General features: G+C 38.4%; 4 protein-coding genes across 4 annotated transcripts; 3 read left to right on the forward strand and 1 right to left on the reverse strand.

Annotated features, from left to right (window-relative positions):
- The first annotated feature begins 22,843 nt into the window (after positions 1–22,843).
- On the forward strand, positions 22,844–24,711 carry LOC104245099 (deoxyuridine 5'-triphosphate nucleotidohydrolase-like). Its single transcript, XM_009800667.2, has 3 exons — positions 22,844–23,203; positions 24,104–24,195; positions 24,286–24,711. Exons 1-3 carry the CDS (start codon positions 23,043–23,045, stop codon positions 24,474–24,476), a joined length of 444 nt encoding a protein of 147 aa, XP_009798969.1. The 5' UTR covers positions 22,844–23,042; the 3' UTR covers positions 24,477–24,711.
- A 1,762-nt stretch (positions 24,712–26,473) lies between these two features.
- Positions 26,474–28,048, forward strand: LOC138890479 (uncharacterized). The gene is made up of 4 exons (XM_070173868.1): positions 26,474–26,581; positions 26,682–27,262; positions 27,350–27,800; positions 27,851–28,048. Exons 1-4 carry the CDS (start codon positions 26,474–26,476, stop codon positions 28,046–28,048), a joined length of 1,338 nt encoding a protein of 445 aa, XP_070029969.1.
- A 293-nt stretch (positions 28,049–28,341) lies between these two features.
- LOC138890480 (uncharacterized) lies at positions 28,342–31,161 on the forward strand. Its single transcript, XM_070173869.1, has 6 exons — positions 28,342–28,969; positions 29,156–29,335; positions 29,732–29,934; positions 30,016–30,099; positions 30,202–30,341; positions 30,813–31,161. The coding sequence occupies exons 1-6, from the start codon at positions 28,342–28,344 to the stop codon at positions 31,159–31,161; spliced, it is 1,584 nt and encodes a 527-aa protein (XP_070029970.1).
- Positions 31,162–32,533: 1,372 nt separating this feature from the next.
- LOC138890481 (tropomyosin-2-like) lies at positions 32,534–33,259 on the reverse strand. Its single transcript, XM_070173870.1, has one exon. The coding sequence runs from the start codon at positions 33,257–33,259 to the stop codon at positions 32,534–32,536; it is 726 nt and encodes a 241-aa protein (XP_070029971.1).
- Between the last annotated feature and the right edge of the window lie 24,910 nt (positions 33,260–58,169).

Genomic DNA, 58,169 nt, shown 5'->3' on the forward strand with positions numbered 1-58,169 from the left:
TTCTGGTAATCTCCTCTTGTTCAAGGGTTTTTGCGATTTTCTCTTGCCCTACGGTAAACTCGTACCGAGGTTGCTGAGGGTAGGAATTAGTAGTGAACTAGGTTGGTTCCATTGGGAAAGATGGTGCTTGAAAGGTGAAAGATGGTGGATCAAAGTTAGGCCTGGGTAGAGTAGGTTGTGCCGTGGCTGAACAAGGTGGCTCAGCGAATATGTTTGAAGTCGCACCTGAAATTAACACTAGGGGGCGAGCCTTAGAAGGTGTTCCTGTAAAGTGGGCAGAAATGGTAGGATATCCCAGTGGGGTATTTGGATAACTTATGGGGATGTTGGAGGTCCTACTTGCCCTGGGAAAAACCTCGGGGAATCCAGGGATCGCGCTTGGTGGTTCTCTTCCGTTGGCCCAGGCGTCCCATATTTCCATCATGCGGAGACACAGAATCCTATTTTCCTCAGTAATTGCAGACTCAGAATTTGGAATGGCCGAGATCGGACTATCCTCCGGAATAGGAACTGTTGGCAGAGGAATTTCTGAAGACATTTCAACACTTGCTTTTGACCTCATGAAGTATGGATGTGAAGCCAGACTACCACAAAACCAACCACCTTACTATAGAACCTAGACTTAAAAGTAGACAACAAACCGGTCAGTTTGGAGCAGTTAATCACATAGGTAATCGCACGTTGGGGATGTGATGCACCTATATAGTTAAATGTGTTTCTGCGTGTTTCGCCATGGTTGCATGTTTCATCCCGGCTTTGCTTACTTTTCCCCAATTTTCTTTTCTTCCACTTTGGCTTTTTGTGCTTATATTCCTATTTTCCGCTCTTTTCTTCCCTCTCTTTCCTTGCTTTTTTTTCGTTTTTCTTTTGGTTTTTCTTTGGCTCTCTTTTTTTTCTTTTTGGGTTTTCTTTCGGTTCTTTCCTTTCACATCCTTCTCTTATTTGAGTTATTTAAAAAAATCATGACCGGATCCGATGAGGATTGTCTATGTATCACGACACCGCGTGAATCAGATCATTATGTAGTTCAAGAAAATAAATGCGAAAAATAAAGAAACAATTTTTTAGGAATTTTCAATTTTCATTAATAAAAACTCCTAAACCTTTCTATTACAAAAGACTTCAAACTACTCAATTTCTTGGAATTTTAAAACTACAAAGAGACTCAAAAATAAATTCTAAACTAAAAACTGAAATACAGACTCGATAAATGAAAAATCATGAGTACATAAGTGCTTCGACTCTTGGGGATCATGGGACATCATACGGTCTTGCCACGGGCCTACGTGCGAGATCCCCTTGAAGCCGCTCCAAATCGCTCATTATCTGGCGGACAAATGTCATTACTACAGCGAAGAAAGTCGTTTGAGTCATGTCCTCACAAGCATGGCATTTCATGACGATGTAGTCGGTAATGGCTCTAACCCTCTCTCGGATAATACCTTTTTCCTGAAGTAGGCGCGCAATTTGCTAATTCCGAGCTTCTAGCACCTGAGTGTCATGATTACTTTGATTCTGCAACTGTTGCATATCTTCCACCATCTGGGCCATCAAAGCATAACAATGTTCCCTTATCAGCTTTGAAGTTCCTAGCCTGTTTGTCCACCTCATTTTCATGGGTGGTTAGCTTTCTCTTCAGATTAGTGATTGTCCCCTCATATTTTCTTTTCATTTGTCGCACAAACTCTACCCGCCCTTCTGTATTCTTTGCCAATTGTGCTCGGACTTTTGCTAGACTGGCCTCAAATTTTTCTAGGTCGTCTTGACACTCAAGTATTTTCTTGTTCAGACCGCTTATAAGTCTTTCATCTGCTCGGCTTCTTTCCGGATTTCTAGCGGCTATTCTCATTTTCTGGATCTGAGCTTTGAGGGCTTCGTTTTCTTGAGTTAGCTTCTTCTTTTCCCCTTCATCTGCGATAGCTTTGATACTATTGCCAAATTGGAGGTCCCTGATTTGTCCCTCTAATATACTTATCTTAGCCCTATAGCTTTCTTCTTTTGCCAACCAGCCACACTACTCCTGCGAGTTGCTAGTAAATTGTTGGACATGGGGTCTCTTAGCATGTCTGTTGGGAATCTGAAACCTTAAACCGAACCAAATCATGTAATTGGGGTCTACCTCACCTCTAGCTAGATCCCACACCATAGTCTTAGGTTCGAGAAATCTGCACTCATTCGAAACTTGGCGAACTCTTCCTTCAGGAAATACAGCCTTTGGGCCTAATTCGATGACATGTCCACTCAAATCTTCATCATAGGAGACGGTTTGAAACCTGCCCGGTTGGCACAAAACCCTGTGAGGAGCATATGGCTGGATGCTCCGGATGCCCATTAAGAGAAGATAGCACACTTTGGCTGACATGTATACGACTTCGGTGGCAGGGAGCCATCCGAACGTCCACTCAATTTTATCCAAAGTTAAAGAACTTAAGTGTGCAAACCAAGCCTCGGTACCCTCTGGAAATTCAACACCCTCCACTCGCTTTCAAATTCTTCGATGCAATTCAAACCGGTCTTGTCGTAGTTCATATACCTAATACGGTGGTAGAGATGTTCCTGTATCCACAGTTGTAAGAGTAGGTTACAGCCTTGGAAGAATTTTCCCCCTTCTCGATAGATGGTCAAAGCTTGGTAAATCTCATACAAGATCATGGGAACCAGGGTGCCATTAGCTTTCTTGATTGCGACATCAACCATTCCCACGAGGCCCAATTCTATGTTGTTGTCTTTTTGCGGACAGATTATAGCACCCATGAATGCTACTATAAAAACCAAACCCCACCGTGCCTCCCATTTATCTTTATTTCTGGCATGGGTCAGACCAATATTCGGTGCTTCAAAACCTTGGGGGTTGCCATAGCGTTGGTACAAGAACTGGAAAGTACAAAACCCTTCAGATAAATTCTCATCCTGAATATCCTGGTTAATACTCAACATATCCAGAAACTTGTGAGGAGATACTGGTCTCGGTGACACCAAGTACTGACTTCTAATGTTTCCGTTAAGGCCGGCGTAACCCGCAATTTCCTTTAGCGTGGGTGTGAGCTCAAAATCAGAAAAGCGGAACACATTGCGAGTTGGATCCCAAAAAGGTATCAAGGCTTCAATCATGTCCAATCTTGGCTTGATGTTCAAAATTCCGACAAGACCACCCAAAACTTTTTCCGCGGTTCCTCGGCTGACTTTTCCTAAGTCGTTCCACCACATGTGGAGCTATAAGGGGATCTCCTTAAGAGCTGCAAAGGGTTCATTTTCATCTGTTCTCATCCTGCACATTTATTAGGGTGATTTAATAAAAAAAAGAATGACTCATTTTGACTCAAGAAAAAGTTATCACTATTTTTTTCAAAATTTTCATAAAAAATCCGGCTTTGCAAATACGGCCTTTTAGCACTTCGGGGAAGAAGATTTTAAGGTTGTGTTTGCTCCAGTGAGAAGCAAACTGGCATAGTTCGGGCCAATTTGAAAAAACAAAACCAACTATTTAAAAAAAAACAAGTTTTTCTTTTTCTTTTCCCTTTTTTTTTCAAAATTTCGGCAAAGTTTCCGTATATTTTTGGACATTGGTTTTTTCAAAAAAACAAGAAATTATCTCTCTTAGCCCTCACATTGATTTTCTTTTTCTCAACTTTTCTCCTATTATTCATAAGCCGGTCAACATGCAAATCCGAAGCAAATAAATGCACAAGTAGTAAGTAGGATGCATCAGGATGGTCTTTTCATTTCGGGTACATATGCGACAGACCCAACCCCTGTGTTGAGTCTCCAAAGTTAAATGCACGTGATGCAAACAAACATTCCTACTAGAGATCTGGCATGAGGTTTTGTTATACTAGGTGTACAACCTGGGTGTATTGTTCTAGACCGGCTTACCCAAGCGGACAGCTCGAGCCGGGAGGGGGGGAAGCGTACCAGGAATACAGAAGCTTTACCGGCTTTGCAACTTGTTCGAACCTTGTTCTAAAATTGGATAAGACTCTAAACAGAATAGAAGTCACACGAAGTGCCCACTCCCCAGATGATTTAGAAGACTCAGAGAGAAGAAGGGTTCGTAGCAGTTTATATATAGTTCACAAAATATCAAAGCGGTAAAAGAGGCAATTAGCACATTAGGCTCAAACATGTAAAAAAAATCAGATAATAAATAAAGCCAACTATAACAGCTATCCTAAGCTCGAATTCTTTAACCCTGAACCGAAGTTCTGGGTTTGGATCCCCAGCAGAGTCGTTAGGGCTGTCACACCTCCTTTTTTACACCCCGAGGGCATATAGGGAAGTTTTTTCCAATTAAAGTGACATTATTCGAAATGGGATTATTTATTTAATCCAGAGTCGCCACTTGGAATATTTTATTTGGTGTCCCAATTCACCGATTTATTTTAAAATCCTAAATCGAGGAAATTCGACTTTCATTTTTGAAGTCTGTGAACTAGAAATTCTAAGTAAGGAATTTTGTTAACCCGGGAGAAGGTGTTAGGAATTCTCGGATTCCGTGGTTCTAGCACATTCGCTTAAACTATAATAATTGGCCTATTATCCGATTTATTACATGTTTTAGCCTATGGTATATTTTAACTTATTTAACCGCTTTTAATGATTTTAGGAAGCTTCAACGTTATTTAAAACACGCCACATGAAATGCACCTGTGGTCCTCGACATATTTTATTTAACGTTGTTGAGATTTGGACTTGGGTCACATGAAATGCACACCCGAGTTTAAGGAAATTAATTTAAATATTGCGCCTAAAGCAACTACGCACTTTAAACTTTGTGAGGACCATGGAAAATTCAACTAAATGGCACGCCTCAATTTCTAATGATTTAAAATTAATTAAATGAGGGCCATGCATTTAAGATTTTATTGGGCATGGCACGCCTCACATTATTCTAACCAAAAGGGTTTCTAAATTAACTTTTGAGGGCCATAAATTGTATATTTTGGCTAATATGGCGCACCTCAAACTAATTTGGGGGAGCTAATTAATTAAAAGGCCAAGGGAATTCAAAATTATTATTTTTAAAGGGGTAATGTTCAAACTAAAACCATTAATCAAAAAGACTAATGTTACGTTGAAGTTTAAACACTTGATAGGTTGGAATGTCAGGCCCAAAACTTCTATTGAATGTTCGGACGTCCATGCACGAAGAAAAAGGAAAATTGGGCTCACTTAAAGCTCAAAGGCGTAGATGAAAACAAGCTGGACAGCATTTCTGAAACAACTGGGCCACACGCTATAGCCCCATTGCACGATTCGCACACATAAAATTGATTACAAATTACATTGTTTCATGGAAAATTAAAACTATTGATTATCTTTAAAACAGATACAAAGTGCATTTTAGTGTTAAATCACATTTATGATGAAGATATAATGCTACAATAACTCATTCACGATCTTCTTGTTATCTAACATCTAATATTGTCACGACATTTAACCCAACAATACTACATGGTTCCAAAATAGAAGAAAACAATTACTAGTCTAGACTCCAATTGAAGGTTTTATATTCCAAACTATGCTTGTTATTTCTGTAAGCTCAAATTAGAAATTAATACCAAGACAAACACTAATTTTAGCTTGACTAAAATAGGTCTAAACATGTGTGAATCAATTAAACCTTCTAACACCATAATTCCCAAAAGTCTATATACATTCAAAACATGCTTCAGTAACGTCACACCCCAAACCACTGGATTGGAATAAACATCAAAGTTTACATATCAAGTTTAATCTAGTAATATTGTATCTAATAACATAAAAGGAGCAGATCATACATTGAGAAAGAACTAAATTAATGCAGATTTGAATGAATTCAAACTATAAAAAGATGAAACTAATCAAACACATAAGCCAAAGCTTCCAATTCAAACTACAACAGCAAATCTTTCATGAGCCATGCCATATGAGGTTCAGCAAATACCTGGTTACAGCAAATGAACAAAGAAAAATCTGAGGTTAAGAAGGAGCAACAGCAGTAACCTAGTAAAAATGGAACCAAATAGCAATGATTTCAGCCAAAACCAAGCAGCAAAATAGCTTTCAAACCATTCTTCGATTTCCAAATGAGTCAGAGATCTTTTAAAGGTTCCAAATTCAGGAGTTTGAAACCCAAACCAAAACCAAATTGAACAAAGAAATGCAGAAAATTCAGTGTTGTTTTTCAGAGTTTTCCAAAACCAGTCGTTTCCTTTTTAGTTTTTTTTAGTCTCTAAAAATCTCCCTTGTGAATGAAGAAAGAATGTCTTTATAGGCAAGCCTTAGGGCAACAATAATGAAATCAGTTTTTGCACTTTAATCCCTTTGGAATTTTCATTTTTGCTGTTATATCCTTAACTTAAAAAATCAATTTTCAAATTAGCCCCATTCACACCTTCTAGGCAGCTTCCTATTCAGTTACATAAGATTCCCCCACCTAAATTTCCTAATCTAACCCTTAGAATCCTGTTTTTACCCCCATCCTACCTCATGAGTCAATTTGACCCAATAGCTTAAACCAAAATGAACGGGCTGCTCTTTGCAAATGGGTCAGAAACGACCCAAAGCCCAAACAACAAAATCATCCAACTAAATTCTGTAAGCATATAGGAAACAGAAGAACACAAACACTGAAATGATTTCAACAATTAAAAATCTGAACTAAGTGACTGATTAATAACATAAATGGGCATGGAGTTAACTAGGTTATTAAATCGAAACGACCTAACTAAATTAAACATGATACTAAAACAAAGGCAAAATCAGGGATTTAAGCACGGCACTAATAAGAACTAAACAAACCAAGAAACAGAGAAAAGCTTTAAAGATGTGAAAAGAAAAGCAAAGGGAACAAACAAACAGAAATCAATCTAGGCTCAGAAACTTGGTCGAGTTTTCAGCCAAAGTAAAAAAAAATCTAACCAAAGAAAGGGAGAATAAATAAAGAGGAATAAGAGGTGCAATAACACAAAAATGTACAGCAAAATGAAGGGAACTCACCGACTAGGCTCGAAATCGATACGGACATTATGAGCTAACCCAAAATAATGCCAATCGCTTGTTCTTGGTCAAGAACAAGCGAACATCATTATTTTGTGGTAAAACAGCCTTGAACTCTCAGGAAACTCAAAGAAATAGCCTTGCATGCACAGATTTGATTTTGGGCTTTTAGGGCTTCACATTTCGAATCAAGATTCGATGAGTTTTGGAAAGATTCGAGGGAAACCAGTTAAAGATTGGGGGAGAGGGAGCCATGGGGGTTTCATGGTGTAGATTTGGAGTCTATTTGAGGTGGCACCGCCACCAGCGGTGATGGAGAATTCAGGGGCGACGCTAGGGTTCTTTGAGATGAGGGAGACGAAGTGAGCGGGCTGTTTGAGAACTAACTTTGTCTCTGGGGATTTTGGACATTTTTATGTATTTGGGGAAGGGCCTTGATGGTCATTCGATGGAGGGAAATGGAAGGCTCAGATTGAACTAGAGTTGAGAACTCCAAACGACGTCGTCTAATTGATCCGTGTAAAGACCTGAGTTTGGGCCGGATTTGGTCATGTTTGGACGGGTAATGGAGGAAAAACGATTTGGACCTAGGGGAATTTGACTTAAATTAGCCCAAAATCAGACTTCTTCTTTTATTACCTTTTTCTTTCAACTTCTAATTTTCTTTTCCTTTTCCAAATTTAAATAAAACCTAAATTTAATCTTAAAACTAAATTAACCTATCAAAAATATTAATTACTCAAGTATAGTATTTACAAAAATTAATTAACCCCTAATTTAAAAGAAAAAGCTACAAAATTCAAAATTAAAGAGTGAAAATGCAACATGAACTATTTTTGTGATTTTTTCATTTTTGTAAACAAACTAATTTACTAATTACTCTAAAAATGTAACATTAAATCCTAAATGCAAATGCAATGTATTCTACAATAATTCCTAAAATAACAAATAATTAAAAGGGAAAAATCTAACTTTTGGAATTCTGTAGGAGTAATTCATGTGAGGCAAAAATCACGTGCTCACAAGTACTAACAATCATAAGGAATTTAAATGGAGTATTCAACATCATTGGGTGAGTACGAATGCTGAGAAGGCAAAAGTTTGTGTGACAGATGGTGATCGACCTACTGTTACATTGGGTAAAACAACTGATAAATCAACAGTTGTGGAAGCTAAATATGCTACTCAGCTCATTGCTCATTAATCTACTGCTGGTGCAAAAACAACTCTTTTGAATGATGGAAGCGAGCAGGTTGTGCAAAAGGAAGATTCACAAGCAGCTTGTCACGACCCTAAACCCGGACCCGGTCGTGATGGCGCCTCTCGTGAAGACAAAACCATCCGACACTTCCCATATCCAATTATTAACAGTTAAACCATAAGAAATAAATCTAACACATGATGAGATAATCCAAAGTTAACAGATAATAGCATAATTGGCGGAAAATAACCCAGCACAGCCCGATACCGGGGTGTCACTAGTCATGAGCATCTAACAAAACAGAATACTCCAAATATAACTACAGAGTTTAATACAGAAAACTAAGAACATGAAGGAATAAGATAGGGAAGAGCACCGGGCTACGAACGCCAACAACTACCTAGAGACTCCTCGGATCCGCCTGAGCTAGAAATGAACAGCACTCGGGAGCGGGACCAGATATGCTTGAATCTGCACACAGGGTGCAGGGAGTAAAGTGAGTACTCCAACTCAGTGAGTAATAATCATAAATAAAGACTGAAAGCAGAAAATTGCGTAAGGCACAAAGCATGCTATAATAAAGCAGTAAAACTATTTAAAACAGTAATCCAGTGAAAGATAGGTAAAAAAAAAACCTTTAACTCAAATTTAACTTCATGAAAAGCCTTTTCAACAATTAAGCAGGTAATTTGACAGGCAATTAAGAAAAGATAAACAAATAAAGGTTCGCCCCTCGGGCACCGTGTCAACAAATTCACCCCTCGGGCTCAATCTTAGAATAGTACCAGCCCATCGGGCTTAATCTCAGATCACAATGGATACCCGGGCTCACTAGGGGTGTGCAGACTCCTAGAGGGGCCCTTTACGGCCCAAGAGCAATATCAAGTCATCTCGTAGCATCATCACTAGGCCCTCGGCCTCATATCAATCAAGCCACCTCGTGGCGTACATATCTCAGGCCCTCAGCCCCATAATTAATATCAAATGTTTCCTCACAACATAGGTCATCGGCCTTATTCAGTCAAAATCCTCACAAGCCACTCGGGCAATAGTAAAACATGATTCTCATCCCAAAATATCATTTAAAAGATTACTTAAGTGTTAAAACAGAGTAAACATGGCTGAGTACGAAAACAGTGAAATATATCAGGACTGAGTTCAAGTATAAAGTCAAAACAGTGAGAAAATATCAATAAAAGTCCCTGAAGGGTTCAAATAGTTGGTATGAAGCCCAAATATGGCATTCAACCCAAATCATGATGATAGCAAATAGATTTTAGTCAAATACGCGGTAAAATATTCATTCGGGACGGACTAAGTCACAATCCCCAATAGTGCACAACCCCACGCTCGTCATCAAGCATGTGCGTCACCTCAATATAGCACTACGATGTGCAATCCGAGGTTTCAAATCCTCAGAACATCATTTACAATCATTACTCACCTTAATCCGGTTAAATCTCTAGCTCGCGACACCTTTGCCCTCGAATCAGACTCCACTCGCGTCGAATCTATCCAAAATCATAACGAGGACGTCAAAAATATGCTAAGGGAATGAAGCCCAAGCAAAAATAATCAATTTACAACATAAATCCTGAAATTACCAAAACCCGACCCCCGGGCCCACGTCTCGGATTCCGTAAAAATCACATCAATGGATTCTTTATCACTCCCCGAGTTCATTCATACCAAAAGCATCAAAATATAACCACAAATAACCCCTCAAATCCCAAATTCTAGGTCTCCAATTTCAAGCCCTAGTTCTTCAATTTTTAGCTTAATTTTCATGATTATTTAGGTGGAATTCACATTAGAATCGAGTTTTAAGTCCAAGAATCTTACCTCCGAGTGATTCCCCTTGAATACCTCTTCAATCCCCTTCAAAAAGCTCCAAAAACGATCAACAATAAAAGAAATAAAGCCCAAAATCGTGGACAAGACGAGTATTTAAACATTCTGCCCAGGCCTGAAATCCTTCTTCGAGAACGCGGTCAAAGCCTCGCGTTCGCAAAGCACAAATCACCTTTGACCAAATTTCCTCTTTTGCAATTGCATCATGCCACTCGCGAACTTGATGGTTCCACAATCTGACTCTTCGCGAGCGCGCTCCCTCACCCGCGAACGCGATAAACAAAACACCTCAAACCCAGCTGGCCAATCTATGCGAACGCGGAGCTTACCTCTCGAATGCGGTGAATCACTTCTCAGCCCTTCGCGAATGTGGAGCCTTACTCACGAACGCGAAGGCCAAAATCTCATCCTTCTCCAGCTAACCCTTCGCGATCGTAACTCCCCTCTCGCGAACGCGAAGGTCATTTGTCTGCAACACTGAGCAGCAGATTTCTGCAATTCCAAACTTCATGAAATGGTCCGATTGACCACTCGAACCTCACCCGAGGTCCCCGGGACCTTAACTAAAGGCACTAACATATCCCAAAATATTATTCAAACTTGTACCAATCTTCAAAACCCCTAAAACAACATCAAATCAACCAAAACACATCGGATTCAAGCCTAAGTTTCCAAAATCTTCCGAATTTCTCTTTTGATCAAAAACCCAACTAAACCACGTCCGAATGACCTGAAATTTTGCACACACATCCCAAATGATACAACGGAACTACTGCAACTCTTGGAATTCCATTCTGACCCCTATATCAAAATCTCACCTACCAATCGTAAATCGCCAAAAATTCACTTTCGCCAATTCAAGCCTAAATCTACTCCAAACCTCCAAACCCATTCTGATCATGCTCCTAAGTCCCAAATCACCTCCCGAAGTTAACTCCCGAAGCCCATCCACATTAGGCACACAAATCCGGCCATGCATCCTCAACACCCCATCATCACTAATGGTCACATATCTGGCATCATCATGCTGAACTCTGTCCTTAAGGACAAGCAAATGCGGATCATCATACTGGCGCTCTCTGATGCGATCATATAAGGAAGACCGAGAAACCACACAAGTCAATACCTGACTGGGCTCCGAAATATCTAACCTCACGAACCGATTGTCGAAGGCCTGAACATCAACTACAAGAGGTATCTCCCCAACTATAATATATGCCAAACTCCCCATACTCATTGCCTTTCGGCTCAAAGCATCGGCCACCACAATGGCCTTTCCCGGATGGTACAATATTATTATATCATAATCCTTTAGCAACTTTAACCATCTCCGTAGCCTCAAATTAAGATCCTTCTACTTGAACAAGTGTTGGAGGCTACGATGATCAGTGAACACCTCACAAGACACACCATACAAGTAATGTCTCCAAATCTTAAACGCGTGAACTATGGCAGCTAACTCCAAATCATGAACGGGTTAGTTCTTCTCATGGGGCTTCAACTGACGAGAAGCATAGACAATAACTCTACCCTCCTGCATCAATACACAACCAATGTCAACTCTCGAAGCATCACAATACATGGTATATGAACCTAAAGCTGATGGCAAAACTAATACTAGAGCTATGGTCAATGCTGTCTTGAGCTTCTGAAATCTCTCCTCACACTCGTCCGACCATACAAATAAAGCACCCTTTTGAGTCAACTTGGTCAAGGGCGATGCGATAGATGAGAATCCCTGGACAAAACGGCGATAATAACCCGCCAAACCAAGAAAGTTGCGAATCTCTGTGGCTGAGGATGGTCTGGTCCAACTCTAAACCGCCTCTATCTTCTTCAGATCAACCTGAATACCCTCGTTGAACACCACGTGCCCCAAGAAAGCCACTGAACTGAGCCAAAACTCACACTTAGAGAACTTTGCACAAAGTTTCTCCTCTCTCAATCTCTGCAACACAACTCTCAAATGCTCCACTTGCTCCTCCTAATTACGCGAATATACTAGAATATCATCAATGAAGACTATGACAAACGAGTCAAGATAAGGCCGAAACAGATTGTTCATCAAATGTATGAACGCTGCTGGGGCATTATTCAGCCTAAAAGACATCACCAAGAACTCATAATGATTATATCAGGTCCTAAAAGCTGTCTTAAGAATACCCGAGTCCCAGATCTTCAACTGGTGATAACTTGAACGGAGATCAATCTTGGAGAACATTCTCGCTCCCTGAAGCTGGTCGAATAAATCATCAATGCGAGGCAAAGGATACTTGCTCTTAATTGTTACCTTGTTCAATTGCCTATAATCAATGCACATCCTCATAGTGACATCCTTCTTCTTCACAAATAGAACCGGCGCACCCCAAGGTGACACACTAGGCCGAATGAATCCTTTATCAAGGAGTTCCTGAAGTTGCTCCTTTAATTCCTTCAACTCCGCTGGTTCTACATGATACTGTGGAATAGAAATGGGCTGAGTGTCCGGCACCAGGTTAATACCAAAATCAATATCCCTGTCCGGTGGCATGCCCGGCAGGTCTGCACGAAACACATTGGGAAAATCCCTCACAATTGGAATATAATCAATATTGGGAGTCTTAGCATCGACATCCCTCACGAAGGCTAGATACGAAAGACAACCCTTCACAACCATAAGCTGGGCTTTCAAGAATGAGATCACTCTACTGGGAACATAATCAGTCACACCTTGCCACTCAATCCATGGCACACTCGGTATAGCCAATGTGATTGTCTTAGCATGACAGTCCAGAATAGCACGACATGGAGATAGTCAATCCATGCCCAAAATGACATCGAAATCCACCATACACAATAATAAAAGGTCCACACGGGTCTCCAGGCCCCCAATAGTCACCACACACGATCGATATACACAGTCTACAATAACAGTATTGCCCATCGGGGTAGATACATGAACAGGTGAAGCAAGAAACTCACGGGGCATACCCAAATAACGAGCAAAGTATGATGACACATAAGAAAAGGTGGAACCGAAATCAAATAATATAGAGGCATCTCTGTGGCAGACTGAAACAATACCTGTAATGACAGCATCGGAAACAATAACATCGAGTCTAGCTGGAAGTGCATAGAAATGGGCCTGACCGCCACCTGATCGACCTCTCCTCTGGGGCGACCCCTAGCTGACTGACCTTCACCCCTAGCTGGCTGGGCAGGTGGTGGTGAAGTAATTGGTGCTGAAGCCAATGACTGACCCCTATGCTGAGATGAACTCGCAAGACGACGAGGGAAATGCCTCCACATATGAACCATCTTACCATACTCATAACAACTCCCAGGTGCTGGAGAAGGAGACTGAAGGGAACCCCTCGCACCAGAGTGACTAGAAGATGCACCTGGCATAGAAGAGTCCTAAACTGATGGAGCACGGGACGAGCTCTAAGCTGGAAGGGCACTAAGTGATGACTTGACCTAATGAGAACTGTGAGAACCATGACCCGATGACACCCCCATGATAACCTAGGCGAGCTGGATAAGCATGCCTGAATAGACGGCCTCTGTCGTGCTGAAACTAACCTCTCGAAGGAGTACCGTTGTAACTACCAGATCATCGAGGCCCCTTGGCCTCCCTCTCCTCGCGCTCCTGGCAACGAACAAACTCAATCTCCCGAGTAATGTCTACAACCTCCTCAAAGATAGCACCAATCACCCTCTCCCTAGTCATGAGAATACGGAGCTGATAAGTCAGGCCATCAACAAACCTCCTAATCCTCTCTCTATCTGTCGGAACCATCCAAATAGCATGACGAGCTAACTCGGAGAACCTCATCTCATACTATATTACAGTCATCTCTCCCTGACGCAACCACTCAAACCCCTACACAGCTCCTCTTTGTGGAACTGCAGCACATACTTCTCCAGAAAGAGAATTGAGAATTGTTGTCAGGTAAGGAGTGCTGCACCAACAGGCCTACACCTCTCAAAAGCCTCCCACCAAGTGAAGGCAGCTCCAGAAAACTAATAAGTAATGAAAGCAACCCCGCTGGTCTCCAGAATACCTGCTATACGAAGCATCCTCTGACACTTATCTAAGAAACCCTGGGCATCCTCGCCATCTGCACCATTGAAGGTCGGAGGCTGTAGTCTACTAAACCTCTCCAACCTACGCTGTTCATCCTCCGGCATAGCAGGAACTACATAGTCCTGAGCAGCTGCAACCGGCTGGGCTGGATGTGCCCCCGGCATCTAAAGTTCATGCACGACCTGCTCAGGTGTGCGAGCGGCAGGAGTCTGATTGCCTCCCCCGCCTGAGAAGAAGCTGCGGCCGTAGTGGATGAAACCACCTGAGTTAGGCTAGTGCAAACTGATAAGATCTGAGCCAAGGCCTCCTAAATACCCGGAAGCACAATGGGCACAGCTGGTGCTACTGGAGCGTCCATAACTAGGACCTGATCCTGAATTGGGGCAGCTGAGGGATCTGCAGGTGCTGCCCTAGCTACTCTGCCCCTACCACGACCATGACCGCATCCTTGACCTCTGGTGGCCACAGCTGGTGGTACTGGTGGTCATCCATCCTGACCGATAGCGCATGCCCTCACCATCTGTGAGAGAATAAAACAATAGAAGTTTAGTACTCGGATCAACAAATTCGCACGCCAAGAATTTCAAGAATATGAAGTTTTTCCTAAAGGTTATGCAGCCTCTCGAGGATAAATACAGACGTCTCTGTACCGATCTGCGAGACTCTACTTAACCTACTCATGACTCATGAGACCTATGTAACCTAGGCTCTGATACCAACTTGTCACGACCCTAAACCCGGACCCGGTCATGATGGCGTCTCTCGTGAAGACAAGGTCAGCCGACACTTCCCATATCCAATTATTAACAGTTAAACCATAAGAAATAAATCTAAAGCATGATGAGATAATCCAAAGTTAACAGATAATAGCATAATTCGCAGAAAATAACCTAACACAGCCCGATACCGGGGTGTCACTAGTCATGAGTATCTATCTAAATGGAATACTCCAAATATAACTACAGAGTTTAATATAGAAAACTAAGAACATGAAAGACTAAGATAGGGAAGAGCTTCGGGCTACGAACGCCAACAACTACCTAGAGACTCCTCGGATCCGTCTAACCCGGAAATGATCAGCACTCGGGAGCGGAACCAGATACGCCTGAATCTGCACACAGGGTACAGGGAGTAAAGTGAGCACTCCAACTCAGTGAGTAATAATCAAAAATAAAGACTGAAAGCAGGAAATCACATAAGGCACAAAACATGTTATAATGAAGCAGTAAAACCATTTAAAATAGTAAACTAGTGAAAGATAGGTACAAAAAAATCCTTTAACTCAAATTTAACTTCATGAAAAGCCTTTTTCAACAATTAAACAGGTAATTTGATAGGCAGCTAAGAAAAGATAAACACATAAAGGTTCACCTCTCGAGCACCGTGTCAACAAATCTGCCTCTCGGGCAACATCTCAGAATAGTACCAGCCCATTGGGCTCAATCTCAGAACAGTACCAGCCCCTCGGGCTCAATCTCAAATCACAATTGGTACCCGCGCTCACTGGGGGTGTGCAGACTCCTGGAGGGGCCCCTTACGGCCCAAGCGCAATATCAAGTCATCTCGTGGCATCATCACTAGACCTTCGGCCTCATATCAATCAAGCCACCTCGTGGCGTACATATATCAGGCCCTCGGCCTCATAATCAGTATCAAATATTTCCTCACAACATAGGCCCTCGGCCTTAGTCAGTCAAAATCCTCACAAGCCACTCGGGCAATAGTAAAACATGATTCTCAGCCCAAAATATCATTTAAAAAATCATTTAAGTGTTAAAACAGAGTAAACATGGCTGAGTACGAAAACAGTAAAATATATCAGGACTGAGTTCAAGTATAAAGTCAAAACAGTGAGGAAATATCAATAAAAGTCCCTGAAGGGTTCAAATAGTTGGCACGAAGTCCAAATATGACATTCAGCAAATCATGATGATAGCAAATATATTTTAGTCAAATACGCGGTAAAATAGTCATTCGAGATGGACTAAGTCACAATCCCCAACAGTGCACGACCCCACCTCAATATAGCACTACGATGTGCAATCCGAGGTTTCAAACCCTCATAACATCATTTACAATCATTACTCACCTCAATCCGGTCAAATCTCTAGCTCGCGACACCTTTGCCCTCGAATCAGACTCCACTCGCGTCGAATCTATCCAAAATCAGAACGAGGACGTCAAAAATATGCTAAGGGAACGAAGCCCAAGCAAAAATAATTAATTTACAACATAAATCTCGAAATTACCAAAACCCGACCTCCGGGCCCACGTCTCGAATTCCGGTAAAATCACATTAATGTATTCCTTATCACTCCCCGAGTTCATTCATACCAAAAGCGTCAAAATCCAACCACAAACGACCCCTCAAATCCCAAATTCTAGGTCTCCAATTTAGAGCCCTAGTTCTTCAATTTTTAGCTTAATTTCTATGATTATTTAGGTGGAATTCACATTAGAATCGAGTTTTAAGTTCAAGAATCTTACCTCCAAGTGATTCCCCTTGAATCCCTCTTCAATCCCCTTCAAAAAGCTCCAAAAAAGATTAATAATGGAAGAAATAAACCCCAAAATCGCGGAAAGACGAGTATTTAAACATTCTGCCCAGGCCTGAAATCCTTCTTCGCGAACACGGTCAAAGCCTCGCGTTCGCGAAGCACAAATCACCTTTGACCAAATTTCCTCTTTCGCGATCGCATCATGCCACTCGTGAATACGATGGTTCCACAACCTGACTCTTCGCGAACGAGCTCCCTTACCCGCAAACGCGATGAACAAAACACCTTAAACCCAGCTGGCCAATTTCCTCTATACGAATGCGGAGCTTACCTCGCGAATGCGATGAATCACTTCCCAGCCCTTCGCTTACACGGAGCCTTCCTCACGAACACGAAGGCCAAAATCTCTTCCTTCTCCAGCTAACCCTTCGTGATCACGGCTCCCCTCTCGCGAATGCGAAGGTCATTTGTTTGCAACACTGAGCAGCAGATTTCTGCAATTCCAAACTTCATGAAATGGTCTGATTGACCACCCGAAACTCAACCGAGGTCCCCGGGACCTCAACCAAAGGCACTAACATATCTCAAAACCTTATTCAAACTTGTACCAAGCTTCAAAACCCCTCAAACAACATCAAATCAACCAAAACACATCGGATTCAAACCTAAGTTTCCAAAATCTTCTGAATTTCGCTTTTGATCAAAAACCCAACCAAACCACGTCCGAATGACCTGAAATTTTTCACACACATCCCAAATGACACAACGGAACTACTAGAACTCTCAAAATTCCATTCCGACCCCCATATCAAAATCTCACCTACCAACCGAAAATCGCCAAAAATTCACTTTCGCCAATTCAAGCCTAAATCTACTTTGGACCTCCAAAACTCGTTCTGATCACTCTCCTAAGTCCCAAATTACCTCTCGAAATTAACTGAACCATAGGAACTCACATCCGAGCCCTCTAACATATAAGTCAACATCTGGTTGACTTTTCCAACTTAACCTTCCTCAAAAGAGACTAAGTGTCTCAAACTTTACCAAATCCTTTCTGAACCCTAACCAATCAACCCGATCACATGTAGAACCATTATACAAAGCAATAAGAAGCAAAAAATGGGAAAATGGAGCAGTAACTCATGAGACGACTGGTCGGGTCATCACACAGCTGCTGAACCTAAAAGTAACAAGGAGGATCGTGAGATTGGTTTGCAAGCTGAAAATTTCAGCAGTAATGGGAAAACTGCTGGATATGTTACTGGATCAAAGGATGTTAAATCTAAGGACGATGGAATAGCAAGGAAATCAACTGGGGAAGTCTGGACAATGGTGGTTCGATCTTCTACTAGGCAAAATACATCTCCAAGACGGTAAAAACAATAGGAAATAGTAAGTGTTCCAGGTGGTCGAATTACTGTCTCAAAAGAATTTTGCTCGAATTCCTTTGACGCGCTTTTGAAATCTGCTACAAATCAACATGTAGCTGCTCTAATAATGCATATATCCAATTCTGACGTGACTAGAATAATAAAAGAATCTTAGGTTGCTATGATGATGAATGCCAATCTCGTGATCAAACAACATTTGGTCACTTTGCTTTTGGATTGTATGACTTGTTAATGTTTTACTATAAGACTGCTGCTTTGTTGAGTTGAAAATTCTTGTATTTCAATTGTTAAAACTTAAAAATATGAGAAACCTTCAGTATTACAAGCACCGATGATCTTTAAGTGATGAAATTTGATATACAGTATACCTGAGTCCCAATGGGAAAACTGCAAATAGATGAGTCTCTTTCTATACGAGAGAAGAAATTTAAATCCAAAAACAAATTTATGACTTCACTGATAAAAACAAACTGGAATCTATTCTGCTTATCAATTGGCGCCATTATCATTGGCATATGGTCAATTGAATGGAAAAAATGGATGGGTAACAATGGTTTAGTTGGAAAGCTATTTGAAAAGAAAATTAAAATCGTAATAATATTTTTTCGTGTTGGAGATTAAATCTTTGTGATTTTCTACTCCTGCTTCAAGATTAAAATTTACGTGAATTTTAACTCATACATTAAGATTAAATTTTTGGTGACTTTCTACTCATTTGTCGGAGATTAAAGTCTAAGTGACTTTCTACTCATTTTGGAGACTAAAATCATACTCCGGTTTATTACTTGGTTTGAAGATTAAAAACTTCACCGTTTATTAAATCTAGTTATGTCAGATATTATTCGGTTTGAAGATTAAAAGCTTCACTGTTTATTAATTCTGGTTGTGTTATATATTACTCAGTTTGAAGATTAAAAACTTTACCATTTATTAATTTTGGTTGTCAAATCAGTTTGATGATTAAAAACTTCATCGTTTATTAATTCTGGTCATCAAATCAGTTTAATGAGTGAAAACTTCACTGTTTATTAATTCTGGATGTATTGTGACATAAACAACGATTCTTGTGGTAGGGGGAACATAATTGAAGAAATGTGTAATTTATATATGGCATTATTCATGAAACAATGACCCCTTACTCGCAATTCAATGGAATTGCGGAAAGAAGAATATAACGTTAAAGGAGCTAATGAATGTCGTTTTGATAAGTTCTGGTATAATTTAATCCAGAACTTGTTGGGGAGCTATTCTTATAGCTAACTGAATACTCAATCGAGTTTCTCATAGCAAAACGCAAACCATTCTATATGAAAAATTTAAAGGAAGGAAGCCCAACTTAAAATATTTTAAAGTGTGGGAGTGCTTGGCTAAAGTGCAAGTTCCTAATTCCAAAAGGGTAAAGATTGGACCGAAAATCGTTGTGTGTTCATGAGATATGCAAGAAATAATAAGGCATATCATTTTTGGTTCATAAATCAGAAAATCCCAATATTCATATTAATACGGTAATCGAATCATACTTATCTGTATAAAAATGAATGTGAGTCGTCTAGTGAAAAATATAAGCGATCTTGAGAAGAAGCAAATGAAAATACGTTTAATAAGGAAAATCTAAGACGTGGTAAATGTCAAAGGACAACTACTTCCTTTGGGCCAATTTTTCTAACATTCTTGTTGGAAAATGAACCTCAAATGTATAAAGAAGTTATGTCTTTTTTTGAAGGAAAAAAGGCAGCCAATGGTGAGATAGAATCAATATTAAATAACCATACTTGGGAGTTAGTTGATATACTCTAGGGAACCAATGGTTGGATTCAAAATGAATTTTCAAGAGAAAAATAAAGGATGATGGCACTATTGACATGTATAAGTCAAGAATTGTTGTCAAAGAGTGTAGACAACAAGAAGTCATTGACTATTTTGACCTATACTCGTCGGCTACGAGTATTACGTACATATGAATGTTAGTAGCATTGGATACGGTATACAATCTTGAAATTCATCAAATGGATGTGAAGACACCCTTTTAAATTATTATATGGAGGAAGAAATCCTCGTAGAACAACCAAGGATTCGTCGTTCTTGAAAAAGAAAATAAAATATGCAGACGTGTTAAGTCTTTATGAACTAAAATAAGTACATAAATAATGACATGGGAAATTTGACCAAATAATATTGTCAAATGATTTCAAAACTAATGAGTGTAAACAAATGTATTTATATTAAGAATACTCTAAATTATGTAGTCATTGTTTGTAATAAAAGAAAAGGCACATGAAATATTTAAAATGCGGGGTGTTTAGCTTATGCATGACAAAAATCAATGTTAGACGCAATGTCTATATTATTTAGAAGAACTTTGATATGGTAGTTAGTAAATTCATTACTTGTTCAATCTTAGTGATGACTAGTTGATGAAACTACCAATTCTAAGTAGTTCACGTGTCTTTCTAGAAAGGATGTATTCTTTATTGAACATTTATGAAATGGAGTCACCTGGAAGGTTGTGAATTTTCATGGAAAGATACGTCTGTATATTTTTGTATGGATATGACCGTTCATGAACGAATATAATAATAAGTTGGTTTATAATATGGTGAATCAGATGATGAAAATGATAAAAATTCATAGCAAGTTGAATTTGCTTCATGAACAAAGGTGTTATAATTTGCATATCGTATAAACATGTATTCTATTTGTGGAATATGAATAAATAGCATACAAAAAAGGCGGAGTGATTGCAAAATATATTATATATTAAAAAGTTGTGACCACAATTGAGATTAACCGTTCCGACTGTTGTTCTAATATAATGTTGTTATACTAAATATAGTCAATAATTAGTTATGCAATAGAAAGTCGAGACGTGTTAGTCTACGACATATGAAAGTTTGCATTGAACTCTCATGACAATAAAACGAGTTTTGAGATATTTGAAATATACCCAAGACTATATATTGCATTATAATAATTATCCCACAGTTATTGAGGGATATAATAATGCAAATTGGATTACCGGATCAACAGAAATAAAATTCACAAGTGGATACATTTTTATCATTGGTGAAGGAGTAGTGTCTTGGAAGTCGTCCAAACAGACATGCATCATCGCTCTACAATGGAGTCTGGGTTTATAGCTTTAGACAAGGTCGTTGAAGAAGTTGAATAGCTACGAAATTTCTTGGAAGAAATTCCATTTTGGCCCAGACTTTTGGCACCTATATTCATGCATTGCGACAGTCAAACGACAATGGAAGAGCTGAGAGCATTATGTATAACGAAAAATCTCATCACATACGATCGTTAGGCAACTACTCTCTAGCGTGTCGGATCCGCTAATAAATGGCTTAATTAGAGAGGTAGTTAAAAGATCATCAGAGGAAATGGACTATGGCCGAGGACAAGTCACTGTGGCGGTAACTCTACCTAGAAGACTGGAGATCCTAATATCTAGGTTCAAGGAGATCAAACAAAGTCATTAGCGACGATTCAACATTATCAAATAAAATTTTGGTCAATTCTCATGATAAGAAAATATTCAGTACCAAGGATAAAACATTAAGGATTTTTAATAATTTTTAAGTTTGATACAGGGTATATTAGATACATCATCAAATAGTGTATCTATGGGATTATACGTTTAGGAATCACCTATGTAAGTGCGAAGTGTAAGTCGCTTCAAAGAAAATTCAGTAAGGCCAGTTTTGTATGCATTTATGAACCAGGCGGTGTTCATGGCTGAAACGAACAAAACAATGGGAACCAAAGACGGTTAAGGATTGATTGTGTGACTAATGGTTGTTTTTATACACCAAAGCTCGACAGCACAAAGATATCAAATCTACCGATTGACCAAGTATATCCAACATAAGCTCACTACGGAAAGTTCAAAGGGAAACCTACTTATCGATATGCGATTAATCCCACACGTTGTATGCATTTTTCATCATATAGCCATTCCCCATTCAAGTGAGAGATTGTTGGATTTTTATCTAAAGGGTGTGAATGGGAAATGGAAGAGGCACCTCTTGAATTGTACCTCTTCTATTCACCTTATTTTTGTCTATAAATTTAGAGGCTTGACCTCATTTTTTAGATATGAAATATTTGAAAATTTCTCACTTTTTTTTTACATTGTTGTATTATTTTTCAAATAAACATGAGTGTTAAGTGTGATTTGCTTCGTTTGTTGAGTTCGCTGAAATTCTGTGATTTGTAATGCCGCTATTACAGAATAGTTATTCTGTTCTATTATGGGAGGAATTAATCCAAAACCTTGGGTAATAATGAAGGGATTAAATTCCTTAAGGACACACAAGGAACTTGTGTGCTCTAAATTATTTTATGTGTTATTTATTGAACTAATGTTTGCTTGTTTTTCTAATTTTCTGATGAGTACTAATATTTTTAATATAAATATAATATTTAAGCAAAAATGACTAAATTCAATTGGAAACGCACACAATAGGCTAGCTTCGCTTCTGAATAGTACCACATTTCTTCTTCTACTGTCCTATGTTTGCTCCCAAAATTATAGTCTAGTAATAGTCACGTTACTAAAATGCTACATTTGTGGTCGCAATCCGACAAGGACTAAAGAGATGATAGAATAAAAAATGATCAAATCAAATACAATAAAAAATGACTTTTAAGGAAAACGAATTTAATCGTGACTCGACTTCAAAGGCCCCCACATAGTGATCCAGAAAATGACAATCGTTCAACTACTACAGCAATCATTCAATTAGTCCGTGTACGAGTTCCGTCAAGCCCAATAACTTTTGCTCAAATAAGATATTTGTATTAAATTTTTTTTATCAAATATGTATAAATATTAAATTTAGAATTCAAATATTAGTATTTGAACTTGTCATGCTAAAATTCAGACCCCAAAAAAGTTGAAACCCTCTGGCTCCGCATCAGCTAGCTAGAATAACAGTGGTAGTTCTTTTAATTTTTTTATTTAGAAAGAGCTAACCAGAGAGTAGTTGAAATTGACCCATCTACTAAGTCTTCTTCCAGCAGCAGCAGGTCTGATTTTGTAATCTAATTTACTGATGGCAGAGGAAAAGATCACAAAATTTGCAGTCCAAAATGCAGCTGATCTTTCTAAATTTATTAAGAGTTACATACCATTCTTGAATGTGAGAAGATTATCAGATAAGGCCACTTTACCCAAACGAATGTTCGCTCATTCTGCAGGTTATGATATTTTCAGGTAAATTTGCAACAATGTATTAGTAATTTCTTCACTAGTATTGCTGATCTATATCCAGACTAAGTATAATAACAGTTGTAGTATTTAGCCAGTTGGGCCCTAAGTTGTTCGGACTCTTTACTTTCGGTGCCGCACCCGTGTCGACACGGGTATTGGTGTGAGTGTGAGATCCGTACTGGATCTAGTCAACCGAGTTTGGGTACTTTAACCAAAACCAACATTTGGGATAGATACAACGATTTTTGGAATCAAAACAAAAGTTACGCTGTTACGGTGAAATGGAAGAAAGTGAAATACTTTGTGTATAGAATTTCTATGTTAGTCTTTTTCCTATTATCTCCTTCTCGGATTCTCCTATTGATCCATATTTTTTCCTTCTAAAATTACCTAATAAATCTTTCACATATTTCATAATTTAGATATATTCTTATAACTCTATTTTTAGATATTTGAATTATTTTTAGCTGAATCACTACACCCGTATCCGTACAGGGATCCATAGATTATGAAAGATCCAACCTCATCCGCACTCATATCGGAAACCAGCACCCGAGTCCGAGTAACTTAGGTTGGGGCCACTGCGGATGCACTCGCTTCTCTTCTTTGAAATATTTATTGAATGCTCTCGGGTATCTATTGTAGTAGTAAAATATTCATTGTACTATTATGTTTCAGAAGGATTTCTTTGGTAGTTATAAATGTCAGTTAGTCTGCCTTCTTCTCTGTTTTATAGGAAAACGGTAAGGAAATGGCTTAATTTTGAGTCGTAAACCATTAAGTTCAAATACTGGATCCACCTCTGTTTGATAATCTTCCAGCAATTAGTCTGACTATTGCAGAATTCTTTGATAATCGTCGATCAAATATTTTTCTTACTCACGATCGTTAATTTGTTCGTAGTGCAAGGGACATTACGGTGCCAGCTCGAGGAAAGGCTATAATTCCCACGGACTTAAGCATAGATTTACCTCCAGGAACTTATGGTCGTATTGGTAGGTTGCAACATCTTATCTGAGTACATTTTCTGTACAAATTACAGTGGCTCGACCTGTCTTTTAATTCTGTTTTTGTTTCATACATAGCTGCGAGATCAGGTGTGGCTTGGCATCATTCCATTGATGTTGGAGGTGGAGTGGTTGATTTAGACAAAAATCCTGTTTTCGTGATACTATTCAACCATTCTGATGTTGATTTTGAGGTAAAAATTGGAGATAACATAGCACAGTTAGTCATTGAGCTTCATGCCACACCTGAGGTTGTTGAGGTCTATTAAAAATTCTAATGTAGCATTTGAATTGGCAAATCCAATTCCAGGATTTGCTGGAAAAGCTATGTTATGCAGTTGTTATTATTTTAAGACACTAGTTTTAGAGTACATACTTTGCGCGTGTACCCCATCCTCCTGCTCGCTGGTGAATATTGTAATAGTTGTCATTGTAAACGCCTTTATGCACCCGGCCTAATGTATTTGTGCCCTTTAATCCCAATAATCATCCATTCTATCTGTTCGATGTGTCATTGACTATATGAATCGGAAAAGTGAAAATGATTGAAACAATTCAGTTATATAAAGTAATTGGAGTAGTAGAAAAGAATGTACATACAGTCTTCTTGTGTAGGGAAATAACATCAGAAAATAACGATAATAATACTGCAATAAAATTATTTGTGAGCGGAAATACACCAACTGGCTTGAGTCGTGCTGGGCACTGTCCTAAAAAACTATTTCAGCAATGTGAAATGTTTCCCCAGAATTAAACAAGCTCATCTCTATTTATTTAGAGGATACAGGAATCAACAAAATTAAATAATAAATCCAGCAAGTTGGAAGAGAAAGAGCAACTAATATCTTATGCCAATTAAAATATTATAGAAGAAGAAATTAGTTGGAGAGGGACGTATAGGATGGAAAGAAGATAGAAGAATTTCTTCTTTGCTAATAATTAGTTTTTCTTGGTGTTTGATGATTGAAGAATGATGGCCTAATCATGGCTATATATAGGTCTAAGGAAAGCTTCTACACAAGACAAGTGTTTTACTTACTTGTCAAATTTCTTTTATGCAAGATGACACTTGGACTGTATTGGAAAAAATTAAGTTCATGTATAGAATTTATTATGAGGTGACATGTCATGACACGTGGACTGGTAAAGGAATGACAGTTGGCGAAGGGTAGTTGAAGAGGCATGAGCTTCAGCAGGCACGAGCAGAGATCCAAGAAAATCAGAAAGGATAGGTGCTCGAATCTCTTGATATTCAGAAGTCGCATAAGAAGAATGAACCTAAATAGCAAAAGGGGTATAGATACGTATTATTGATCATTAATAGGCATTAATTACGAAAAACGTTATGGAATCTGTATTGAATCAGTTATGATTACCAATTATAACGTTACATTAAATGCCATTAATTGTCCATAATGACTCCATTAAGAAAGGAGAAAAACGTATTACTTAGAAATAGTTATAAAAGGTGAGGAATGAACATTTGTAAAGACACGAAATACTATTGGAATATACCGATTTACTTTGTTTTCTATTCAATCATTATTTACATCAATTATTCATATTTCTACTTGATTATCACTAACCCGAGTTCTTCTAAAAATAAGCTTTGACTGAAATCCCTATTTTTTAGTTAAACAAATTGGTTCTGTTACCGAGAATCTGATAATCGTCTGCTTTCCAAATCGATTCTTTTATCAAAAATAATCATTTCGAATGTCAACGACAATAACCAACACAATTTACCACCTTAAGATCCGCAACATCAAGTGAACGATGCAGATGACAGAACCCCACCTCATTTGCCACAATATTCTCAGTGATAGTCACGAGTGGGGACTCCAAACGGATCTGAATCAAATCAAAATGACAGAGTTGCGAATGAACAAGCCCTCGATGAAGCTCTTAAGAAATTAATTGCTCAACAGGTCAATAACGCTCTCCGGGCTTTTACCAGTCAGTTGCCGGTTGCACCACCAACACCAACACCAAATAACAACACTTTGGAAAACCCATGTTCTGGACTCGTTAATTCAGGCAGTGGTGGAACTTCCAGCGAGTCTCGTGATGGAGAACAAGGTAACATAGTCAATTCTGATTTACAAAATTTAGTATTAACTTTGCAGAAACAGTTCAAGGAGCAAAGCGACCTCATAGAGCAAATACCTGGAGTACCGCCTGTAATCAAGGGAATAAATTAGACAAATATTTGCAATAACCTTGGAAGCCCAGTGCTACTCCTCTACCGATTTCGAAGAAATTCAAGATGCCTGATATTCCAAAATACGATGGACCGACTGATCCACGAGACCACGTGACTACATTCACAACTGGTGTAAAGGGCAACGACTTGACCAAACAAGAAATTGAATCAGTATTGGTCAAAATATTCGGTGAAACACTCGCTAAGGGAGCATTAATAAGGTATTCTCTTTTACCCAAAAATTCTATAAATTCTTTTGCTGAGCTTGCAGATTCATTTATCAAAGCACACTCGGGAGCACAGAGATTCAGAGATGCTCAGAGAATTGGTAGACAGATTCCAGTGTGAAAGGATGATGTTGCCGCGTGTACCTGATAACTGGGCAGCTATAGCTTTTGCCAGTAATTTAAATGGGAAAAGTTCAGAAGCCACGAGACGACTCAAGGAAAGTCTATGTGAATTTCCAGCAACAACTTGGAATGATGTTTACAACAGATACAGCACGAAGTTGAGGATAGAAGAAGATACCATCTCTCGGTCTCAAAAAGAGGAAAGGGGAAGTTCGAGACGTGCGAAAACTAAAAAAAGGTCTGGTAAAAACAGATATGAGCCCTACATGGGACCAACAGAAAGAGACTCACGTTCAAAGCAGGATAGCTCAAGGTACAATCATAGATCAAGAGATAGAGAGTCAGGCTCATCATCAAGGTTTGGAAAAGAGCGAAACACACGAGAGACACGAGATGGTGATAGAGGCTCGAAGGCAAAATTTGGCGATTACAATCTCAATGTTAGCACATCAGAGTTAGTAGCAGTATTAAGAAGCATGGATGATAAGGTGAGGTGGCCAAAGTAAATGAGATAAAACCCGAATAGGCGAAATATTGATTTCTGGTGTGAGTTTCACAACGATCATGGTCAAAAAACGGCAAATTGTAGATTGCTGCAAGGTGAAGTTGATCATTTGTTAAAGCAAAGATATCTAACCGAATTGTTTAGTGAAAAGGGTAAGCAAGCATATATGGAGAACATGACCATTAATGTTATAAGCGTAGGAGAAGAAATTAATGGCGTGAAATATACGACAGCCAAGAAAGTTTCAAAGGTTATAGTCACACACGGGAAACGAGTTCGACATGTTTTAAAAGAAGAAAGTATTACATTCGATGATGCAGATGCAGATGGCGTAATAACTCCACACAATGATGTACCGGTAATATCTCTACTTGTACATGACACTAATGTAAAACGAGTTTTGATTGATCCAGGTAGCTCCGTGAACATCATTTTGCTAAGAGTGTTAAACGAAATGCAAGTCGAAGATAAGCTGGTACCCAAGGCGCATACTTTATCTGGTTTTGACAATTCAAGTGTAGTAACAAAAGGGGAGGTAATACTCACAACATTCGCAGTTGGAGTTTCAAAGATACGAAATTTCAGGTGGTAGAGATGGATATGGCTTATAATATGATTCTTGGTAGACCATGGATTCACAAAATGGATGCTGTGCTATCTACCCTACATCAAGTTATTAAATTCCCTTCACAATGGAGAATACATCAAATCTGTGATGATCAACAAACATCTAGGAGCATCAACTCCGTAGCAGATTCAAGCACAAAGAATGAAGAAAAATAGCAATTACAGAATCTAATTGAGGATCTGCAATACAAGCCTCAACTGAACACGGACGAACAGATGTAGACTCGAGGCCCGATTCAATCTAAGAACCGGAAGAAAATGAAAACATCACAACAACGATTGAAGAGTTGGAAACTATAGAATTATTCACACCTTTGCCTGAAAGGAAAGTCTACATTGGGGCCAACCTAAGCCACGAAGTGAAAGGTAAGTTGACTGAATTCTTGAAAACTAACGTGGATTGTTTTGCTTGGTCCTATTCTGATATGACAGGAATACCTCCGAAAGTAATGACTCACAAGTTAAATGAAGATCCATCATATCCACCTGTCAAACAAAAGAAAAGAAAGCAAGGATCTTTCAAAAATCAGGTTATTCAAGATAAGATGCAAACACTTTTAAAAATTGGGTCTATCCACGAGGTAAAATATCCAAATTGGTTAGCTAATACTGTAGTAGTACCAAAAAAGAATGGTAAGTGGCGAGTTTGTGTAGATTATACTGATCTAAAAAATGTTTGTCCTAAAGATTCTTTTCCATTACCGCATATAGATCAACTAATTGATGCTACTGCAGGACATGAATTGTTAAGTTTTTTAGATGCATATTTAGGGTATAACCAAATCAAAATGGATCCCCTAGATGAGGAAAAAACTTCATTTATAACAGACAAGGGGACTTACTGTTACAAAGTAATGCCATTTGGCCTCAAAAACGCTGGAGCCACATATCAAAGGTTGGTGACCAAAATGTTTCAAGAACAATTAGGGAAAACCATGGAAGTCTACATAGATGATATGCTGGTCAAGTCACAACAAGTAGGGGATCATATTCAACACATGTCTGATACATTTCAGATTCTCCGTAAATTTAACATGAAGCTAAATCCCGAGAAATGTGCATTTAGTGTTTCATCAGGTAAGTTTTTGGGATTTCTTATTTCTAAGCATGATATTGAAGTAAATCCCGCGTAGATTAAAGCTATTGAGGAAATTCCTGATATACTTACAAGTAAAAAAGAGGTACAGAGACTGAGGGAAAGAATTGCAGCCTTGGGAAGATTTATTTTCAAATCATCAGAAAAATGCTTTAGGTTCTTTTCAGCTCTAAAAAAGCAGGATCAAATCGAATGGTCTGAGGAATGTCAGCAAGCGCTCAAAAATTTGAAAGTATACTTGTCAAATCCACCGTTGCTCGCAAAACCAAAAGATGGGGAAAAGTTACTTATCTACCTTGCTATTTCTGAAGTAGCGGTGAGTGTTATTTTGGTTCGTGAAGATCAAGGTAAACAGTCTCCAATTTACTATGTTAGCAAGTCATTATTAGATGCTAAGACTCAGTATCCTCATCTAGAAAAATTTGCACTTGCATTAATTATGGCATCTAAGAAATTAAGGCCTTATTTTCAGTGTCACCCCATCTCTGTAGTAACTGGCTATCCCCTGTGTAATATATTATATAAACACGAGTTATCAGGTAGGTTAGCCAAGTGGGCCATAGAATTGAGTGAATATGACATTACATATCAACCTAGAATTGCAATAAAGTCACAGGGGCTGGCAGATATTTTGGCCGATTTTAGCCAAGAGATGCAACTAGAAGCAGAAAAAGAACTGAGTATTTAACGGGTCTAATCCAGGAAGTTGGATTTCTTTACTGATGGTTCATCGAATGTAACAGGGGCATGTCTAGGAATTGTTTTGGTACCACATACGGGTGAAACAATACGACTGGCCATAAAATGCCACTCTGTTACTAACAATGAAGCAAAGTATGAAGCTGTGATTGCAGGTTTGGAACTGGCACGCGAGCTTAGCGTAGAACAGGTCGCAATCAAAAGTGATTTGCAGCTCATAGTTAACCAAATTATGGGGACTTATACAGTCAGAGAGGAATGAATGCAACAATACATGGAAAAGGCACGTGATCTGGTTAGGCAATTCCAAACCTGGAAAGTTGTGTAGATACCAAGAGAAGAAAATGTCGAGGTAGACGCCCTAGCTAATCTTGCATCAGTGGCAGAAGTGACAAATGATGAAAATGCTTCTGTAATTCATTTATTTCATTCGGTACTTGATCAAGACAAAAATGCGGTAAATTTCAATAATTTAATTTGGGATTGGAGAAACGAGATTGTCACTTTTTTGCAGTATGGTATTGTCCCTGAAGATAAGAAACAGGCTCAAGCTTTTTGCAAAAAAGCTGCTCGGTACTGTTTAAAGCAAGGCAATCTTTATCGTAAAATGTTCGGTGGCCCCTTAGCAAGATGCCTCGGACCTTCACAAACAGAGTATGTGATGAGAGAAATACACGAGGGGCATTGTGGAAATCACGTGGGAGGAAGATCCTTAGTGAAAACCATGATTAGAGACAGTTATTATTGGACCAAAATGGATCAAGACGCGGAATATTTTGTGGCTAAATGTGACAAGTGCCAAAGATACAGTAATAGTATGCTTAGACCTGCAGAATTGTTACATCCGGCATTGCACCATGGACTTTTTTGAAGTGGGGGATGGACATCATGGGACCACTACCACAAGCTAAAGACAAGGTAAGATTTTTGCTAGTACTCACTGACTACTTTACTAAGTAGGTAGAAGCATGTGCTTTTAAACAAGTACGAGAAAAATATGTCAGAGATTTTTTTGGCGAAATATCATATGTCGATTCGGCGTACCAAAGAAAATTGTTGTGATAACGGCCTGCAATTTATAGGCGCACAAATCACAAAATTTTTTCAAAGTTGGCAAATTAAAAGGATTACTTCAACTCCTTACAATTTGGTGGGTAATGGACAAGCTGAATCAACGAATAAAGTCATTATCAACAATTTGAAGAAAAGATTGGAGGAATCCAAAGGCAATTGCCCGGAGGTGTTACCTGGTGTTTTGTGGGCTTACCGCACAACAACAAAAATAAGTACGGGGGAAACACCGTTCTCACTTGTATATGGAGCTGAAGCCTTGATCCAAGTTGAAATAGTGGAGCCAAGAAAGAGATATACACAAGCAACTGAGGAGTCAAACGAAGAAGAAATGCGAATAAATCTAGATTTACTTGAAGAAAGGAGGGAAGCTGAGCTAATAAGGATGGCAGCGCAAAAATAAGTTATGGAATGATACTACAATAGGAAAGCTCGTCTAAGATACTTAAAGATTGGGGACTTCGTACTCAAGAAAGTTTTCCAATCAACGAGAGCAGCTAATGCGGGAAAGTTAAGTCCAACTTGGGAAGGACCTTACAAGATTCACAGTATCGCAGGAAAAGGAGCATACGAGCTGGAAACAATGGACGGCAAGATTCTACCTTCACATTGGAATGATGTTCATCTGAAGAGATACTATTTCTAAGGAAAGGAAGTATCCACGGGCAGGTATCCTATTTCTAAAATTTTATTTTTGAATTGTTGAAATTTTACTAATGAGTTTAGATGATAGGCAAAAAGCTACACGTACAAAGTGATGAATCACGACCTGCAAGACACGTGGAAAATATAAATTTCCGGTCTAGGGTTACAACTATTCTGATAGAAATTTAAATGGGTTAAGCAGTCTTCATCTAAAATCGTACCTCCGAGTCCCGCATGTTTTTCCTTTTCAGGAAAAAGACCGCATGGAAAGAGTAATCAAGTGCTCGAGATTTCATACTTTAAAGCTCAAATACTTGGGGGACTATATAATATACATAGTACATATGTATAAATAAGGGAAAGAAGATTGAATGCAAGTTAACTTCAAGTTAAGACCAAAAGTCTACTCATCAAATATATCAAGTGCATAGCAAAGTCACGAGCCAATAACACAAGCCAATCAAAAAACCTTCATATAGATTTCAAAATCTTATGATGTTTAGGTTAAAGGCAATGTTTAGTCATGGGTATAAAACAAAAACCTTTGGATTTTATTTCCTTTGTTGCAAAACTATGGTAATGAAAACAGTTACGAAAAGTTATAGAAGATATTTAAATACATGTAAGATGTTACTTAAATTTGACAAAGTTCAGATGAAAACTTTATCAAAGTTATTTTAAGAAACATGTGTGTTACTATTTTTTTTTCGTATATTTACACTGTTATGAAGTTGAGATGTCTTTTTCATTAAGTGTCGAATATAAAAGGGCCCTCTTTTATAAATTCATGTTTGATTCAGATATCCATGAAGTTAATAAAAGCATTTTTTTTAAAAACAAAAAGTGCAAAAAAGGTGAGACAAAAACCCCACGAATTAACAAACAAAACCTTAAATATAAAGGCAAAAAAGAGCAAAATAGAAGCTCAAGATAATTAAGTCAAACAAAAACTTCATAGTATTAAGTTTTAACTAAGCATGGACTTAGTCATAAACTGATTGTCATTTATACAAAATGCTCCGAAAAGGTCTGGGGACTTGTCATTTCCAAAAATCAAACCCCCAAATGGGATAAGGGGTAAAACTACCAAGAAAAAAAGAAGTAGGGGAATTACACTTCACAAACTTTCACTAAGGGGCAGAAAGAGGATCTAAAGTGGTGTCATTAGCAGCAGAAGGTTCGGGTTGACTTGAAGGAGTTAGAGCATTCACCGTACCCATATCATCTTCAACATGCTCAGGAGTGTCGGCCATGGGAGACTGAAAATCTTGGCTTTGCTCAGTTTTTTCAATGGTCTCATTTATCTTGGCTAACTTAGCATCCAAGTTGAAATCCTCTTGGCTAGCCTCCATAAGGGTATCGTGGCGCGTGTTTAAAATAGCCCAACTCACTTCGATAGCAGTCTTGTCCTCAAGAATCTTATAATCTCTCTCCCACTGATCGATCTCGTTTCTGAGTTTTTCATTTTCAACCAAGGCAGTATCATAAGAAGATTGCAGAGGAGCAAGTGAAATCTTTAAAGAACTGACCTTATCAGAAGACTCACGGAGATCTTCTTGGGTCTGAGTAAGTGTTTGCACGAGTTCGCCGGCGTAAACCTCTTTCTCGCTTAGCAAAGCCTTCAATCCTCTAATCTCTTCACTGGCCTTAGAGGGTTGCTTAGAAAATGATGTCTCAAGGAGATTTTTGTCCTTGTCAACTTGATTTGAGGAAGCCTTCTCAACTGCTAACTCTGAAGTCAAAACCTTCAACTGCTGCTCTAAGGTGCATTTGCTTTCTTCTAACATTTCCATATCAAATTGAAGGCTTTCATATTGTTCTTTCCAGTTGTCCGCTTCAATCTGATAATCATGCATTAACTGTTGTCACACCTCCTTTTTCCGCGCCCGCGGGGCGCAGGGGGGAGTTTTTTCCAATTAAAGGACAATCGAGACGGGATTTGTTCATTTATTTCAGAGTCGCCACTTGGGAGATTTAGGGTGTCCCAAGTCACCAATTTTAATCCCGAATCGAGGAAAAGAATGACTCCATATTACAGTCTGCGTACCAAAAATCCGGATAAGGAATTCTGTTAACCCGGGAAGAAGGTGTTAGGCATTCCCGAGTTCCGTGGTTCTAGCACGGTCGCTCAATTGTTATATTCGGCTTGATTATCTGATTTTATACAAGTATGAACTTATGTGCAAATTTTAACTTTTAACCGCTTTATTATTATTGTTTTTGCAAGAATGTGAACATCGCTTAAAACACGTCCTTGGACTGCGTCACATGAAATGCACTCACAATCCGGAACGCATTTTATTTGATGTTTTGAGATTTGAATTTGGGTCACATGAAATGCACACCCGAGTTTAAGAAAGTAGATTATTAAACACGCGCCTAAAGAGACTATCGTGTTATTATTTTGCGGAGGCCGCGAAATTCGCTAAACGACCCTCCTGAATTCTAAGTAATTTTAAACAAGTATTTACTGAGGGCCCCGCAATTTGTATTTTTATTCGGCGAGGCTCATCTCATTCTTATTTTTTAAAGAATTTGCAACGTCATGGAAATGCATCTCGGGCCACGCCACAATCAATGCGCCCGTGACTAGAGACATATTTCGACTCCGTTGAGATTTGGATTTGGGTCACATAAATGTGCACCCGAGTTTAGGGAGATAACATTATTAAAGGCGCGCCTAAAGCAACTAGCGCATTATTATTTTAGGTGGGGCCGTGAAATTTTTTAAACGGCCCGTCCCGGAATTTAAGTGTTTAATACATGCATTTAGAGGGCCCCGCGGCTTGTGCATTTTTTCTTTTCTTCTTTTTTTTTTTTTTTTTTTTTTTTTTTTTTTTTTGCGAGGCTCGTCTCATTTTTACTATTTAAGGGCAAACTTAAAACAACTACGATTTCCTACTAGTGAAGCCATCCGAGATTAAACAAAAAAAACGATTCTAACAGGTAATAATATCCATGGTAAAAATGAAAAATAGAATAACCTCGTTCATATGCTCATATTTACTTTAAGCATGCAGTAACCAAACATAAAATACCATTTTTAACACAACAACAAAAATTGCATCGTTGACATTCATAAATATAGAATATTTTCATTTATTGCCTTGAATCATAACATGCGAAACGAACAAAATGAAACAAGGGACGAAGAACACCAACCTTCGAACCTCGACAATCCTAGAACGACAAACAGTGCCTCCTACGGAACTTGAACCGGACTTCACCGAACAAGGAACAACAACGAAAACTCGGAACGACCTCGACGTTCCGGACCTCGACGAACAAAACAACCTCACCGGACTGAAGCAACGACTGAGCTACTCAGCAACGCAGCGACGCAGCAACAACTGCTGTATTTTTCGGCGCAGCACTGTTGCGTGAAGCTGCAACAAAGAAGTCGTTGGACAGTTGACGACGGGGGTGGTTGCGGGCAGTGGTTGACGGGGATGGTACGTGGTCGACGACCGTACTGGGACGACGAACAGCTGAGGTCGTCGGGGTGCAGCGATGGAGGGAGTTTTTTAGCGGTCGTCCATGGTGGTTTTGAGGCAGCAGGTTGACGGGGATGGTACGTGGGGGTGCCGGAAGGTGGTGACTGGTTGGTCGCGATGGCTGGAGCTTGGACGTGAGGGCGACTGGTTTGGTGGTCGACGTGAGGAGATGGTTATGTTCCGGTTAGGGCGTCGTTTACAGTAGGGTTTTTGTGCTTCTTCTTCTCAAAGAAGAAGAAGATGAACAGTAGTATCTTCCCCACTTTTCCAAAAGTCCGTTCTTTCTTCCATTCAAAAAAATCCAAAGTGTTTCTTTGTTTTCGTTTTTTTTCTTTTCGTTCTCTTCCTTTCTTTCTTCTTTATGAAGAAGAAAAGGGAACAGTACCCCTTTTTCCCATTTTTTTAAAAGTTCCCCGTCCCTTTTCGTTGGTCCGTGTTTTGTAATGCAATGCCCATGAAAATGAGCCCCACGCGTGGTGGGGTTCGAGGCATATGTCCCCCACGCGTGGTGGGGTTCCCCACGTGTCCTGGACACGGTTTATTATGGGCTAGGTCCGAAAATTAGGCCTAAAACCGGGTAGTTTGAACCCGAATATTATTCTTTTGCCCGGACCCGAGAAATAGAAACACGTTGCTTAACTAGTCCTATGTAAGCAAAATAACTACCAAAAATAAGACTAGTATTTAAACAAAACTATATCTTTTTTAAATATTTTTTCAAGGTTTAAAATAGCTACAAAATATTAATAAAACTATTTTTTTTTATTTATTTTTTTTTTGTAATTTTCGTTTTAAAATATTAAGATAAAATATGAGGTAATATTTTTGTATTTTTTCAAAGTTAAAAATGCCTATAAAACTTTAATAGAATTATTATTTTTGTATTTTTTCGAAATTATATAAGGTACAAAAATAAAGTGCAATTTTTGTATTTTTCAAGTTTATGGGAAATACATAAACTAAAATTTATATATATATTTTTTGAAATTTTCTTTTTGCAACGAAATAAAGTAAAAAATAGTTAAAATAGCTCTATTAGTCCTAAATTAGATATTTTAAGCTAAGAGCGTAAAAATTCCCGGGGAGGGTCAAAAATCACGTGCTTACAGCTGCCCCTCTTTGACTGGAAACACGAAGAGTTTTCCGACAAAGAACGACTAGACGTGTTTTTGACCCGACCATTACTTAGACGGACTACACTTAAGGAAAGGGAGGGAGTGTGACCGAGCCCTGGTATCTAAGCTGCCTACATATCCTTGGTTATACAGGAATCATGCCACGTGTAGTTCTGGAATGAGAGAGATAGTGAAGTGTACCGAGGTGAAGAGCCGATCGAGGTGCCGTTCCGTTGAGGTTCCGGTCCGCGGTCCTGTCATTACAACAAAAATGAAAACTGAAAAAGACTAACTAAGCCTATCAGCTACTAGTTACAAGGATTCCTATCTCTTAAGTCTTCTGAAACTTGGTCTTGAGTCTTGAATGGTGCTTCATACAGACTTTTGGACTTGAACCTTGATACTTGCTAGTTGTAGGCGCTAGTTCTTGAGCAGATCACATTTGTTCTCCACATCCGTGCTTCGGATTCATTCATTTTTCTCTTTTTCTTTTTCTTCTTTTTTTTTTTTTTGTGACTAGCTTTTGTTGACCCTCTCAGACTGTTGACTCGCATTCTTGGGGCGAGATTCTTGTTGCTTCTATCTTGGATTGAGTGCTGGGGATTTTTGTTGTAATCCTTCTGCTCTCCAGTGGGTCACTGCTTGATTTTGAAAAATGTTTTCTCCGTTCTACAGGCGGGTCCCTGACAATCAAAACAAACAAAACAAACAAAATTTCCTAACCCAGTTTGTGCTGGGAAGGTTTGTGAGTCGTTAGCAAAATTGTAACTCACTTACACTACTGATGCAATGATGAGAGTGAACTAAAGACTAGGCTAGGATGTGCATCTCCTATGAGTAAAACCAAAACTCTTGCTAGCAAATGTGTCTGCTAAAATAAAACCTCAACGACTTAAACTAGAAAGTGTGTCTTCTATGGTTGAATCGGAATGAGCTAAACTAGGAAGTGCGTCTCCTAAGGGTGAAACTATTCTTAGGAAGTGCGTCTCCTATTGTGAAACTTGCTTAGGAAGTGCGTCTCCTATTGATGAAACTTGCTTTAGGAAGTGCGTCTCCTATGGTGAAACTTGCTTTAGGAAGTGCGTCTCCTATGGTGAAACTGACTTAGGAAGTGCGTCTCCTATGGGTGAAATGAACTTAGGAAGTGCGTCTCCTATGGTGAAACTGAACTTTAGGAAGTGCGTCTCCTATGGTGAAACTGACTTAGGAAGTGCGTCTCCTATGGGTGAAATGAACTTAGGAAGTGCGTCTCCTATGGTGAAACTGAACTTTAGGAAGTGCGTCTCCTATGGTGAAACTGACTTAGGAAGTGCGTCTCCTATTGATGAAACTGACTTAGGAAGTGCGTCTCCTATGGGTGAAATGAACTTAGGAAGTGCGTCTCCTATGGTGAAACTGAACTTTAGGAAGTGCGTCTCCTATGGTAAAACTGACTTAGGAAGTGCGTCTCCTATTGATGAAACTTGCTTAGGAAGTGCGTCTCCTATTGGTGAAACTTGCTTTAGGAAGTGCGTCTCCTACTGGTAGAACTAAACTTAGGAAGTGCGTCTCCTGTGGGTGAAATGAATCTAGGAAGTGCGTCTCCTATTGATGAAACTTGTTCTTAGGAAGTGCGTCTCCTACTGGGTGAAACTATTCTTAGGAAGTGCGTCTCCTATTGGTGAAACTTGCTTAGGAAGTGCGTCTCCTATTGGTGAAACTTGCTTAGGAAGTGCGTCTCCTATTGGTGAAACTTGCTTAGGAAGTGCGTCTCCTATTGGTGAAACTTGCTTAGGAAGTGCGTCTCCTATTGGTGAAACTGCTTAGGAAGTGCGTCTCCTATTGGGTGAAATAAACTTAGGAAGTGCGTCTCCTACTGGTGAAACTTTTTAGGAAGTGCGTCTCCTACTGGTACAATGGATTTAGGAAGTGCGTCTCCTACTGGTGAAACTTGCTTAGGAAGTGCGTCTCCTACTGGTGAAACTTATCTTAGGAAGTGCGTCTCCTACTGATAAAACTTGCTTAGGAAGTGCGTCTCCTACTGGTGAAACTTGCTTAGGAAGTGCGTCTCCTACTGGTGAAACTTGCTTTAGGAAGTGCGTCTCCTACTGGTAGAACTAAACTTAGGAAGTGAGTCTCCTGTGGGTGTAATGAATCTAGGAAGTGCGTCTCCTATTGATGAAACTTGTTCTTAGGAAGTGCGTCTCCTACTGGGTGAAACTATTCTTAGGAAGTGCGTCTCCTATTGGTGAAACTTGCTTAGGAAGTGCGTCTCCTATTGGTGAAACTTGCTTAGGAAGTGCGTCTCCTATTGGTGAAACTTGCTTAGGAAGTGCGTCTCCTATTGGTGAAACTGCTTAGGAAGTGCGTCTCCTATTGGGTGAAATAAACTTAGGAAGTGCGTCTCCTACTGGTGAAACTTTTTAGGAAGTGCGTCTCCTACTGGTACAATGGATTTAGGAAGTGCGTCTCCTACTGGTGAAACTTGCTTAGGAAGTGCGTCTCCTACTGGTGAAACTTATCTTAGGAAGTGCGTCTCCTACTGATAAAACTTGCTTAGGAAGTGCGTCTCCTACTGGTGAAACTTGCTTAGGAAGTGCGTCTCCTACTGGTGAAACTTGCTTAGGAAGTGCGTCTCCTACTGGTGAAACTTTCTTAGGAAGTGCGTCTCCTATGGGTAAAGGCGTGGAATGTATGCCTCTGTTATCTGGGCGGGCTCCCAATTTCAACACCTGAAATAAAAAAACTGAATGTATGCCTCTGTTATCTGGGCGGGCTCCCAATTTCAACACTTAAAATAAAAGACTGAATGTATGCCTCTGTTATCTGGGCGGGCTCCTGGTTTCAACACTTAAAAGTAAAGACTGAATGTATTCCTCTCATTATACAGGTGGGCGCCTGGCTTCAACACTTAAAAGTAAAGACTGAATGTATTCCTCTCATTATACAGGTGGGCGCCTGGTTTCAACACTTAAAAGTAAAGACTGAATGTATTCCTCTCATTATACAGGTGGGCGCCTGGCTTCAACACTTAAAAGTAAAGACTGAATGTATTCCTCTCGTTATTCAGGTGGGCGCCTGTTGGTAAAGATATGAAAAATGATATGCCCGCGTTATACTGGTGGGTGACCTAGAACAAAAATGAAAAGACAGAAAAGTATTCCCGCATTATACTGGTGGGTGACCTAGAACAAAAAATAAAAAGACAGAAATGTATTCCTCTCGTTATTCAGGTGGGCGCCTGTCTTCAAAACTTAAAATAAAAAGACTGAAACCAACATATCCTATTTGAGGGCGGATGAACCCGACATATCCTATTTGAGGGCGGATGAACCCGACATATCCTATTCGAGGGCGGATGAACCCGACATATCCTATTTGAGGGCGGATGAACCCGACATATCCTATTTGAGGGCGGATGAACCCGACATATCCTATTTGAGGGCGGATGAACCCGACATATCCTATTTGAGGGCGGATGAACCCGACATATCCTATTTGAGGGCGGATGAACCCGACATATCCTATTTGAGGGCGGATGAACCCAAAATATCTTTAAGACTTGAAAATGTCTTACCTCGAATACTTTCTGGGGATTGGGATGAGTTTTCCTTCTCTACCTTCCCCATTTTTATTATTATTCCTTTTTTTTTATTACCCTTTTTTGTTTTTGTTTTGTTTTTGCATAGCTTCTTCCTTCAAAGACTACCTCCCTTGATTTACTTACCTGTTGGGGGGTAAAATGTTATCAGCTGGGGGTACCTGACTTCCAGAATATTTTCTAAATGGAAGGAAAATTTTCTGCCCCAGTTTGATAATATCCCTTGTGGCATGCAGTTCTGGCATCAATGCCATTTCCTTTACCTGTTTCAAATCAAACAAAATTGTTAGTTTAAAACATGGTGGTTGGTTGTGATACTCCCAACGGGATGGCTTTTCCTTTTTTCCTTCCTTGCTTTGCGTTGCACAACTTGTTGGGGACGATTTTATTTGCTGGGTACAATCCCTTTCTGCTGGGGATATCCCTCTTCTTTTGTGGCATAGCTCGGAAACTGGCATTTCCCCGACCTTTTAGTCTAGTATGGATTTCGCCAAATCATGCTCACTGCTTTCCTTGCTTTGTCCATGGGCCTTGGCCTTGAGGTTTATAACTTTTGATAAAGGCAACGGTATCCCTCTTCACTGCTTTACTAGTCAGATCTCATTTTGGAAAGCTGATGGCCTATTTGAAGTCATTTCGTACTTGTTCTGACCAGACAGACTCTATTGGGGATTTTTCTATGAAAGGAAAAAGATAAACATGACTTTTTAACAAAAGAAACTATAAATAAAAACCCTATCAAATGCAGACACCGACTCTAATGGCCATGACATGCGTATGTGGCCTATCCTTTACCGTCAATCATCTTTTAAGATCTTCAATTGGTGATTCCCCCTCTGACTCTCAATCTTATTCGACTTGTAGTGCCCGAAGGGTTTTCACTATCAAGTCTCTCTCATTTTTGGGTTCTTCTCTCAGCTTTCATCGCCTTATGGTGCCTGTGAAGGTTTTCACCGATAAGACTCTCTCATTTGTATCACTTTCCAGCTGGGGATTTGGAGTGTCGCCGGTATGCCTCTTTCTGCTGGAGATTAGAGTCCCTTTTGCTGTGGAACAGAAAGTGCTCGCCGGCAAGACTCTTCATTAGTCTGACTTGACATCTTTTGAAGACTGATCGGAAGGTCTTTCTTTGGACCGTAATGTGGGTTTTTGGATTGGCTAGAAAGAAAGGGTATAAAAGGCTCAAAAATACATTAATTTTTTGGGTTATTAGTTACAACCTTCGGAATTAGATTTATTTACAACGACCGCAACCTCTGCCCCAGTTTCTTGCTTGGGGATATCTTAATTGTTTTTTTTTCATTTTTCAAAACTATGACCGAGCCGTGAAGCGCCTACGTATCCTCTTTGAGGAATCAGGTCAAACGTAGTTCCCAATTCCTCTTTTTCATTTGACTTTTTTTTCTTTTTATCAATTTTCTTTTCTTGTCTCTTTTCATTTTTTTTTCCTCTTTTTTTTTCGTTGCTGTTTTCTTTCTTTCTCTTTTTTTTCGTTGTTACTGATTCCGAACGAGGGGTATGAAAGAAAAATAAATAAGGCTAAAAGGGGTAACGAAGGATAAAGTGTTTAGGTAGCAGAACAAAATGCCTTCGTCATTCCAGTCTTCAAGACATGCCAAGTGCAAACAACACCATTAATCAATAGATTTATAGTCTCTTCCGATGGTGCTAGATTTGACAATTATATTCGACATCTGTTTGTTCATTTGTCACTTCTAAACACCACTGGGCGATACTCTCATTATCATGAACGCCCCTTATGCCAATTTGGCGAATCTTGCTTTTAACGGTTTTCTTTGTGCTGAACTTACCCCAGTTCCACATGACTCGGGCTCCAAATAATCTCAAACCGTCCTTATTTTCTTTAAATGGTTTGATCGCCTTTCTGGGGTTTTATGATTAACTTTAAAGACTAGGCCCAAACTGTGTGCGCATGTCATGTCACTAGAATCAGTGCTGAATAAAAATGACATAATGACTAAACAGAAAGGTGACTGGGAATAATCAAAGACTGAATTTTTTGCATTGGACTGAACAAATGGTTTTAAAAACAAAGAAAACCGGAATAAAATCCTAAACAACTTGGACAAAACTTAAACAAACCGCTATGACAAAACGGAAAGATAAGCGGAAAGATATTGACACAAAACAAATCGGAATTACAATCCTAATAATCTGAACAACGGAAATGACAACAAAATAGACCATCAAAGATCCTCTCCGGTTGACCCAAAATGGAGTGTCTTTCCAACTATCCAAGCACGGCATCTCCGGCTGACCCAAAATGGAGTATCTTCCAACTGCAAAGCATGACATTTTAGCCATTGAGCTCTATATCAACATTGCCAAGACCATCCCCAACTTCAGTATTATCAACATCAATCAACAAGTTCTCAAGATGATTCGCCTGCTCCCTGTCACTGTCGTCGATCACAATTGCCCCTTCCTGAATCATTCTTTCGATTTCCTTTTTCAAAGAACGACAATCTTCAATGCTATGTCCTTGGACATTAGAGTGGTACATGCATCGTACAGCAGGATTGAACCCTTTTGCATATGGATCTGGAGTATAGCCAAGGAGCGGCTCAATCAGTCCTGAAAGCTTTAGCTTTTCAAACAAACTTGCGTAGGACTCCCCAATTGGCGTGAAATTGTTTCCTTGCCTTTGTTTTCCCCCATGCCCCTGTTTTCTAGGGTCGTTGGGTGCTTGAAAACGTTGTGAAGGCAAGAATGCATTACGTGGTGCTGGCTCTCGCCAGCGGGGGTGACCTGATAGTTGACCCTGCGACCGGACTTTGTTCGGAGGATAATATTGAGGCGGATTATATGGAGCTCGGGGGCAGGCTTGGGCATGATGGTCTGAAAAGAGTGGCTCTGATGGTGGATAGTAGGGTTGTGGAAGGTTGTATGGAGTGTGGGGCCTGGGCTGGTAGTGAGGGGAAGGACCTCTGAATTTGGACCCAGTACCTGCTTCGACTGATGCGACCTCGAGCACACCTCCCGCGCCGCTCTGAATAGCTTGGGTCGTTGCCTTGAGCGCTGAGTAATTTAGGATTTTGTCAGACCTTAGGCCCTCCTCTATCATGACCCCTATCTTTACCACTTCATTGAAGGATTTCCCAACCGTTGTCACTAAGTGACCAAAGTAAGTTGGATCAAGTGTTTGCAAGAAGTAGTCCACCATTTCTCCCTCTTTCATGGGAGGATCAACTCTGGCCGCTTGTTCTCTCCAGCGGAAACCAAACTCACGAAAACTTTCCCCGGGCTTCTTTTCAGTCCTCAGCAATGTGAGACGGTCAGGGACTATCTCCAGATTGTACTGGAAATGACCTGCAAAAGCCTGCGCCAGGTCATCCCACGTGTACCACCTGCTGAAATCCTGCCTGGTATACCATTCCAGTGCAGATCCGCTCAGACTTTGGCCGAAATAAGCTATCAAAAGCTCATCCTTGCCTCCTGCCCCTCTCATTTTGCTACAGAATCCCCGCAAATGTGCCATGGGATCACCGTGCCCTTCATATAAATCAAACTTGGGCATCTTGAACCCAGCCGGGAGTTGGACATCTGGGAAAGGGCACAGATCTTTGTATGCCACGCTGACTTGATTGCCCAGCCCGTGTAAGTTCCTGAAGGATTGCTCCAGGCTTTTGAACTTTCTCAACACTTCATCCTGTTCAGGGGCCTTATCCGGCTTCTCAACCTCTGCCGGTACTTCCAAATGGGGATTGTAAGCCTGTGGTTCGGGTGCATGGAATGTAGGCTCAGGGGGATAGTATTGTGTATCGTGAGCCTGAAACAATGGCTCACTGGTCGTTCGCTGCAAAGGGGCTGATGCAGGTCCCACAAAAATGGGAATATTGGGTGTTGGGAGAGGTTGATGGGGTGGTGGAGCCTGGGAATCATGAGGGCTTCTTTCTTGATGGTAACGGGGATTTGGGAGGCTTGTTGAAGGGCCGGAGTGAGGGTATTCCGGCATGTGCCCCAATGGCTCAGGGCTCTTTTGTGCTTTGGCTAGAGCTACCTGCATTGCATTCATATCTAGTCCCATCCTTTCTATCTTTCCCATCGCTTCCTTTAACAACTGGCTCATCGGCCTTTCTTCCTCGGTACTATTCTCTGAAGTAGCCATGCTTGTTGTTATCGGTCCTTTGGATATAGTTTGGTAAGGGTGTGTTGCCAGAATTCTTTAACAACTAACTGTTTGAGATTCGGAAAACAACAAACTTGTTAGCGTTTAGAGTTTAACAGATTTGACAACAACACATTGAGGATGCAATGCCCCTAGGCAGTTAACCGTTTCTAACATGCTTTGCTTTAAACAACATGCGTCACCCCGACTTGTTTATTTGCCCCTTTGAAGTACTTTGGGAACCCCTGTATTTATTTTGTATTTCCTTTTTCTTTCGATCTTTTTTCTTTTCTCTTTTTCGATTTTTCATTTTTCCTTTTTTTTTTTATTTCTTTTTGTTGTGGTCGAATCTTATGGAGATTGCCTACGTATCATGACCCCACATGAATCAGACCTTGCGTAGTTCGGACCAATAAGAGATAAACCATAACAAACAATTATTCTTTTCACTTTTCATATTAAAACAAACTGGGTTTCAAAGGTTTAAAGATGACCTACCAACTTGAAAATCGAACAACCCGCCTATTTTAATCAAAAGATTTATAAACTCAAAAACAAAAGGCTAACTCCCTTTCTCTGTTCGACAAATGCAACCAAATGGTTATTTTTGCCAATGTGGCCCCTTCCAAATTTCACATGAATTTTGAGGCCGGGGAGGATTATTTTATGACACTTTTACAAACTTGTCCGTTCTTTTACGAAAATAACCTTTCGACAACTGACAGATACTCTAAGGCTACTTCGGCAAGAACGGTTTAAGACGCGGCCGAAACTGGCTCGGCTTATTATTCACTTGACCGTCGACTCTTTGTTTTTTTTTCAAATTATGATAAACTTGGTGTTGCAAAACACGGCCCTTCAGCGTCTCGGGGACGAAGCTTTTTAAGGCTGTGTGGGTCAACTGGACCAAAATCCTAAACATGACCCAAAGGTGGCTGTTTATGCAAAGTCAGCCTTCCGGCGTCCCTTTTGGGAACATTCGGCTATTTATGACAAAACAACATCACCTGACTTATTTATAACTCTTTTTATCGTTTTTCAAAATTAGAAAAGTCAATATTGCGAACACGGCCTTTCAACGTCTCGGGGACGAAGATTTTTAAGGCTGTGTGGGTCAACTGGACCAAATCTTAAATATGACCCAAAGGTGGCTGTTTATGCAAAGTCAGCCTTCCGGCGTCCCTCTCGGGAACATTCGGCTATGTCTTGATAAAACAACGTCACCCGACTTCTTTATGACAAAATTAAAATTTGACATGTTATTCTTTTATTATTATTTTTTTTTGTTTTTGGCTATTTTAGCAAAGGTGGGGTTGGACCCGATGAGGGTTGCCTACGTATCTCACATCCGGTGAGAATCAAACCCGCGTAGTTCGGGTAAATAAACTGTTTTTGAGAGGACCCTTTTCCATTTTCTATATTTATTTTTTATTATTTTATTATTATTTTCACAACAATCAAATAGACTATTATTCTATTATTTTCATTTATAACAAACAAACGAATTAACGAAAAACATAAAACATTCCTTCTTTTTTGAGAAGGTGGGGTTGGACCCGATGAGGGTTGCCTACGTATCTCACATCCGGTGAGAATCAAACCCGCGTAGTTCGGTCAATCAAGGATAAGTAGATGAACTAACTTTTTTTGAATTTGAAAGAACTACTTTAAAAGAAGAAAGGAAGTATATTTTTTTATTTTTGATTGATTTTCTTTTTAAAAGAAACACTTCTAAGATATATTTTTGAATTTCATTTGCTTTTTTTTTTATTCTAAAGAAGAAGAAGAAAATATTTTTTGGAATTTTACCTTTAATAAAAGAAATGCTTCTAAAATGTTTTTTTTTCTGAATTTTCTAAAGAAGAATCAAAATATTTTCGGATTTTTATTTATCTATTTTATCTTTTTTTGAATTTTGAACTTTCTTTTGAATTTTTTTTTTTGGATTATATATATACTTATTTTTGGAACAAATAATAAAACTCTTTTTATTTTTATTTCTGGCATTTTCATAGACAAACAAAATAAAATAAAATAAAACATTTTTTTTAAAAAAACAAACTCTTTTTCATTTTCATTTAATGGCAAAACAAACTATTCTCTTAATATTTTTTTAAAAACAGACAGAACAATGGTGATTTTTTTTTTATTTTTCCTTTGCTTTTAATATAACAAACTAACAAGACATTTTTTCATTTTTTAGAATTTCGGCAGAGTTTCGACTCTACTCGGACTGCTATGCTGTTATTTTCTCCTCTTTTTTCACGATTTATTTTTAATCTGTGGAAAATAATGAAAACATACAAAATCTTTTTTGAATTTTCATGCTTTGTTTTATTTGTAATTTTTTTTATTATTATTTATTATTTCTTTCAAAAATGTGGCATGGGAGACATAACGATTTCCAAGACTTCTTGGATTCCGCAAATGCTCCCATGCGCTTTTCCCAACATATGAAGCGTGGGGGACATATGGGAATTCCAAGACTTCTTGGATTCCACAAATGTTCCCCATGTGTTTTCCCAAAAAGCAAGCGTGGGGGACATAGGGAATTCCAAGGCTTCTTGGATTCCACAAATGTTCCCCATGCTTTGATTAAAATAACATCATGCTGGAAATGACCCAATGACCCATACGCCCTTGACTAAATACAACATGTAGCACATAGGATGCCGAAAGATTGTCTATTATTTTCAGGTTGCTTGTCCTAGACGGACCCAACCCCTGTGTTGAGTCCCCTAAGTCAAATGCACATGATGCAAATAAACGTTCCTACTAGGGATCCGGCATGTGGCTTTGTTATACTAGGTTCAGACCTGGGTGTTTGTTCTAGACCTGGCTTACCCGAGCGGACAGCTCGAGCCGAGGGGGGGCAGCGTACCGGGAATACAGAAGCTTCACCGGCTTAGCAACTTATCCGAACCTCGTTCTAAATTGGGATTTGACACTATACAGAAAAGAAGTCATACGAAGTACGCCCTTCTTCATGATTTAGAAGACTCAGAGAGAAGATGGATTTCGGCACAATTTATATACAGTTCACATAATATCAAAGCGGTAAAAGCAACATTTAGCACATTAGGCTTAAAACATGTAAAAAATCAGATAAAGCCAAATATAACAATTTATCTAAGCTCGAATTTCTAACCCTGAACCAGTGGTTCTGGGTTAAGGTCCCCAGCAGAGTCGCCAGAGCTGTCACACCTCCTTTTTCCGCGCCCGCGGGGCGCAGGGGGAGTTTTTCCAATTAAAGGACAATCGAGACGGGATTTGTTCATTTATTTCAGAGTCGCCACTTGGGAGATTTAGGGTGTCCCAAGTCACCAATTTTAATCCCGAATCGAGGAAAAGAATGACTCCATATTACAGTCTGCGTACCAAAAATCCGGATAAGGAATTCTGTTAACCCGGGAGAAAGGTGTTAGGCATTCCCGAGTTCCGTGGTTCTAGCACGGTCGCTCAATTGTTATATTCGGCTTGATTATCTGATTTTATACAAGTATGAACTTATGTGCAAATTTTAACTTTTAACCGCTTTATTATTATTGTTTTTGCAAGAATGTGAACATCGCTTAAAACACGTCCTTGGACTGCGTCACATGAAATGCACTCACAATCCGGAACGCATTTTATTTGATGTTTTGAGATTTGAATTTGGGTCACATGAAATGCACACCCGAGTTTAAGAAAGTAGATTATTAAACACGCGCCTAAAGAGACTATCGTGTTATTATTTTGGGAAGGCCACGAAATTCGCTAAGCGGCCCTCCTGAATTCTAAATATTTTTAATATATATATATATTTAGAGGGCCCCGCAGCTTCTACATTTTTGTTTGTCGAGGCTCGTCTCATTCATTATTTTTAAAAGAATTTGCAACGTCATGGAAATGCATCTCGGGCCACGCCACAATCAATGCGCCCGTGACTAGAGACATATTTCGACTCCGTTGAGATTTGGATTTGGGTCACATAAATGTGCACCCGAGTTTAGGGAGATAACATTATTAAAGGCGCGCCTAAAGCAACTAGCGCATTATTATTTTAGGTGGGGCCGTGAAATTTTCTAAACGGCCCGTCCCGGAATCTAAGTGTTTAATACATACATTTAGAGGGCCCCGCGGCTTGTGCATTTTTTCTTTTCTTCTTTTTTTTTTCTTTTTTTTTTTGTTTTTTTTTTTGCGAGGCTCGTCTCATTTTTACTATTTAAGGGCAAACTTAAAACAACTACGATTTCCTACTAGTGAAGCCATCCGAGATTAAACAAAAAAAACGATTCTAACAGGTAATAATATCCATGGTAAAAATGAAAAATAGAATAACCTCGTTCATATGCTCATATTTACTTTAAGCATGCAGTAACCAAACATAAAATACCATTTTTAACACAACAACAAAAATTGCATCGTTGACATTCATAAATATAGAATATTTTCATTTATTGCCTTGAATCATAACATGCGAAACGAACAAAATGAAACAAGGGACGAAGAACACCAACCTTCGAACCTCGACAATCCTAGAACGACAAACAGTGCCTCCTACGGAACTTGAACCGGACTTCACCGAACAAGGAACAACAACGAAAACTCGGAACGACCTCGACGTTCCGGACCTCGACGAACAAAACAACCTCACCGGACTGAAGCAACGACTGAGCTACTCAGCAACGCAGCGACGCAGCAACAGCTGCTGTATTTTTCGGCGCAGCACTGTTGCGTGAAGCTGCAACAAAGAAGTCGTTGGACAGTTGACGACGGGGGTGGTTGCGGGCAGTGGTTGACGGGGATGGTACGTGGTCGATGACCGTACTGGGACGACGAACAACTGAGGTCGTCGGGGTGCAGTGATGGAGGGAGTTTTTTAGCGGTCGTCCATGGTGGTTTTGAGGCAGCAGGTTGACGGGGATGGTACGTGGGGGTGCCGGAAGGTGGTGACTGGTTGGTCGCGATGGCTGGAGCTTGGACGTGAGGGCGACTGGTTTGGTGGTCGACGTGAGGAGATGGTTATGTTCCGGTTAGGGCGTCGTTTACAGTAGGGTTTTTGTGCTTCTTCTTCTCAAAGAAGAAGAAGATGAACAGTAGTATCTTCCCCACTTTTCCAAAAGTCCGTTCTTTCTTCCATTCAAAAAAATCCAAAGTGTTTCTTTGTTTTCGTTTTTTTTCTTTTCGTTCTCTTCCTTTCTTTCTTCTTTATGAAGAAGAAAAGGGAACAGTACCCCTTTTTCCCATTTTTTTAAAAGTTCCCCGTCCCTTTTCGTTGGTCCGTGTTTTGTAATGCAATGCCCATGAAAATGAGCCCCACGCGTGGTGGGGTTCGAGGCATATGTCCCCCACGCGTGGTGGGGTTCCCCACGTGTCCTGGACACGGTTAATTATGGGCTAGGTCCGAAAATTAGGCCTAAAACCGGGTAGTTTGAACTCGAATATTATTCTTTTGCCCGGACCTGAGAAATAGAAACACGTTGCTTAACTAGTCCTATGTAAGCAAAATAACTACCAAAAATAAGACTAGTATTTAAACAAAACTATATCTTTTTTAAATATTTTTTCAAGGTTTAAATAGCTACAAAATATTAATAAAACTATTTTATTTTTATTTTTATTTTTTTGTAATTTTCGTTTTAAAATATTAAGATAAAATATGAGGTAATATTTTTGTATTTTTTCAAAGTTAAAAATGCCTATAAAACTTTAATAGAATTATTATTTTTGTATTTTTTCGAAATTATATAAGGTACAAAAATAAAGTGCAATTTTTGTATTTTTCAAGTTTATGGGAAATACATAAACTAAAATTTATATATATATTTTTTGAAATTTTCTTTTTGCAACGAAATAAAGTAAAAAATAGTTAAAATAGCTCTATTAGTCCTAAATTAGATATTTTAAGCTAAGAGCGTAAAAATTCCCGGGGAGGGTCAAAAATCACGTGCTTACAACTGCTCCGTATGAAAAACCCTCTTAATCATTTATGTGCCACTCTCGATCTTGGATTTCTCAACTAGACCGATCAGAGGTTTCAACCACACGTCAGCCCAACCTGACTTTGTCAAAAGGTTACCATCGGCAAGAACCTCGATGATAATCTGCTTCATAGCTCCACTTCCACTCGAGGAACCAACTTCAGAATAAAGGACAGTAGTAGGGGATCTGTAAAAGAAGTCAAAACAGCATGGGGCGGAGCAGCAACGGTAGCAGTTACAAATGGTAAAGAAGACGTCATAGGAACAAGCATCGTAAATGAGGCAAGAGGTACTTCATCATAAACTAAACCAAATTATCACTATTAAACCCACGAGAAAAAAGCTGATCATCAGAGTCACGAGTTGCCGCAAGAGTGTCATCATCAGTGATCACCAAGATGGCTTCAACAGGCTCAGTTATGGGAACAGAACGGGGAGAAGTTGCTTCATCATCTGAAAAGATGCGTCTTCTGGCCTGTGGCTTTTTAATCAAGGAACTTCCCTCCTGTTCTTCTTCTTCTTCGGAATCCTGGGTCGTATCAGCCTTCCTTTTCGATGAAGAACCCAAGATTATCTCTTGAGCTCTTTCCAAAGAAACTCTAAAATCTACGACATCATCAGCACTAATACCTCGAATGGAAAATCCTGATAAAAAGAAGGATCAAAACAAATTCTGAAGAAAGGGTAAATAAAAATATGAAGAAGAAATGAGAAAAGCCTTTACCATGAGTTTTCACCTTCCAATCAAACCTATGCGACAGGTTTTTCCAAGATCTACCTTCCATTGGAGCAACATTCAATAACTTTCCTACCTAATCACGGAAATTGGGAATCTCATCAACAGTTCCCATGGTTGCTGAAAAAGAGGAAAAAGTTAAACGGTAGCGAGAAAAATAGAAAGAAAATATAGAAAAAGTTGTAAAAGGAAAACTTACGTGCAAAATTCCACTTCTCAGGAAATGGAACATTTTCTTCACCCAATAAACCAGCAGTGGGGGCAACAACAAACCTGGCATACCAGCCACGGTTCTTATCATCCTCTGGGCCAACTAACACTCTCTTACTTCTCGCTACCAAAGTGAAAATCCCATGGCGGAAAAGTTTTGGAGACTAGAGATGAATCAAATGGAAGAAAGTAAAAGGCAAATTAGCCATATTGGTTAAATGCCTTAAGCATTCAACAACCCTCCACACAATGGGGCCAATTTATCCTAAACAAACGTCGAAAAAATGATAGAATTCAATGATAACAGGATCAATGGGGGGTTTAAAATTCAGTGTAAAAGGGTATGTATACACAAAAGAAAACCCGGTCAAGTAAGATGTAATCCTTTGGTTCGCATTGGGAATTATAATGGGGAAATCATGTCTCCAGTGGCAATCCCTACGAACAACAGAGATCAGACCTTTAGTGATTTAAGATAGGTAAATATCAACACGATCTAAAGAAGACATAGAAGAAACTTGGTTTCTGATCGATTCTCTATCAGTGTAAAAAGATAGTTCAGCAGGAACAATTTCATCTACCAAAGGCTCACGAAGGGGTTCATTAGAATCTTTACTTCTAGACGAAGATCTATGAGAAAGAGAACCCTTAATTCTAGAAGGTGGAGTAGAACTCACTGGAGGAATAGAAGAGCCCCGTATCGATGAAGACCCTAAATTACAAAGTCTTCCTCATCTCATGCTTCTAACAGGAGCAAGAGGAAGGTCATCAACAGTGGGGACTCTTCGAGGGTTAGGGTTTAAAGAATAGTAGTACAAGGAAGAAGAGAACAAGAATAAATATTATAAACTTTTTATGAGAAGGACAAAGACGAAAGTTATATTTATACTCAGACGCTACCGTCAAAGGAAAAGGTGTAATGATGGAAGCGTCATGATGGAAGCTGTCACTTCGTAATTGATGAAGCCGTAAAGAAGCCCTAAAAGGCGCTGCAAAATTGCAAAACCAATCAGAAGATGCCACGCATCACGAGCATTAAATGGAAGTGACATATGAAGCATCAGTTCCAGAGAAGGAATAATGGCGGCAAATATTCTCGCTTTAATAAGATCCGCTTCCCAAATATTCTATTGATGAATAAATGACAAGTGGGGGACTATCTGTATTGGGAAAAATTAAGTTCATGTATAGAATTAATTATGAGGTGACATGTCATGACACGTGGACTGGTAATGGAATGACAGCTGGCAAAGGGTAGTTGAAGAGGCACGAGCTTCAGCAGGCACGGGCAGAGATCCAAGAAAATCAGAAAGGATAGGTGCTCGAACCTCTTGATATTCAAAAGTCGCATCAGAAGAATGAACCTAAATAGAAAAAGGGGTATATATACATATTATTGGTAATTAATAGGCATTAATTACGGAAAACGTTATGGAATTTGTATTGAATCAGTTATGATTACCAATTATAACGTTACATTAAATGCCATTAATTGTCCATAATGACTCCATTGTGAAAGAAGAAAAACGTATTACTTAGAAATAGCTATAAAAGGTGAGGAATGAACATTTGTAAAGACACGAAATACTATTGGAATATACTGATTTACTTTGCTTTCTATTCAATCATTATTTACATCAATTATTCCTATTTCTACTTGATTATCAGTAACCCGAGTTCTTCTAAAAATAAACTTTGACCGAAATCCCTATTTTTGGTTAAACATGGACAAAATAAGCCATTTGTCCCTAGCTTCTAGAAGGCTTGCCACGTGTAAAACTCTTTACATGCATATTGACGTTTGGACTCATTTATTTTGAAAATACTACCACATCTTTTACAAACATGCCATTCCGGTAATAATAAAAGGCTGGAATTCAACCTTAATAAAGATGAATTTATCTTATGAATAGACATGCTACAAGCCTTGAAGTAACCTGGAGCTAGAGTGGTGGGAACGGTTCGGCCGGATCCAATAACTTTGATTCAAATCTTATATTTGTGTTAAAAAATTTATTGAATATGTACAAATTATTAATTTAGAATTCAATAACTTAAAATAATTAGAATTCTCCGTTCAAGTTCTTATTTTTTACATGTTTGTTAATAGGTGAGGCCTTTTCTTTGCCTCAATAGGATTAGTAAGGTAAGATTTAGCCCGGTTTGAGTTGCCTTGGTCCTATGTCTTTGAAAAATATCCACATGGCTATGAGATTATATGCCCTCGTGAGACTTTGCCGGCAGCTACACCATGAATCCTCTACATGAGGCTGTCATCATAAGGAAATGTGAGGCGTAGAGAAGTGATTATATAGCCAAGGTATATGAGTAACAATACCGGTGCAATTGTCCCCCTTATTTGTACTTTTCCTAATTGTTATATTTTTCTTTTCTTTTATTAATAAAAAACTAGCCCTAGGCGCTTGCCTAGCGGATTGCCAAAAAAAAAATTAAAATAATTAGAATTCCGAACCCATAAATTTGAAATTCTAGCTTCGCCTCTGCAAGTAACGGTATACGAATGTTGAAGATATAGTTCCTTATTATAAGAATGAAAACTATAGCCTAAATGGTGTTCGACATGTTGGACAAGTTGGTCTTTTGGCTAACCAAAGATCAAGACATTGAGCATGGAACAAATAGTTACAGGCTGGAAAACTTCTGCACAATTCTGCTTCAAAGAGACTATCCAAACAAATGGGGCACGTCGAATTTGCTTCATCTTTGAGGTAGAAGCAACTGACTTCTTGCAACTCTTCAACAGATAATCCCGAGCTACAAGGGGCTATTGCAGAAATCTCATCGTTAAAATCTCCATGTTGATCAATTTGATCAAGAACAAGGTAAGAAATTACCAAGTACACGATGATGAACACGATAATGGCAATCGAAAAAAGAGGGGATGGGAGTTCAGCTGCAGAGAAACCCATTGCTCAGATAAGATTTCTACAAAAGTTAACATAGCACAGAGCTCCAATAATAATAATAATAAAAGTCATTGAGCTCCAATAAATTGTATCACATTAGGTGGGTAGGGAAAAGGAGAGTGAGAATTAACGTGGATTGTATGGAAGAGTCTCACCTATACCCTAAATTGTAAGCCTTGGTGTTACTGTAAAAATGAAAATTGTGAAACTTCTGCACAATTCTGCAACACAAAGCAAATCAAAACAAATGGCACATGTCGAAGGAATCAAGGAATAAAGCACCTCATTATAAAATATTAAGTACCTTTAATTCTAGTCTTTCAGAATTTAATCAAAAAATTTATTCACCTCAAAGTATTAAGGAAGCCATCTGCAGCAGTCATTAGCATCTATAAGATTTAAGGAAAAAACTGTTAATTTGTTTTACACACAATTTAGACTAACAAAAAAAATCCTATTCAAATTTAAAACACAAAGTTACTTGTAACTTGATCGATCAGAGTTTCGTCTATTCCTTTATTCATCACTATATATAGAGAGTTAAACAGAATTTAGAAAGAAGCTAGCCGTCTTGATTTTAAAAATAGTTGCTAGAGTAAATTATTGCGATCTCCAAATCTTGAATGCTACGAACTCTGGACAACTGCGCCTTTTCATCCTTCGTTTGATGTTTCTTTTACATCTGAAACCATTAAGTTAGATAAATGGATCAACGTGGAATTAATCTTTGAGAAATAATTCATATAATTAAAGAAAGAAATTACATTACCTGTGGAAAGATTGATCTTCCAACCATAGGAACGGTTTGTCTAAACTCAAAGTGAACATATATAGGTTGGACAAAGTATGCTTGTTCATAACAGTTAAAACCCTATAAACTCCAAAGTGAACATATATAGGCTGTACAAAGTATCCTTGTCTAACAGTGAATGACTGTTGGACACCTATAATAACATTTGACATTTAGATTTTTTTGGCTGTTATAGACAAAAACTACCCAGAAATTATTTTTTTCTTTTTATTATTATATATAAAAAAATTATTTAAATTGAAAATCTCAAAAGATATGTATATTTAACTAATTAGATATTAAAGAAAGCTAATATATAATTAATAAATTTATAACTAAACGTACAAAGATTTTAAACTCTAAGGTGCACATTTTAAAGCTACTAGAAAAACAAATTCTTTCAAGATCGATAGAAAACTTTGTAATTGTATAATGTTTCGTAGAATTTATTTTCTTACAACGCTTGAATTAGAGAAGATTTGTGTCCAAAATTTCAGCAAAAATGATATTCGATAGCTTTCCTTGGAAAGCAATTTAAGAGCTTAACAGTTGAATCTTCTATATAAATAACTAGTAAATTTGCCGCACTTCGCGCGGTCTCAAAAATAAATTAATAAAATATAAAAAAATCCTTTATAATTTTATTTCTTTAATTTTAAAAAATATAGTACATATAAATGTTATTCGATTAATTATTTCCAAAAAAAGAGAATAATTGAAGGGAAAAACGGAATGATAATTATAAATGTGTTTCTTAGGGATAAATATGTCAAATTACGCGACCCCACACACATACATACATACATATATATATATATATATATATATATATATATATATATACACATATATAAATAAATTTGCAAAGTACACTATTCCATATAAATACCCAGGCACACTCTTTACAAAGGTGAGATTGTCAATAAGCATAACCAATTGAAAAAGAAAGATTACATATGACCATCATGTGCCAAGATTTCAGCCATAAATATGTCCCATGAACCTAAAAAAATGATCAAATAGGTTAGGATACTACCACAAAAATAAGATTGTCATTGAATCTCACCTTATTGAAAAAGAAAAATTACACAAAATCAACATCCGTCAAAATTATATCTCCCGAACCGAAAAAATAACAAAATATGTGCGACTAATATTATGCTATCCTATAAAACTATTAAAAAAAATTAAGACATATGCAAGCATGAAATGAGTACATATAAAGATAATTAATTACTAATTAAAAGACAACCATATTAAAATATGAGTGTAGAAAGAAAATAATGCATATGTTTAAATGAGGAAGGAGAATGAAACTAATAAGAAGGATGAGGATGCGTTAGGAATGAAGGAGACGTTTCGGAAAAGAGTATAAATGATATAATAAAGATGAAAGAAATTAATGGCATATTGGGCTATTAAAAATAAAATAAATGAAAAATGAGGGGAAAGAAGTAAAAAAAGGAGAAAAATAATGATGATCATACAAAAATTCTTAAGATGAAAATATTTATCAAAATTGAATTGCTCATACAACTTCTCTCTTGACCAATACGTTAAGATTTAATGTAAAAATTTTAAACGATGAATGCAACAAAAAGACTTTTAGATGAAGTATGCAGTAGGTATGCGAAGAATCACAGTTCTCAGATATCACATTCAGAAAGATTACTGGCCTAATTTCACTCAATTAAATAAACTATACCCTTACAAAACTTATTAGTACTCCTACACAGTTGTTCAATTTTAATGTCATTCTCAACTCTATCCCTGACTGGGTCTTTGATTTCAGGTCCTTTCGAGGAGGGTATCTTTTTGGTTAATATCAGCCCGGCTCGCATGGAAGTTTTATTATTTGTAGAGATAGTTGATCCTTTCTCTTATTAATCCATATAGGTGAAACTACACATTTTTCTTGTCTTTTGCCTTTCCTCTTGTTCTTCTTTTTTTTTTTTGACTTTTTTTTTCTTATTTATCTACCCATTCATTTTTTTTTTTGAATAAAATTATCAAATGTCAAAATATTAAATTCAAATATAATTCTCAGAAAGTAGTCCAAAAATGTTAAGCTACTGATATTGCGGAGTTTTGAATACTGAATCTCGTATGAGAACATGAAAAACATTTGGAATATTGGTTCGCACTTTAAAATATTACATAATATAAAAAGGAAGATGGTGTAAGAGCAATGGAAACACTAATATTAAAAACATTAACAGTAAGAGTAAGTAAATATTATAAAAAGTACCTCAAGTGTATCATTTGTTCCTCTCATAATCTGTCATAATTAAGGTTGGGATTGCATGTTTCAATGTCATTAGCTACATAGATCACGTAACTGAATAGAAATATTACTTGAAATTATATCCATGTAATTGCTCCATGTCCTCTGGTGCTATCCTATAAAATAAATCAAAAGGAACAATAATTTGGTATTTCAAAAAATAAGTGAGTGTATTTTTTTTGTTCATCACATAATCAATGTTGGACTTGAGTATTGACGTTGCCATACTTCTGTGAGAAGTAACAGAGAGCTAGCTTGAGGAAAAATTTATTCCATGTACTAACTCGAAAGAGATCTTAAAATGACATTAGATACAATTTCTGATTACTTTCTAAAAGTTCAATCATAATTAATCAAGCAAGATTGTCGCACTGAAGCCCCATAATACCTCTTAACTAATGTTATAAAATACTTAAATGACAGTCAATGCATCAACAAAAAGTTTGTAATGGATTAAAGTAAGAATCGAACTTACCTAAATATCGCGATAAATATATCCATATGATAAAAATATTTTAACCTTTTAGTCATTAAAAAGTACAATCATCAAAAGCAAAGTATTAGAAGAATGAGAAGGGAACTTAGAACATGAAATCTATCAGTAAATGCATAGCACAATTACTGATGCAACAGATATATTGCCAGCAAAACGTGATTTGTCCTTTTCTTTCGTGGAAGTTTGAACTCTAACTCCCTAATAATATTTTTCTTGCAAATCCAATTCTGAGTTCAAAAGCTTCTTCTTCTCTTCTTTTTTTTTTTTTTTTGGTCGATGTATATATGTTATTTGTATTAAGTTTTATAAAGAATAAACTGGGTGAAAGGTTGGTTATTATGAGGAGGAGTGGTGTATTAATTGCCACCACTATATTCATTATGTAATTTACTCATTATGACATCCTTTGAAACTGCTACCATTATTTTTAGTAGTTGCAACCTTTCCATGTTTATTGGAAGAACACAACCGTTCCATCTTTATTGGAACAACACAACTCTTGAGCTTTTAAATTACAATAAAGAACAAAATTGTAGGAAAAAGATTGAAAAAATGCAAAAAAAAAAACAGGAAAAAAGATAAATAAGAATACTCATATATGGGATGTGCCACGTCAGACTTCTATGTCCCTCTTTTATATATTTATATAGATTTGTCAAATGAAAATATCACGTGTAGATCTTCAAATTTTATATATTATGCAAGAAGATAACTTTGTTCAATGAAAAAAATTGTGTGCCGAATTTAGAATTAGTATTAATAATATTAGAGATCTACATGAGCATTCTGCTATAAATATGGATTATAGGTAAAAAATTGTTATAAAGAGGTAAAATATAACTTAAAAATTCGGTTCCGATGAAAACTTGTTTTTTTATAGTAAATTGCTATTATATAAGTATATTACAGAGATTGTGTATATATTTTTCAAAGTGATGAAAATAAATCCAAGATAATTTATTCTTCAATCAAATAAATAATTCTTGTGTTGAGAGATTCAAGTGTTAAAAATCCTTGTTTTTGGTAGATAGTAGTAGTGACG

Source organism: Nicotiana sylvestris, chromosome 4 (assembly GCF_000393655.2).
Source record: "Nicotiana sylvestris chromosome 4, ASM39365v2, whole genome shotgun sequence".
Classification (NCBI taxonomy): Eukaryota; Viridiplantae; Streptophyta; class Magnoliopsida; order Solanales; family Solanaceae; genus Nicotiana; species Nicotiana sylvestris.

Excerpts from the sequence above, each read along its gene's own strand:
- LOC138890480 (XM_070173869.1), top strand. The coding sequence starts at position 28,342 with ATGACTCACAAGTTAAATGAAGATCCATCATATCCACCTGTCAAACAA. Across the intron at positions 29,336-29,731 it reads TTTGGTTCGTGAAGATCAAG|GGGCATGTCTAGGAATTGTT; the intron begins GTAAACAGTCTC and ends CGAATGTAACAG. Across the intron at positions 30,100-30,201 it reads CAAATGATGAAAATGCTTCT|TATGGTATTGTCCCTGAAGA; the intron begins GTAATTCATTTA and ends ACTTTTTTGCAG.
- LOC138890481 (XM_070173870.1), bottom strand. The coding sequence starts at position 33,259 with ATGCATGATTATCAGATTGAAGCGGACAACTGGAAAGAACAATATGAA.
- LOC138890479 (XM_070173868.1), top strand. The coding sequence starts at position 26,474 with ATGCCTGATATTCCAAAATACGATGGACCGACTGATCCACGAGACCAC. Across the intron at positions 26,582-26,681 it reads CCAAACAAGAAATTGAATCA|ATTCATTTATCAAAGCACAC; the intron begins GTATTGGTCAAA and ends CTGAGCTTGCAG. Across the intron at positions 27,263-27,349 it reads GATAAGGTGAGGTGGCCAAA|ATTGCTGCAAGGTGAAGTTG; the intron begins GTAAATGAGATA and ends GGCAAATTGTAG.
- LOC104245099 (XM_009800667.2), top strand. The coding sequence starts at position 23,043 with ATGGCAGAGGAAAAGATCACAAAATTTGCAGTCCAAAATGCAGCTGAT. Across the intron at positions 23,204-24,103 it reads GCAGGTTATGATATTTTCAG|TGCAAGGGACATTACGGTGC; the intron begins GTAAATTTGCAA and ends ATTTGTTCGTAG. Across the intron at positions 24,196-24,285 it reads AGGAACTTATGGTCGTATTG|CTGCGAGATCAGGTGTGGCT; the intron begins GTAGGTTGCAAC and ends TTTCATACATAG.